The sequence below is a fragment of the Chiloscyllium plagiosum genome, unplaced genomic scaffold, assembly GCF_037043375.1.
Source record: "Chiloscyllium plagiosum isolate Xiang-an unplaced genomic scaffold, Cpla_swu_hap1 HiC_scaffold_35, whole genome shotgun sequence".
NCBI classification, from domain to species: Eukaryota; Metazoa; Chordata; class Chondrichthyes; order Orectolobiformes; family Hemiscylliidae; genus Chiloscyllium; species Chiloscyllium plagiosum.
In genome coordinates, this window is record NW_028270173.1 from 15,437,844 (window position 1) to 15,509,932 (window position 72,089).

General features: G+C 45.2%; 1 protein-coding gene and 1 pseudogene across 1 annotated transcript in view; both read left to right on the plus strand.

Annotated features, from left to right (window-relative positions):
• Positions 1-507: 507 nt before the first annotated feature.
• On the plus strand, positions 508-36,371 carry LOC148140102 (uncharacterized; annotated as a pseudogene).
• A 32,560-nt stretch (positions 36,372-68,931) lies between these two features.
• LOC122548030 (zinc-binding protein A33-like) overlaps positions 68,932-72,089 on the plus strand; it is a 24,653-nt gene continuing 21,495 nt past the window's right edge. The window contains exons 1-5 of the mRNA XM_087979307.1: positions 68,932-69,358; positions 69,460-69,555; positions 69,649-69,882; positions 70,349-70,371; positions 71,510-71,625. Of these exons, the coding sequence (XP_087835433.1) occupies positions 68,948-69,358; positions 69,460-69,555; positions 69,649-69,882; positions 70,349-70,371; positions 71,510-71,625 (880 nt within the window). The 5' untranslated portion in view covers positions 68,932-68,947. The remainder of the gene's footprint in view (positions 69,359-69,459; positions 69,556-69,648; positions 69,883-70,348; positions 70,372-71,509; positions 71,626-72,089) is intronic.

Below are 72,089 nucleotides of genomic sequence, written 5' to 3' on the forward strand. Positions count from 1 at the left end.
AGGAGGGGTCAGACTACGCCTCTTGTTGGAAGGGCAGTCAGGGCACATAGGTGTTTCCTGTAGAAATTAAACAAGGTCCTGGAGGTGTGACACCCTCGGCCCTCCTTTCCCTCCCCCTTGGGACATTCTTGAACATTTACCCCACCTTATGACACCCCAGAATCAACCCCCACAGGAAGACCCACAAAATGAGGAGCAGAGACAAGGGGGACTACTTGGTGCCGTGGGGCGGGGGTAAGAAGACACAGGGGAGATGGAAGGGGGAAAGAAGGGGTCACAGGGCCCAGTGACACGGGGACAGTCGAAGCAAATGTCTGTACAAGTCTGCCCACTTAGGGAAGTTCCGATAGGAAGCAGGGGATATTGGGTTTGTAAACGCACTGCTGACAAGTGGCAAAGTGGGGGCATTTCAGAAAGAGATGAAATCCCTTATAGAGGATCTGGTGGGGCTATTGGAACAGGTAGACCAATTTTTTAGGACCCAGTCTGTATACTTGGACTGGGTTAATGGCCATCCTGAACATTCTCTTTACTGGTGAGGAAAGAGGATTAATAAGGCGAGCTACCTTAAGGTCTTGGGAACACGAGAATCCACCAGGTGGTGAGGTAACAGCAGTGGAGCAAAAATTCCCGAACGTTGATCCACAATGGAACGACAATAATGCAGAAGATCGTAACCGAATGAAAGATCTTAAAATCCTAATTATTAAGGGCATTAGAGAGGCATTCCCGAAATCACAAAACCTATTGAAAGCATTTGAGATCCGCCAAGAGAAAGATGAGACCCCCTCGGCCTTTTTACAGAGACTTCGACATTCAATGAGAAAATACTCAGGGATGAATCCTGAGGACCCAGTCGCGCAGGGCCTCCGCTTTGTGACTAAGGCATGGTCAGACATCCAAAAACAAATTCAGAAAATAGATGGGTGGACTGAGAAATCATTTGATGAATTGTTAAGAGAGGCACAGAAAGTTTTTGTAAAGAGAGAGGATGAGAAGCAAAAACAGAAGGCGAAAATGATGGTAGCCACGGTTGACGAAGTAGTCAAGAATAGAATCGAACTGGTGATGAGCAAGCAGAGTGGAGGGTGGCAGCACGTAGAACATAGAGGAAGGGGTGGAGGATGAGGAGGACCTTCCGTAGGGTCCAGTCGACAGGGACAAGGACAGAGGTGGGGACCCCAACAAGCAGGGTGTTACCATTGTGGAAGGAAAGGAGACTTTAAGCGGGAGTGTACTGAAATACAAAGAGAAGAAAAAACCATCCCGCTCATGAACTTTGATAAAGACTAGGGGTGTCAGAGGTTCCTGCTCCCGGCGATCCACTGGGAACGTAAAGGTGGGCCCTTCTTGGGAAGATGTAGTTTTCCTAGTAGACACGAGGGCAGCGAGGTCATCCTTAAATTTTATACCCAGAGGAGTACAATTTACAGATCAGAAAATAACAGTGTCCGGAGTGAAGGGAGAAGGATTTACTGCCCCTGTATTTGAACCTAGAACAGTTGAAAATAATGAAAGAAGAGTTGAAGAACAATTCTTGTATATTCTGGACATAGGGAGCAACTTGTTAGGAAGTGATTTATTCACACTTTTAGGACTAGAAATTGGACTGTGCGACCGAAAAAAAGTAATAAGAATGGCCATTTTGACCGAGGTACAGGTGAAACAAATAGCCCCACAGGATGGGCATGTGAAGGCAATCGAGGGGGATTGCATATTCCCCCTCTAGAAATTAGCTTGATAAAGGTGGGGGAGACGGGATGCGAATACCCCATCTCGACCGAAGGATGAAGCGGGTTACAACCTGTGATTGAGGGGTTCATTAAGGACTGCATTTTGGAACCTTGTATGTCCCCTTATAATATCCCTATTTTGCCAGTAAAAACACCAGATGGTAACTATCGGTTGGTACAAGACTTGAGAGTGCTTAACCGGAAAATACAGATTCGTCATCCTGTTGTTCCCAATCCTTATACCCTTTTGAGTAAGATTTCACATGACCACAAGTGGTTCAGTGTGGTGGATTTAAAAGATGTGTTTTGGACATGTCCACTGGCAGAAGAAAGTAGAAACATGCTCGTCTTTGAGTGGGAAGATCCAAGACCGGGGCGAAAACAACAATATAGATGGACAGTGCTTCCACAGGGCTTCACGGAATCCCTGAACCTGTTTGGCCAGGTTTTAGAACAAATTTTGGAAAAGTTTATAAGTCCCCAAGGCACGACTTTTCTGCAATATGAGGAAGACCTATTGGTCACGGGAGAAAATGAGAGGCGAACAACGGAAGCAACTAATCACTTGCTAAACTTTCTGGGACGACAGGGATTGAGGGTCTCGAGGAACAAATTACAATATGTAGAAAGAGAAGTTAAATATTTAGTACACTTGGTCAGTGAAGGGAAAAGGAAAATTAGCCCTGAAAGGATTGAAGGAATAGTGGGAATGCCACTTCCTCGGACTAAGCGAGAATTAAGGGAATTCCTGGGGCTTACGGGTTATTGTAGGTTATGGATTGACTTGTACACCCAAAAGACAAGGAAATTATACTCGAATTTATTAGAGGAATAACCACAGTTGTTAAAATGGACAGATGAAGAAAAGGAGTTAGTGGACGAGTTGAAAAGAAGCTTGATTCATGCCTCTGTCCTTGCATTACCTTCCCTGGACAAACCCTTTCATTTGTTTCCACCGTGGATAAGGGAGCGGCCCTAGGGGCCTAACCCAGTGATGGGGGTGGGGTGGGGGGCGGGGAATGAAACAGCGAGTAGCAAATCTGTCTACATTGTGAGGTCCAGTCTCCAGAGGGTGGCCAGCGTGTGTGCAGGCAGAAGCAGTGACTGCGCTAGTGGAATAAAGTCAAAAACTCACATTCGAAGGGGCTTTGATAGTAAGCACCCCGCATCAAGTACGGACTATATTGAACCAGAAGGCAGGGAGGTGGCTTACGGACTCTAGATTTCTAAAATACGAAGCAATTCTAATAGAGAGGGATGACCTTACATTGATCTCACACACTTGTCTGAATCCAGCTACCTTTCTCTGGAGAGGGGAGGATGAAGCTCCCTCAGACCCAGAACATGACTGCCTCGACATTATAGAATATCAGACTAAAGTAAGAATGGACCTCGAGACATCCCTCTACATGCAGGGGCAAGGATGTTCATTGATAGTTCCTCCAGAGCGATTGAAGTTAAAAGACATAATGGATATGCGATAGTGGATGGAATAGCATGGAGACTAGGAGATTACCCAATTCTAAGATTCTAACTATGCCTTCGGGGTAGCACACGCATTTGGGAAGATATAGCAGGAGAGGGGACTGATAAACAGTAGGGGTAGAGAACTGGCTCATGAGGCATTGGTAAAGCAAGTATTAGAATCCCGCTCATGAACTTTGATAAAGACTAGGGGTGTCAGAGGTTCCTGCTCCCGGCGATCCACTGGGAACGTAAAGGTGGGCCCTTATAGGAAAGATGTAGTTTTCCTAGTAGACACGAGGGCAGCGAGGTCATCCTTAAATTTTATACCCAGAGGAGTACAATTTACAGATCAGAAAATAACAGTGTCCGGAGTGAAGGGAGAAGGATTTACTGCCCCTGTATTTGAACCTAGAACAGTTGAAAATAATGAAAGAAGAGTTGAAGAACAATTCTTGTATATTCTGGACATAGGGAGCAACTTGTTAGGAAGTGATTTATTCACACTTTTAGGACTAGAAATTGGACTGTGCGACCGAAAAAAAGTAATAAGAATGGCCATTTTGACCGAGGTACAGGTGAAACAAATAGCCCCACAGGATGGGCATGTGAAGGCAATCGAGGGGGGTTGCATATTCCCCCTCTAGAAATTAGCTTGATAAAGGTGGGGGAGACGGGATGCGAATACCCCATCTCGACCGAAGGATGAAGCGGGTTACAACCTGTGATTGAGGGGTTCATTAAGGACTGCATTTTGGAACCTTGTATGTCCCCTTATAATATCCCTATTTTGCCAGTAAAAACACCAGATGGTAACTATCGGTTGGTACAAGACTTGAGAGTGCTTAACCGGAAAATACAGATTCGTCATCCTGTTGTTCCCAATCCTTATACCCTTTTGAGTAAGATTTCACATGACCACAAGTGGTTCAGTGTGGTGGATTTAAAAGATGTGTTTTGGACATGTCCACTGGCAGAAGAAAGTAGAAACATGCTCGTCTTTGAGTGGGAAGATCCAAGACCGGGGCGAAAACAACAATATAGATGGACAGTGCTTCCACAGGGCTTCACGGAATCCCTGAACCTGTTTGGCCAGGTTTTAGAACAAATTTTGGAAAAGTTTATAAGTCCCCAAGGCACGACTTTTCTGCAATATGAGGAAGACCTATTGGTCACGGGAGAAAATGAGAGGCGAACAACGGAAGCAACTAATCACTTGCTAAACTTTCTGGGACGACAGGGATTGAGGGTCTCGAGGAACAAATTACAATATGTAGAAAGAGAAGTTAAATATTTAGTACACTTGGTCAGTGAAGGGAAAAGGAAAATTAGCCCTGAAAGGATTGAAGGAATAGTGGGAATGCCACTTCCTCGGACTAAGCGAGAATTAAGGGAATTCCTGGGGCTTACGGGTTATTGTAGGTTATGGATTGACTTGTACACCCAAAAGACAAGGAAATTATACTCGAATTTATTAGAGGAATAACCACAGTTGTTAAAATGGACAGATGAAGAAAAGGAGTTAGTGGACGAGTTGAAAAGAAGCTTGATTCATGCCTCTGTCCTTGCATTACCTTCCCTGGACAAACCCTTTCATTTGTTTCCACCGTGGATAAGGGAGCGGCCCTAGGGGCCTAACCCAGTGATGGGGGTGGGGTGGGGGGCGGGGAATGAAACAGCGAGTAGCAAATCTGTCTACATTGTGAGGTCCAGTCTCCAGAGGGTGGCCAGCGTGTGTGCAGGCAGAAGCAGTGACTGCGCTAGTGGAATAAAGTCAAAAACTCACATTCGAAGGGGCTTTGATAGTAAGCACCCCGCATCAAGTACGGACTATATTGAACCAGAAGGCAGGGAGGTGGCTTACGGACTCTAGATTTCTAAAATACGAAGCAATTCTAATAGAGAGGGATGACCTTACATTGATCTCACACACTTGTCTGAATCCAGCTACCTTTCTCTGGAGAGGGGAGGATGAAGCTCCCTCAGACCCAGAACATGACTGCCTCGACATTATAGAATATCAGACTAAAGTAAGAATGGACCTCGAGACATCCCTCTACATGCAGGGGCAAGGATGTTCATTGATAGTTCCTCCAGAGCGATTGAAGTTAAAAGACATAATGGATATGCGATAGTGGATGGAATAGCATGGAGACTAGGAGATTACCCAATTCTAAGATTCTAACTATGCCTTCGGGGTAGCACACGCATTTGGGAAGATATAGCAGGAGAGGGGACTGATAAACAGTAGGGGTAGAGAACTGGCTCATGAGGCATTGGTAAAGCAAGTATTAGAATCCCTTTGTTGCCAATGGAAATAGCAATAGTCCACATAAATGGACATCAGCAGGGAAATGATCCCGAAGTAAAGAGAAATAGATTGGCGGATGAAGTCACTAAGGAAGCAGCTTTGAACCCTCAGCCCGTTACAATATATATTTTGGTACCAATGGTGCAGGAACCTGGTGGGAGACCGATATTTAGCGCTAAGGAAGAGAGAGAGTTAGAAGAACTGGGAGCTATGCAGAGAGTAGAGGGGTGCTGAATGCTACCCGATGGCCGGGAGATGCTAAATAAGATGATGATGCGAGAAATTATGGCTGTCTTACACCAGGGGAGTCACTGGGGAGTGCAAGCAATGTGTGATTTGATTTTAAGGAAATATGGATGCAAAGGGATCTATACCATAGCCAAACAGATATGTGAGGGATGTATTACATGCAAGAAAATCAACAAGATGGTATTGAGAAAACAAGTCCCAGGAGGGAGAGAACCTCGGCTCTGACCATTTCAGAACAGTCAGGTAGATTATACCAAATTACACCGAGTGGGATGTCTGAGGTATATGCTGGTAATGGTTGATCACCTATTTAGATGGGTGGAGGTGTACCCTTTAGCCACTGCCACTGCAAGTGAGATGTCCAAGATAATACTTGAACACATAATCCCCAGATATGGGATAGTGGAATATATAGATTTAAATCAGGGAACTCATTTTACTTCCAGGGTACTCCAGGGTGTAATGAAAGGGTTAGGAATCTCCTGGGATTCCACACCCCTTGGCACCCACCTTCATCAGGAAAGGTTGAGAGAATGAACCAGACACTCAAGAAGCAGTTATCTAAATTAGTAGTAGAAACTAGACTCCCTTGGACTAAGTGTTTACCTACAGCCCTTTTGCGAGTGCGGACAGCCCCAAGGAAGGATATGGGGCTGTCCCATTATGACATATTGTTTGACCTGCCCTGTCTGGGAATGAGAGGGGAACTGCCAACCCTGGAGACTAAAGATCTGTTCTTAAAAAGGTATATACTGAGTATGGCCTCGTCTTTGTCTTTTCTTAGGAGACAGGGATTACTGGCACAGACTCCGCCCCTTGAATTCGCCGTTCATCCCATCCGGCCGGGAGATTGGGTCCTAATTAAGTCTTGGACAGAAATTAAATTGCAACTGGATTGGGAGGGACTGTACCAGGCTCTTTTGACTACTGAAATGGTGATACGCACGGCGGAGAAAGGATGGACTCAATACACCAGGATGAAAGGACCGGTAAAATCCCCGGTTGAGAAAGAAGTCTGGACAGCCAAATCGATGGAAGAACCACTGAAACTCAGATTCAAAAGACTTTAAGTAACTGATTTTTATGCGGATGCGGGATAGTTTCTTTTTGATATCTATATATTGTATTGCCTGTTAAATCTCTCAGTCCTTCAATACTATTGTAGGATGCTGGGGATGCTTAGGGTTACGATATTAGCCTTCGTAGTTTTGGGATTTTGTCAAACGATTCTGTCATCTCCATATTTGTTAATAACGGTCCCTGAGTCTGAAAATCCACAAGTAATAGAGGTTGATGCTTGCAGCCTAGTAAAATGCGCAGATGTAAAGAATCAGAGGGAGTATATTTCTTCCGAAATCCTTCTTAAGATCCTATCAGACACAAGGCATGATTTGCAAAAACCGCCACCTGACATCACTATTCAGAGAGCCCTCTTTCGCCCAGCCCTGGACTGTCCTGACAAAAAGTACCACCCGATATAGCTCACCATTAGAAATACCTCCTTTGAAGACTTCTTTCCCCGTAAAAAGTCTCGACTCCTTAGTAACTATTTAAAGCTAATAATGGCTGCCACTGGAAAGTGTTTTTCGGGCTGCTGTTTCCAAATAGTCGTAGGAAACAGAAAACGAGCCAAACAACTTGATAGTAAGATGCATCCTTTTGCCCCTCCCAACAACCCAATGGTGGTGAAAATTATAGAGATCAAGGACTTGAAGCAGACCATTGAAATAGAAACTGGAAATGGGGACACAAATGCCTGGGTTGAATGGGTAAAATACCTGTTAAAACTATGAATAAAAGCAATTGCTATGCATGTGTGTCCGGTAGACCCTCTGCCCACATAGTCCCCTTTCCGCTCGGGTGGAACCCGAAACAGGAAGGGCATGGAATGCATGATAGCCCTGTATCAGGATAAGACTGCATGGAATGATAGGAATTGTATATCCCTATCTCTAACGTTCCCTCTCTTGCAGAAGACAGATTTGAAAGCTACCCCCCCACCCCGTTTTTGACCACGGTCAGGAATCACACATCGTGTATAAGTCGACAGGGTACAAATCAGTCCAGAGACTTGGGGAAGCTGAGCTTATGGGTAGAAACTCAGAATGACAGACAAAAGAGGGAACTACTCAGCATTCAGGGTTCCCCGGGTGGATCTCTGGTGGTACTGTGGAGGCAGAATATTGTAACCTATCCTACCTCCTGACTGGAGAGGGATATGTGCAATTGGCAATCCCATTCACCTTGGCATTTGAGAAGGAGAACAGGTAGTAACAAAGAATGAGAGGAGTAAAAGATCGCTATTAGATACTTCTTTGATGATAGTATTTATCTCAACTCTACAGGAGTTCCTAGAGGGGTCCCCGATAAGTTCAAGGCCCGCAACCAGGTTGCAGCAGGTTTTGGATCAGCCATATTTTGATGGGCGATGGTCAACAAAAATGTAGATTGGATAAACTATAGTTTTATCAAAGATTCATCAATTATACTACAGATACAGTCAAGGGTATTTCCGAGCAACTTGATGCAACCAGCAGAATGGCCTGGTAAAACAGACTGGCCCTAGATATGATCCTAGCCGAAAAAGGGGGTGTATGTGTGATGTTTGGAGGCAGCTGTGGCACCTTTATTCCTAATAATACAGCACCTGATGGGTCAATCTCTCGCCTTGGGAGGATTGACCACCTTGGCGGCAGAATTGGCTGAGAATTCAGGAGTGGACACATCACTCATGGGATGACTGGAATCATGGTTTGGGAATTGGAAAAGCGTGGTAGTCTCCATCCTCACCTCCCTGATAGTGGTAGCAGGAGTACTGACAGCAATTGACTGTTGTATCATACCTTGCGTATGGGGTTAACCCAGCGGCTAATTGAGATGGCCTTGGCAAAACAAATGCCTCTAAAAGGTAATCAGGCAGAGGAACTCAATCTCTTGAACAATGAGGGGATGGGTGACCTTAAGGAATTAGCCACTATAAATGAAGTCTTTGAGGAGAAAGTGAGGTCTGCAGATGCTGGAGATCAGAGATGGAAATGTGTTGCTGGAAAAGCGCAGCAGGTCAGGCAGCATCTAGGGAACAGGAGAATCGACGTTTCGGGCATTAGCCCTTCTTCAGGAATGAGGAAAGTTGGTCCAGCAGGCTAAGATAAAAGATAGGGAGGAGGGACTTGGGGGAGGGGCGTCGGAAATGTGATAGGTGGAAAGAGGTCAAGGTGAGGGTGATAGGTCAGACTGGGGTGGGGGCGGAGAGGTCGGGAAGAAGATTGCAGGTTAGGAAGGCGGTGCTGAATTTGATGGATTTGACTGAGACAGGCTGGGGGGAGGGGAAATGAGGAAACTGGTGAAATCCGAGTTCATCCCGGCACCTTCCCCTGCAATCGCAGGAGGTGCAAGACTTGCGCCCACTCCTCCCCCCTCACCTCCCTCCAAGGCCCCAAAGGAAACTTCCATATCCACCAGAGATTCACCTGTACCTCCACACATATCATCTATTGCATCCTTTGCACCCGATGTGGCCTCCTCTATATTGGGGAGACAGGCCGCCTACTTGCGGAGCGTTTCAGAGAACACCTCTGGGACACCCGGACCAACCAACCCAACCACCCTGTAGCTCAACATTTCAATTCCCCCTCCCACTCCACCAAGGATATGCAGGTCTTTGGACTCCTCCATCGTCAGACCACAGCGAAACGACGGTTGGAGGAAGAACGCCTCATCTTCCAGCTAGGAACCCTCCAACCACAAGGGATGAACTCGGATTTCACCAGTTTCCTCATTTCCCCTCCCCCCAGCCTGTCTCAAGGACCAAGAGACGCAGCTGAACTGCATAAATCAGATTGTAACCCTCAGATCGAGGTGCTTACTCGTTAGACACCCATCAATAAAATTCGCTGCTTCAGAATTTGACTCGGACTGAAATTTATTAATGTGTGAGTTTTGTTTCTCACAATCAGGATTCCTCTCTTTGGCATCACTCTAAACTCTGATTTCCAGCATCTGCAGTCCTCCCTTTTGCCTACATTCAGGTTAAAGTTGCCTAACTATTTATAAGGAGGAAAAAGACAATAATGCAAACTCCCGATCCAAGTTTTTGACTTGAATTCCCCAAGTGGGGATGATGTGACCTGGCTCCTTCCATTTCTCAGAGCCTGCGTCAATGAACACTTGTCTTGAGCTGCGAGGGATTGCATGGCTGAGTAGTGTCCACAGAAGGTTTGGGCTTTGTGTGGAGGCATCCGGTTTTCCAAGGTTGTTTAAATGGCTGTTGGGCATGTGCTGCATAGAGCTCTTGGGCACTCCTTCATTTACTGTCCACACAGATGGCTTTGTGGGCAGGTCCTGAAATCCCATGTATGACTGTAAATATGTGCAGCCTACGGGGAATTCATTCTTCTATATTCCAATGAGCAGAGGCTCAATCACTCAATTTCTCTTCAAAGTTCTTTCAAACATGGCATCTGCTAAATGAGCCTTCTCTGGGCTGTCTTCAATGCCAGTAAATCTTGTCCTGGAATAGGAGGCCAAAACTGTTCATGTATCACAATGGTGATCTGACTAGTGCTTTATAATCCTGTAACAGAACTGACTTATTTTATGAGGCAAAATTTCAGATTAGAGTGGTGCTGGGAAAGCACAGCAGGTCAGGCAGCATCCGAGGAGCAGGAAAATCGACATTTCAGGCAAAAGCCCTTCATCAGGAATGGAGGCAGGAAGCTTCCAGGTTGGAGAGATAAGTGGAGGGGGATGGGGCTGGGGAGAAGGTAGCAAAGATTACAATAGGTGAATGGGGGTGAGGATGGAGGTGTTCGGTCAGAGAGTAGGATGGGGAAGTTAGCAAATAGTACAATAGATGAATGGGGGTGGGGATAGAGGTGATAGGTCAGAGGGGAGGGTGGAGTGGAATGGTGGGAAGGGAGATTGGCAGGTAGGACAGGTCATGTGGACAGTGCTGAGCTGGAAGGTTGAAACTGGGGTAAGAAGGGGGGAGGGGAAATGAGGAAATCGGTGAACTCCACGTTGATGCCCTGGGGTTGAAGTGTTCTGTGGCAGAAGATGAGGCGTTCTTCCTCCGGCGTCGGGTGGTGAGGGAGCAGAGGTGGAGGAGGCTCAGGACCTGCATGTCCTTGGCAGAGTGGGAGGGGGAGTTGAAATGTTCAGGCGACGGGGCGGTGGGGTTGATTGATGTGGGTGTCCTGGAAATGTTTAATGGTCGGCACAATATCGTGGGCTGAAGTGCCTGTTCTGTGTTGTACTGTTCTATGTTCTATGTTCAATGAAACGCTCTGTGAAAAGGCATCCAGTCTCCCCAATGTAGAGGAGACCACATCGGAAGCAACGGATACAATAAATGACATTGGTGAATGTGCAGATGAAACTTTGATGGAAGGCAGTTTTGGGACCTGAGATGGAGGTGAGGGAGGAGGTGTGGGCGCAGGTTTTGCAATTCCTGCGGTGGCAGGGGTGGGTGCCAGAATGGGAGGGTGGGTTGTTCGGGGAGCGTGGTCCTGACCAGGTAGTCATGGAAGGAATGGTCTTTGCGGAAATCGGAAAGGGGTGAGGAGGGAGATATATCTCTGGTAGTGGCGTCCGTTTGGAGATGATGGAAATGTTGGTGGATGATGCGGTTTATGCGACGGTTGGTAGGGTGAAAAGTGAGGACCGGGGGGTCCTGTGCTTGTTATGGTTGGATGGGTGGGGTTTGAGGGCGGAGTGCAGGATGTGGATGAGATGCGTTGGAGGGCATCTTCAACCACGTGGGAAGGGAAATTGCGGTCTCTGAAGAAGGAGGTCATCTGTTGTGTTCTATGGTGGTACTGGTCCTCCTGGGAGCAGATCCAGTGGACGCAGAGGACTTGGGAATACGGGATGGCATTTCTGAAGTTGGTAGGGTGGGGAGATGTGTGATCCAGGTAGCTGTGGGAGTCGGTGGGTTTGTAAAGTTGTCAGTGTCACGTCAGTCATCATTTATGGAGATGGAGAGGTCAAGGAAGGGGAGGGAGGTATCAGAGATGGTCCAGGTGACCATTTATTCTTCATGGCCTTTGCAATAAATGCCAATATTCCAATTAGCATCTTTAACACCCACTGAAATCAATGCCAGTTTTCTGTGATGCGTGCATTAAGACTCCTAAATCTCTCTGTTCAGTATCTCTAAGGGGAGAGGATCCAGTGGACATTTATAAGCATGATTCTGGGGTTGAAAGTCCTGCCAAATGAGAAGTGGTTGAGGACTCTGGGTCTTTACTCCTTGGTGTATAGAAGGATGGGAGGGGAGCTGATTGAAACTTGTAGAATTCTGAGACACCTAGATAGAGTGCACATGGAAAAGATGTTTCTACTGTAGGGGAGATTCGGACATGAGAACACAGCTTCAGAATGAAGGGATGACCCCTTAGTATTCAGATAAGGCGGAATTTCTTTAGCCCGAGAGTGGTTAATCTGTGGAACTCATTGCCACAGAGAGCTGTGGAGACCAAGTCATTGAGTGAATGTAAGACAGTGATTGGTAGATTCTTAACCAGTAGGGACATCAAGGGTTTTGGGGGAAGGCAGGAGAATGGAGTTGAGAAACGTATCAGCCACAGTCAAATGGATTAGCAGGCTTGATGGACTGAATGGCCTAATTCTGCTCCTATACCTTATGGTTTTATAACTCTGGCCAACTCTGCCTTAATTTTACTGAATGGCAGAACAGCTCAAGGAGCAAAATGGCCCACTCCTGCTGATTCTCATGTTTATAGCTTAAGTTCATTGAAGTCTTGAGGCTGGTCAGACCCTTCATTGACCTATACTAGAAGTTTGCGCAGTTTTGAGACACATAAGGCAGCCAAACTGTTCCAATCCCCTTCCATTTGATATTTCTACGCAACTGCATGACTGTGATTAAGGGTCAACGCAGGGACATCAAATTGTTCAGTTTTAATTCAACAACATTGGTGTTGCAGTACTCTGCATATCGTGTAAAGAAGTGACAAATTGTTTAACTGCAAGAGAATATTTGAGACATACACTTTATTTCTGTGGATCATGTTAAACATTTTGTTGTCCCTTGCATCGAATGGATTCTGTGGGGAGTAGCGGATGGAGATGGCGGCACAGTCATGGGATGTGGTGAGGCTGAGTAAATCAAAAACGAGAAGACATTTGGTGGTTGCAGCAGCAATGCTCGAGTGAGGCAAATGCACCAGCCTAAGGTCTCCTGGTGAGAAAAGTGCAGGTGCAAATCTTAGCCATCAGGTCCACACTAACAGGCTTAGCCAAAGCTCCAGATCTGTGGCTCAGCCTGTGCGCCAGTTGGCTGAGGTAGCGACGGCAATGTGTTTGCTCCCAGGACAGGACCCTGCAGTTCGAGCAGTGGCTTCACAGCTGAGGCCGGCCCAGTGTGACGTCATGGTGGTGGCACTGGTGGATGCGAGATGGTGTCGGAGTGTGGTAACTCATTGTTGCAGTAACGATGGTGTGATGATGTGAGGCAGCAGTCATGTCGTTGGTTTAGCAGCAGGGGACTTGAGGCATTGGCGTGGAGGATCCTGTATCTGGGCCCATGTCTGAGCGAGAAGCTGGAGCTGTTCTAAAGGCCACATCACTTTATTGAGATAAGTTCTTTAAGATGAATTTCATTGTTTTATTTTTCTCACTTTGTATTCTGTGTTTTGACTTATTTTCTGTGTTTTAAGATGGCACTATCAGTGGTGACACTTAACAACACTTTTCACTGTCTTTTTTATTCGTACATCTGACAAGAAATTAAATCATTGGCCTGTGTCATGTTTCTGATCCATTTGTGTCACCAAAGTGTTTGAGTGCCAATGGGCATGAAGGTGAAATAAGCCGTAAAAAATAATACTTTATCTTTTACTAACTTAATTCTTGCAGTAAGATTTGCCACTGCATAGTTAAATAATTAAATTTCTAAATGTGGTTGGCCTGGAATTCTGATATGATAATCACATTGTGAGTTCCTTCCACCATTTTGGTGAATGCAATAGCAGTATGCGTATGCAATGGTTATATTGTAACTTGAATCTTAAATGAAAATAGTAGTCTTCTTGGTACTTTGTTGCTCATTTTGGATTGTATGACATTATTGATGTATGAATCTTCTTTTATTCTTGTACTGTCCCAATTCTTTAATTTCCTTTCTCTCCCTTCCTCACCTTGATTTGACAAAGCACCTTGACCTTTATTTGCAACTATCCTCTTTTGTTATTGCTGAAAGTAGGAATTTACCAAACTAGGAATCATCAGCATGCGTTACATCTGACCGCTCTGAACAAACTTACTTCAGTGTTTGGGTTGCATAGACATTTCTTGACTTTCTCTATCACCATTTTGCAAGTTAATTTCATGGCATGTGTTTAAACATTGTTTTTAATTAGAAGAAGGTATTAAGCGCTGGCATAGCAGGTTGTGGTTGTACAAAACACTGGTGAGGCCTCTTTTGAAGTAAAGTGTGCATTTTTAGTCTCCCTGCTTTTGGAAGAATATCACGACAGCAGAGAAGGTTTAGAAACATTTTACAAGAATGCTACCTGGGCTGCAGGTTTTGGGTTATAAGGAGAGGCTGGATAGACTGGAACTTCTTTCACTGGAGCACAGGAGGTTGACGTTTATAATATCATGAGGAGTGTAGGTAAGGAGAATAGCAAAGGTTGCTTCCTGCAGATATGGGAGTTTGAAACTAGAGGGCATAACTTTTAAGGTGAGAGGAGAAAGATTCAAAATGGAACTTGGGGCTACCTTTTTACATCGGGGATGGTGCATATGTGCCAAAGGAAGTGATAGATGCACTCATGGTGACAACATTTAAAAGATATTTGGACAGATTCATGAATAGAAAACGTTTACAGGGACAGGGACCAAATACAGGCAAGTGGGACTAGATTAGTTTGGGAGACTTAGTTGGCATGGATGAGTTGGACCGAAGGGGCTGTTTGTGTGTTCTATGACTTGATGATTTGCTGCCTCAATGTCTCTATCATTCTTTTGATTTTTGTCAGCATTTTTCTTTAACATAAATTCTAGTTCAGGTTTACTGCAGCATTTTTGATTGAAGACTCTGTGCCAAGCGAACCAGTTATCATGTCCTCCCACCATTCCCCAAATCCAAGTAAAATATGCCATAGAAAATTGAAATGGCTGCACGCACAGTGTCCTTTATCATGCTGTCAACAAAATGAGCAATTGAATATTGGTGAGTCAAGGGTTTTTGACATTGATGTGGACAGTGCTGAGAAAGAACATTAAATGAGAAAGAAATGTATTTTGTAACTCCACCAATATTCTGCAGGACAGATAGTTTCATGGGGAGAAACATTATGTGGAAATGGCTTGATTAATACAATGAATTGCACATCATATCCAACAAAGATAGTTAAATCAGTCTTCACCGCAGTCTCACTCCACATAAATGTTGGAAAGACTGAAGTCCGACTTAATGTTTAAAAGGAACCTATATAAATATATGAGTTCCTTTCTACTGAATACTATGACATTAAACTTCCCTTAACGTGACATTATTTACATGAAAATTTATACATTTATAAATATAAAAAACAATATTCACAGACCTGTACAAACCCAATCCAATTTGTCAGTGTTACTTTACCATGAAAGGACATTGCTGCAGCAGGATTAGATTTCCAGTGAAGTGAAATTGACAAGTTTATCACAGTTGCAGACATTAACCTGAAAATAACAGAAACACTCATTGGTCCAGGCAGCATGACCTTGGCACTTGCCCATTGCCTGAGTCCAAATTGAAGAGAGCCAAATATCACAGCAGCAGCTGGTCTCCCAACTCCTGTGCCACCGAAAGTGCATCAGAGTCTCCCTGCTGAAAATCATAATACCAAGAATCCCCATCACTATGAAGAAAGTGGGAATTAGATTAGATTCCCTACAGTGTGGAAACAGGCCCTTCAACCTAACAAGTGCACACCGACCATCCGACAAGTAACCCACCCAGACCAATTTCCCTCTGACTAATGCACATGACACGATGGGTAATTTAGCATGGCCAATTCACCTTACCTGCATATCTTTAGACTGGGGAGGAAACCCACGCTGACATGGGGAGAATGTGCAAAATCCACAGACAGTCGCCCAAGGCTAGAATGGAACCTGACACTGTGAGGCAGCAGTGTTAACCACTGAGCCACTGTGCTGCCTCTTCAAGAAGTTTAGTGGGGGAAATACTCATGTTTGCATTTGCTCAAGGGACATGTGTTCTTCCTGCTGGGCTATCCCTAGATGCCCTTGAGAAAGTGGTGAGTTCTCTTCTTGAACCGCTGCAGTCCATGTGCAGACTCACATGGTAGATCCACAACACCCTGAGGGAGGGAATTCTTGGGTTTCCACTCAATAGCAGAGACAAGTTTCCAAGTCAGGTTGGTGAGTGATTTGGAAGTAATTTGCAGGGGGCCGTGTTTCCATGTATCTGCTACTTTGTCATTCGAGATGGACGTGGTCATGGGTTTGCAAAGTGCTGTCCAAGGCTTTTTGGTGAATTTCTGCAGTTCAGCTTGTTGATAGTACACACTGCTGCTACTGAGCATTGGTTGCGGAGGAAGATGAGGTTGATGTAGTGCCATTCAGGTGCGTTGCTTTGTCCTGGATGATGTCAAGCTTCTTGAGTATTGTTGGAGCTGCATCCACCCAGGCAAGTGGAGTGTATTCCATCACACTCTTCGCTTGTGCATTGTAGATGATAGCTGAAAATGTGTTGCTGGAAAGCACAGCAGGTCAGGCAGCATCTCAGGAGCAGGAGAATCGACGTTTCTGGCATAAGCCCTTCTTCAGGAATGAGGAAAGTGTGTCCAGCAGGCTAAGATAAATGGCAGGGAGGAAGGATTTGGAGGAGGGGTGTTGGAAATGCGATAGGTGGAAGGAGGTCAAGGTGAGGGTGATAGGCCGGAGTAGGGTGGGGGCGGAGAGGTCAGGAAGAAGATTGCAGGTTAGGAAGGCGGTGCTGAGTACGAGGGATTTGACTGAGACAAGTTGGGGGGAGGGGAAATGAGGAAACTGGAGAAATCTGAGTTCATCCCTTGTGGTTGGAGGGATCCTAGGCGGAAGATGAGGTTCTCTTCCTCCAACCGTTGTGTTGCTATGGTCTGGCGCTGGAGGAGTCCAAGGACCTGCATGTCCTTGGTGGAGTGGGAGGTGGAGTTGAAGTGTTGGGCCACGGGGTGGTTGGGTTGGTTGGTCCGGGTGTCCCAGAGGTGTTCTCTGAACCGTTCCACAAGTAGGCGGCCTGTCTCCCCAATATAGAGGAGGCCACATCGGGTGCAGTGGATGCAATAAATGATGTGTGTGGAGGTCCAGGTGAATTTGTGGCAGATATGGAAGTATCCCTTGGGGCCTTGGAAGGAAGTAAGAGGCGAGCTGTGGGCTCAAGTTTTGCACTTCATGCGTTTGAAGGGGAAGGTGCTGGGAGTGGAGGTTGGGTTGGTCGGGGGGGGGGGTGGACCTGACGAGGGAGTCATGGAGGGAATGGTCTTTTTGGAACGCTGATAGGGGAGGGGAGGGAAATATATCCCTGGTGGTGGGGCCTGTTTGGCGGAAATGACGGCGGATGATACGCTGTATATGGAGGTTGGTGGGGTGGTAGGTGAGGACCAGTGGGATTCTGTCCTGGTGGCGGTTGGAGGGGCGGGGCTCAAGGGCGGAGGAGTGGAAAGTGGAGGAGATGCAGTGGAGGGCATCGTCGACCACGTATGGGGGGAAATTGCGGTCTTTGAAGAAGGAGGCCATCTGGGTCGGTCGGTATTGGAACTGGTCCTCCTGGGAGCAGATGCGACGGAGACGAAGGAATTGGGAATATGGCATGGCATTTTTACAGGGGGCAGGTGGGAGGAGATGTAGTCTAAGTAGCTGTGGGAGTCGGTTGGTTTATAGTAGATGACTGTGTTGATTCGGTCGCCCGAGATAGAAATGGAAAGGTCTAGGAAGGGGAGGGAGGAGTCTGATACGGTCCAGGTGAATTTGACGTCGGGGTGGAAGGTGTTGGTAAAGTGGATAAACTGCTCAACCTCCTCATGGGAGCATGAGGCAGCGCCGATACAGTCATCGATGTAGTGAAGCTGCAGAAGATGGACTGTTCCACATATCCTACGAAGAGGCAGGCATAACTGGGGCCCATGCGGGTGCCCATGGCTTCTCCTTTGGTTTGTAAGAAGTGGGAGGATTGGAATAAGAAGTTGTTCAGGGTGAGGACCAGTTCAGTCAGTCGAAGGAGTGTGTCAGTGGAGGGATACTGGTTGGAATGGCGGGAAAGGAAGAAGCGGAGGGCTTTGAGGCCTTCGTGATGGGGGATGGAGGTGTATAGGGACTGGATGTCCATGGGGAAGATAAGGTGTTGGGGACCGGGGAAGTGAAAATCATGGAGGAGGTGGAGGGCGTGAGTGGTGTTTCGAACGTAGGTGGGGAGTTCTTGGACTAAGGGGGACAGGACTGTGTTGAGGTATGCAGAGATGAGTTCGGTGGGGCAGGAGCAGGCTGAGATAATGGGTCGGCCGGGGCAGTCAGGTTTGTGCTTTGTAGATGATAGACAGGCTTTGGGGAGTCAGGAGGTGAGTGACTTCATACAGTATGCTGAGCCTCTGACCTGCTCTGAAACCTACTGCATTTATATGGTGAGGGCAATTGTACTTCTGGTTAATGGTAACGACTGGGATGTTTTCAGCAGGGAATTTAATGAAGCCATTGCATGTCAATGGGCAGTAGCTGGATTGGCTCTCATTCGGCATTTGTGTGGCACAAATTTTAATTGACATTGTCAGCCTAAGCTTCTATATTGTCAAGTTCTTGCTGCATTTGTACACGTTCTTTTTCAGAATATGTGGAGTCAGGAATGGTGCTGAAGGATGTACAATCATCAAACTTCTGACCTTATTGTGGAGGGAAGGTCATTGATGAAGCAACTGAAGATGGTTGAGGCAAGGGCACGACACTGAGGAACTCCTGCAGAGATATCCTGGAGCTGATATAATTGAGCTCCAACAAGCACAACCATCTTCCCGTGTGCCAGGTAGCCAGTGGAAAGATTGCCCCCACAACTCCCGATTTTCACCGACTCCAGATTTGCTCGGTTGCCGTGATACCACACTTGATGAAATGTGGCTTTGATGTCAAGGGCTTTCACGCTCAAGTCGCCATGTTAATATAAGTAAAACTTTGGCTAACTTGTGGAATGTGGTCTATTCTTGCAATGTTTCTTCCATTCCCTCACCATTCTGTCCCCATGAGTTAAAAACAATGACTGCAGATGCTGGAAACCAGACTCTGGATTAGTGGTGCTGGAAGAGCACAGCAGTTCAGGCAGCATCCGAGGAGCAGCAAAATAAACGATTCGGGCAAAAGCCCTTCATCAGGAATGGTCCCCATGAGTTCCTCAATCACACTTGGGAGAAATGATTTGGTGTCCCCCCTTGGAAAGACTCCACTGACCCTGAAGTGAAATGATTTGGTGTTACCCTTGGAAAGACTCCACTGAGCCCAGTCTGAGGACCACTGACTGATTCAGCTCCGACACTGTCATGTAGCACTACCTTCCGCCTGTGGAGCAACATTACAGGCAGGAAGGCCCCAGGGTTCCTGCAGCTCACAGCTCATTCTACCCAGTCAGCTCCTCTCTACAATTGAGCTTCTCTTTGTTTCTTCGCTGCCCCATCCTTCTGTCCCCCAGACCGAGACCGACCCCCATCAGTTTACAGCTGGCAGGAGGTAGGAGGACGGTGTCAAATTATGGGATGGATCTGTCAATGCCTTTAATCCCGCAAACTGTCAGCAGGGCGAAGTTTTTCCCGCCATCATTTCTTCCCACATGGAAGATGGGAAAGATCCTCTCTGTGAATGTGTGGGTGAAAATGTGGAGATAGGACATTGTGTGTGCATTGTAAATGGACACCTGTCCATCCTCATAGTCCAGGATAACACCAAACCTCTCGGGATTCACATTTGAGGAGAGGGAGGTCCATGAGTGGGAGGTGGTGGTAAAATAACCTCTTCTGGGACACAGCTCCACAATCCAGAATCCAGTCTCTGGGTTCGGGTCGATTCCCCCTTTCCTCTTCACAGACTCTTAGGACACTGCCAGAGCCCACCTGTTCTTCCCCTCCATTTCTACCTCCCAGTAATGTCTCCCTGATGTGAATCCCTTTGATCCCAGGACACTGCTCCAGAAATCAGATCTCTCCGGCGAGTCAGGAAGTGGCTGCTCTCTGTCTCCGAGTCTCACACTGGTCAGGTCCTCAGCCAGGACGATCCGGGGATGCGCTGTGTTCGGATCCAGAGTCAGAGAGGCTGGAGCTGGGGGAAAGATCAAATAATAATCAGAGAGAGAGAAATGGGCAAAAAAAAGAGGACGCAAGAGAGGGAGGAGGGTGTAAGAATTTGGGGGAGGTAGGGACATTGGGGAGGGGTGTGAATATTGAGGGAGGAAAAAGTGGTGAATTGGTGGGATAAGTGAAAGTTGCTGACCGGAGGGAGAATTAACAGCATGTGAGGGGAGGGGTTGAGGTAGGAAGAGTGGGTTTGGGCAGCAGCAAGGAAGAAGGAACCATGGGATTAGTGTGGAAGAAAATAGAAGGAAAGAATATGGGAGAGGATGAAAGATTGTACATGGGGAAAGGGAAGGAAGAATGAGGAGGTGGAAACAGAGAGGAGGCGAGAGGAAAAGGCAGATCTGACTGGGGAAGGAAGAACGGGAACGCAGGAAAAGTTGAGGTAGATCAGGAAAACGTGGAGTGGAAGTGCAATGAAGAGACAGGGATGAGTGAGGTATTACATTTTGGAATGTTTAACCAAGGTAGGAGTTTCATATTGAATTGTGGGACCTTAATAAGTGTAGTGAAACAGAGGAATCTTCGAGTTCAGGCGCACAGTTCTCTGAAAGTGGACTGACACGTAGACAGGGCAGTGAAGAAGGCTTTTGGCACGCTGGTCTTCATCAGGGCAATGAGGACAGAGTTGGGAAGTCATCTTCCAGTTTTACAGGACATTGGTGAGGCTGAATTTGGAGTACTGTGTTCAGTTTTGGTCTGTTACTGTAAGAAGGATGTTATTAAACTGGAAAGAGTGTAGAAAAATTTAGAAGGATGTTAAGAGTTTGTTAAGAGTTTGTAAGTCCATTCAGAATTCTAACAACAGTAGGGTAGAAACTGTTTCCAAACCAGCTGGTGCATGTGTTCAGGCTTCTGTACATTCTCCCCAATGGTAGAGAGTGTAAAAAAACATTGCCAGAGTGGGATGGATCTTTGAGAATTCTGGCAGCCTTTCCTTGACAGTCGGCCTGGTAGATGGATCCTACAGATGGGAGTTTGGCCTTTGAGATCGTCGGGGCCGAGTTCACGACTCTCTGTAACTGTCTCCTATCTTGAATGGTACAGTTGCCAGGTAGTGATGCATCCAGACAGCGTGCTCTCGATGGCACACCGACAAAAGTTGGCAGGGGAATTTGCTGTCATGCCAAGTTTCCTCAGCTGCCTGAGGAAGAAACGATGTTGTTGAGACTTTGTAACCAGTGAGTCCACATGAAGATTCTAGGAAAACTTGTTGTGGATGATCACTCTCAGGAGCTTGACGCCCTCCACTCGTTGCACCTCTGTGCTGTTACTGTGAAGGGGGGCATGAGTAACATCCTGCCAAAAGTCAAGAATGAGTTCCTTGGTTTTGCCAGCATTGAGAGCTTGGTTGTTCTCAGTGCACCATTTTTCCAGGTCTTCCACCTCCAGTCGTAGTCTGTTTCATTGCCAGCTGAGATTTGACCGACTATGGTGGTGTCATCAGCGAATTTGTAAATGGCATTTGTGTGGTAATTGGCGACGCAGTCATGGGTATACAGCGAGTGTAGTAGGGGGCTGAGTATGCACTCCTGGGGGCTCCAATGTTGAATGTTTGTGAGGATGAAATATTGTCCCCAGTCTTCACTGATTGTGGCCTGAAGGTCAGGAAACTGAGGATCCAATTGCAGAGAGTGGGACTCTCTAATAGATTGCTAAGTTTTGTAATCAGTCTTGAGGGGATAATAGTGTTGAAGGCTGAACTGTAGTCAATGAGTAGGATTCTTACGTAGCTGTTCTTGATGTCAAGATGTTTTGGGGAAGAGTGAAGCACAAGTGATATAGCATCTGAAGTGGATCTGTTGGTCTGATAGGCAAATTTGAGTTGGTTAAGAGTAGTGGGGATGCTGGAGTTGATTAATGCCTTGACCAGCTTTTCAAAGCACTTCATGACCAGCAACGTTAGGGCCACTGGGCAGTAGTCATCGAGACATGCTGCATGAACCTTCTTAGGCACAGGGATAATGTTGGCGACAAGATATTGGTGAGCATACAGACACAGAGAGTAGGAGTGAATGAGACATTCTCACATTGACAGGCTGTGACTCATGGGAAATGTCCACAATATATAACAGTGAATAAAAGCTCTGGACCAAGTGTAATCTTTTACTGATTTGTGGGGAGTACAATGCTCAGGGGGAGAGTGTGTTGTGAGGAAGGTCTAAAAAGGCTTTTGAGGAATTGTCAGGCTTCATGAATGAGCAAGAATTGCCCGGATAGAACATAATATGGAGAACTGTGAAACCATGTGGAAAAACAGATTTGCAGGGTTTTTCCTAAAGGATAAGGTTGAAGATGCAGATGTACAGTAGGACCTTGGTGTCCTTTTCAATAAATCACCGAAAGTTACCAAGCGGGTGCAGCAAGATATGAGGAAGGCTAAAGTAATGCGAGTGAACCTTCATTGCAAGGGAATCTGAGTACAGGAACAAGGAAGACTTGCTTCAGTTGATAGGAGCTCAGTTATCCTGCATTTGCAGGACTGGATGTTCGTTTCATCTCCATATCGGAGGAACTAAATACAGTAATTATCATCCAGTGAACACAGCAAAGGTTCACCAGACTCATTCCCAGGATGACGGGACAGCATTCAATGATAAGCAGCTATGCAAACGGAGCCTGTATTCCCCAGAGTTGTGAAGAATGAGAGGTGATCAAGCTGAAACTCACAAAGTGTTTAAAGAGGTGGACAGTGCCTCTTCAGGGAAGATATTCCCAATGACTGGAGGTTCCTGAACCAGGGCCCAGCTTAAACATAAGGCGGTTCTCACTTTGGTCTGAGAGAGGAAACATTTTGAATTCACTTGGATGGTGTCGTGGAGAAAATGTAGAGAATCATCAGGAGATGCGAAGAGTTCTTCAAGGAGTAGGTCTTTTATTTACAAACAGACAACTGTGACACTTAGAAAGCAAATTCTTGAGTGCCCCCTTTTTTTAATCCCTTTTTAAATTATGTTTTTGTTCGCTTATCAGCATATCCAACTGTATTAATCGAAATTACCTCACTCCAGCTATTCAATAAACCAATGATGTTAATTCCCATAATGTCTCCAGTTCTGCCGCTATAGTTTTTCCTACTTTCTACTTAATGTTATTCTAATGTCACAATTAGATATTTGCTACAATGATCTTCCATCCCAGAGTAACCTGTCATGATTAGATATTTAGCTACCCCATCGACTAAAATGGTCTCCTGTCTCAAGCTGACTCTACTAACTATTAATTAGATATTTAACATCATGTCCCAAATATTTACTGTTACAACCTGTCCCAGTCCTGCCATGATGATATTTAGGAGGTGAGGCTTACTTTACTAACTGTGTTATTTCATCCCACCATAATGACCTTTCAGCCTCAACCTTACTCTGCTATTGGTGTAAGGGCATTCCACTATTGTTATCCCATCCTGCCACAGTGACCTTTTGACAAGTGTCGCATTCCACAGACCCCTTGCAACAGATCGCCAGTGGTCTTCATGCTTTACCCCTTCCCATGCTTTCTTGCTCTATTTTCCATAATGGCTGTGAAACTTTCTAACTCTTTATAGCAGAGGGGCGTGAGAGATCATATGTTTCAGAAAGGAGGTCACAGATTTTTGATTACCAACGGCATTCAGGGTTATTGGAATGGGGGGTTGTAAAAGGCACTGCAGGAGTCGATCAGACAGAATCATATTGAATGGTGGGGACTGAATAGCCGAGACCCGTTCCGATTTCCTGTCATCAGTCTCTGAGTATTGCAGTGAAATTCATCGGGGAAACGTTGAACTGGATATTTTCACAAGCGCAGAAATGTTGAAACTGAAAGCGGTTTGTCTCAGGAAGTACTGAGGGTGAACATGGCTTCCAGACTGCAGGGAGAGAGTTGGACCGAGGAGACAATTTGTCCCATTTGCCTGGATTTCTTCACCGATCCGGTTACACTGGATTATGGACACAACTTCTGTCGCCCCTGTATCATCCAGAGTTGGGAAAAGAAGGAGATAACGTCCTTCCCGGAATGTAGAGAGGTGTTTCCGGAAAGAAACTTCAGGGGAAATCGGGCCTGAGCGAATCTGGCCGAGAAAGCTCGAAAATTAAAGCTGGATCTGAAAGAGAAGGAAAGTAAACCTCACTGTGAGGAACATCAGGAAGATCTGAAGCTGTTTTGTGAAAATGACAAGAAATTGATCTGTTACCTTTGTAGAGATTCGCGGGTTCATAGAACTCACAACTTCCTGCCGATCAATGAAGCTGTTGATATCTACAAGGTAAGCATTATATTTTGTAATCGATATTTCTAATCAGTCTTTTCAGACCATTCTATGAGACACGTCTGGAGCAGGGGAGACTCGGACCCCTCCGTCAGGGCCACAAACTGGAACTCTATCGCTGACAATGCTCCCCAGTAACGTTCGTCTTCTTCTGAAATATTTTTAAAAAGGTTTTATCACTTTTTCAAGGGCGAACACTTTAAGAATGTAATTTTATTTTCCAATTCCAGGATCAACTGAATCTTCCTCACAGAGAAGAAATCGGCGGCTCTACAAACGGAACTGTTCCAGAAGCGGAGGATTTCCGAAGTGAGGGTGAGGTCTCCCTGTGCTGATTTTCCGGATTTGGAGATGCCGGTGTTGGTCTGGGGTGTACAAAGTGACACAACACCAGGTTATAGTCCAACAGGTTTAATTGGAAACACACACTTTTCTTTATTTCAAAAATATACTTTATTCATAAAATATTTTGATGATCTGTACAGTTGGTCATGCCATACATACGTAAACATTTCATTTCTTTGCATACAGACATCAGAATTTATCATTTGTACATACAGGTCTGTACGTTTATCATATGTCCATATATTTATCTGAGGTGTCAGCAGAGCCCAAGTGACTGCATGGGCCCCCTGTTCTTCGTTAGGCAGGCAGATGTTACACGGTGGTCTTTCCCCACCGCGCCTTGGCGGCAGCTGCCCCAAGCTTTTGCGCGTTCCTCAACAGTAGTCCTGAACCTTGGAATGTGCCAGTCTGCAACACTTCGTCGCCGTCAACTCCTTCAGCTAGAAGATCAACAGGTTTCAGACCACCCAGAGAGAATCCTTCACTGAGTTGATGATCCTCCAGGCACAGTTTATGTTCGTCTTGGTGCGCGTCCTGGGGAATAGACCATAGAGCACGGAGTCCCACGTCACGGCGCTGCTCGGGATGAACCTCTACAAATACCATTGCATTCCTCTCCAGACTTCTTCTACATAGGCACATTTCAGAAGGAGTTGTGAGAAAGTTTCGTTTCTCGCTCCCCCCTTCACCCCGCAGTCGCTTCGAGGGCAACGTGCAGTGCAGCTGAGAGTCCAGGGGTGCATAAAGGATCTCACAGGCAGAGCCCTTCTCACCACCAGCCAAGCCATGTTTTGGTGCTTGTTCGAAAGTTCTGGCGATGAGGCATTCTGCCAAATGGCTTTGACAGTCTGCTCAGGGAACCGCTCGATAGGATCCGCCCTCTCCTTTCGCGAAGGGTCTCAAGGCCACTACGTGCTGACCACTTCCTGATGGACTTGTGGTCAAATGTGTTTTTCTTCATAAACATCTCCATGAAGGACAGGTGATACGGAACGGTCCAACTACTCGGAGCATTCCGCGGCAGCGAGGCCAGGCCCATCCGTTGCAACACCGGGGACAGTTATAACCTCAGTATGGAGTGACACTTGGTGTTTGCGTACTGGGGATCCACGCACAGCTTGATGCAGCCACACACAAAGGTGGCCATCAGGGTGAGGGTGGCATTGGGTGTATTTTTCCCCCGTTGCCCAGATCATTTATACATTGAGTCCCTTCGGACCTGGCCCAGGTCCTGGGAATAGGCCAGACCTGTTCAAAGTATAACAGCAATGACAGAGCTTCACACCTGATGACCAGGTTTCTTCCCACGATGGAGAGTGACCGTAGCTTCCATCTGCACACTTTCTGCCTCACTTTGCTGATACGCTCCTCACCAGACTTGGCACACACCCAAGCCTCCCCACCCGAACCAAATACCCAGCACCTTCAGGTGGTCAGTCCTGACAATTAAGGGGATCGAGGATTGGTCAGCCAGTTCCCGAAGAGCATGGCCTCGCTCTTGCCTCGGTTTACCTTGGCCCCCAAGGCCCATTAAAACTGGTCACATATGCACATGAGTCTGTGCACGGACAGGGGATCGAAGCAGAAAACGGCAACTTCATCCATGTACAGGGAGGCTTTAACCTGCAGGTCCCTGCTGCCAGGAATAGTCACCCCTCTCAGGCTCGCATCCTTCCTGATGGACTCGGCAAACGACTCAATGCAGCACATAAATTGGAAGCACACAAGCTTTCAGAGCGTCGCTCCTTCATCAGGTGGTAGTGGAGGGCTCAATCCTAACACACAGAATTTATAGCAAATATTTACAGTGTGATGTAACTAAACAATTGATTGTCTGTTAAGCCTTTCATAGGTTAGAAAACCATGACAGTTTCACTTCTTTCATATATAAATCACAAAACTCTTTTTAAAAAAGTTGCATTCTCAGGTTAGCTGTTAACAATGGTGATAGCTGAACAAGATGTTGAAGGTGTTAGCCTCCTGTGTTCTCTGTCTTTGTCATGATGTTTAGATTGATTCTAATCTAAAAAGTGAGATAACGGCGTTTTACATGAATTCATGCAGTTTTTGAGCAAAGTACAATGTAACCCTGCAAGTACATTTTTGCAGAATGCACAGTGGAGGAGGAGTTAAGGAGGAAATGATAGATTGGGAAAGACCCCAAAGAGAGAGAAAAACAGTTAGAAAGACAAAGAAGTGGATAATGACTAGGCTCGAAGAGTGAATATCTTGTAATGGAGACTGTTAACAGTGAATAATAGGCAGAGTAAATTGGCAGTGATAAGACGATCTACTATGTAGTCATGGGAGAGCTCTGGGCACAAAATTATTGGCCTTGAAATTGAGTCCAGGGAGCTGCAGGGTCTGGAAGTGGAAAATGAGGTGTTGTTCTTCCAGCCTGCGCTGAGCTTCTGTAGTGCCCTGCAGCAAGCCTGAGACCGAGATGTAGCCCAGAGAACAGGATGGTGTATCAAAGTGGTCAGCAACTGGAAGTTCAGGGTCTTTTTCAGGCAGAACACAGAGGCTTTGTTTTTCCGACATAGAGGAGACCACCTTGTGAGGAGTGGATGCAAGAGACTTGATTGTGCAAGACTGAGGAGGGAGGAGGTAAATGGGCAGGGGTTGCACCTTCGGCAGTTGCTGAGAATGTTACCGTGGGTTGTGAGTGGTATTGGAAGTAAAAAAAGAGTGCAGCAGGGTATCCCAGAGAGAACTGACCCTGCAAAAGGCTGATAAGGGAGTGGAGGGAGATATGTGTCTGGTGGTGACATCTTACTGCAGCTGGTGGAAATGGTATCTGATGCTCTTCCAGTTGTGGATGCTGGTGAGATGGTAGGTTTAGACAAGCAGAACACTATCGCTGTTGTGGCAGAAAAGAGAGGGAGTGAGGGCAGAAGTGTGGGAGGTGGGTCAGACCTGATTGAGTACCCCATCAACAACAGTGCTGGGGAATTCTCAGTTGATGAAGGATGTGGACATTTCTGTAGCTCCCTTGTCAAAGTTTGCCTCATCAGACCGTATGGAATAGAGACGGAGGAACTGGGATAATGGAATGGAGTCTTTACAGGAAGAAGGGGAGAAGGATGTATACTCCAGGTAGCTGGGAGAGTCGGCTTTATAGTGGATAATATTGGTCCGTCTATCCCCAGAAATGGAAACAAACATGTCAAGGAAGAGAAAGAAGGAATTACTGATAGACCAGTAAAAGATGGGGGGAGGGAGGTGGGTGGAAGATGGAAATTGGCTGTTTGAGAATGGGGGGAGAGGATGGTCGAGTGGGGAATGTGGGATTGAGATACTTTAGTGAAGAGAAGGAGTTGCAAACACTGAGAGACAACATTGTAAAAGAGAAGGTGTGTGATGGTCTTACTGAAGTGGTCAGTGATGAACATTGTAGCAGATAAATATCAACCAAAATAACTGTGGATGCTGTAAATAAGATACAAAAACAGAAATTGCTGGTAAAGCTCAGAGTTAATGTTTTGGATCGAGTGACCCTTCCTCAGAACTGATGGTAGCTCAGAAAATGTCGGTTCATATGCAGATGTTATTGTGGGAGTTAGAGTAAGGACTGTATGATAGATGGGCATAGAGCTCAAATACAATGAAGGGCATTTGAACAGACAAAGAGATGGATAACAATCTGCCTCGGAGGGTGAGGAGCTGTTAATGGGACCATTTGTGGCTAACATGGGTTGTGTATCATGCCAGACTCTGTATAATGAGGCCTGGTCCATTGCGGTTGAAGTGAGGACATGGGAGTGCGCAGACCTTAAAATTATCGAACTTGATATTGAGTCCAGGAGGATGCAGATTCCAGAAGTAGAAAATGAGATGTTGTTCTTTCAGCTTGTGCTGAGCTTCACTGGAGCACTCCATCAAGCCTGTGACAGAGATGTTGGACAGGGAACAGGATGATGTGTTAAAGGAGCAGGCAATTGGAAGCTCAACGTCTTTTCTATAGACAGAATGAAGTGTACAGCAAAGCAGTCACCCAGTCTATGCTTTATTTCGCCAGTGTAGAGGACACCACATTGTGAGCAGCGAATGCAGTAAATTAGATTGAGTGAAGTGAGAGAAGGCGTTGTTTTTCACCTGGAGGTCTGTTCGGGCCCTTGAATACTGAGGGGGGGGGGGGGGGGGTGGGAGGAAGGAAACGGACAGGTGTTCCATTTCAGCAGTTATGGGGGAAGGTGCCATGAGGCTGTGGGGGGCTGTTGGGAGTGAGGGAAGAGTTGACCAGGGTGTCCTGGAGGGAACAGTCCCTATGGAAGGTGGACAAGGGAGGGGAGAGGAATATGTGTCTGGCGGGGGCATCTTGCTGGAGGTGGCAGAAATTATGGCAAATGATCCTCTAGGTGGGATTGTAAGTAAGGACAAGGGGAATCTTATCACTGTTGCAGGAGGAAAGAGAGATCATGAGGGCATAAAGGCCAGACATAGTTTGAGGGCCCTGTCAACAACTGTGCTAGGGAATCCATGGTTCAGGAGGAACATGGACATTTTGAAAGCTCCATTGTTGAGTTGGCAGCATCGGAAAAAATGCGATGGAGATGGAATAACTGGGAGAAAGGAATGCAGTCTTTATAGGAAGCAGAGTGCGAGGATGTACATCCAGGGACCTGTGGGAGTCAGTGGGTTTATAATGGATATTAGTGGCCAGTCTATCACCAGAAATGGAAACAGGAATGTTGAGGAAAGGAAGGGAGAAGTCAAGGATGGCCCAGGTGAAGGTGAGAGCAGGGTGGAACTTGGAAGGAGTTTAGCACCGATGATATTATCAACATGTTAGAGAAAGACTTGTGTGCGAGACTGGAATGGGACTATAACAAGTAATGTTCCATGTACCCCGCAAGGAGACAGACAAGACTGGAGGCCCATGTGGGTACCCATGGCTACCCCTTGGACCCAAAAAAATGAGGGGAGTTAAAAGAGAAGTTGAGGGTGAGGATGAGCTCGGTCAAGGGGAGGAGGGTGATAGGGGCAGGAGAGGTGGTATCTTTGATCCAGGAAGAAGTGGAAAGCCCTGAGACCATCCTGGTAGGGGATGGAATTGTGGAGTGATTGCATATCCATGGTAAAGAGGAGGCAGCTGGAGCCGCAAACTAACTTTTGGAACAGGCATAAAGTGTCAGAGGAATGGTGGCTGTAAGTGAGGAGGGACTGGAGCAGGGGAGACAAGACTGAGTCATGGTAGGGAGTGATGGGTTCTGTGAGGCAGGAGCAGGCAGAATGAAGGGTCTACCTGGGCAATCCTATTTGTGCATTTTGGGAAGGAGGTAGAAGCGAGCTGTGTGGGGTAGGGGGACTATCAGCTGGAGGCATTTGGAGTGGGGGCAGATCCCCAGATAAAATGAGGTTGGTGATTGTGGTTGACACAACAGCCTGATGTTTCAGCAAGCTCAGCTCTCATTCCTTTGCAATTACCCTTGTTTAAGCTTAGCACAGTTATTTCCCAACAAGATCCTCCATTTCAAACTGAATGCTACATCCCTCCATGTTATGGTCAGTGTTGACTCTGACATCATTTACTAAACCAGCCTCATTATACATTACCAGATTCAAAATAGCCAAATACGTAGTTATATTTACAATATTGTTCTAGGAAACTATGTGCTCATGGTTTCCACTGCTAATCTCACAGTTTCAATCGACATGTTGATAAAAGTTGCCCAGGATTAATGTTACTTGCACTTTTTATCTCCTGATTATTCTCTGCCCACCGTGTAGCTAGTGTTTGGGATCTTATAGACCATTTCTGCCAATCTTCTTACTTTTTGGAATGAGTGTGGTTGGTGGCTGGAAGTAGTGAAAGGGAAGGGGAAGGGCTCAGAAGGGATTGGGGGATGGGTAGGGAGATTATTTGAAATGGAAGATCTCGTCGTTGAGTCCTCCTGGTTGTCGACCGCCCAGGTGGAGAATGTGTTGTTCCTCCAATGTCGGGTTTGAATCATTGTGGCAATGGAGGAGGCCAAGAATGGTCATGTTGGAAAAGGAGTGGGAAGGGGAATTAAATGGCAGTGACTGGGAGGTCCGGTTGGGCCCCACGGACACAGCTGCGAAGCTCAGTGAACCATTTCCTTAGTTTACTTTTGGTCCCTCTGATGTCGAGAAGACGAGATCGGGAGCACCTGATGCAGTAAACTAGTTTGGAAGTAAAATAGGTCCTGAAGAAGGGCTTATGCCCGAAACGTCGATTCTCCTGTTCCCTGGATGCTGCCTGACCTGCTGCGCTTTTCCAGCAACACATTTTCAGTTCTGATCTCCAGCATCTGCAGACCTCACTTTCTCCCCTAGGTTGGAAGAGAGGCAGGTGAACCTCTGTCTCACCTGGAAGGACTGTTTGGGGCCCTGAATGGAGCTAAGGGGGGTGGTGTGCCGGCAGGGTTTGCATTTCAAACAATGCACATTGTTTGAAATAGGTGAATATTTGGGATGTTTACGAGTGGAATGTCTCGTGAACCAAACTTGGCAGAGGCAGAGGCAGATGAATTGGGAGAATGGAATGGAGTTCTTACAGGATACTGAGTGGGAGGAGGTGTGGTCCAGGTGTTTGAGGGATGTGGGTTTATAGTAACCATCCATCTGGAGACTGTTGCCAGAGATGGAAACAGAGAGGTTAAGAAAGGGAGGGAGGTGACTGAAATACTTAGGAACCATGCCTTCGATTTTCGTGCCCAAATGATTTATATACATGACCAAAAGCAGTGGGACACAGCACCGATCCTTGTGTTACACCGCTGGTCTCCAGTCTGAAAAGCAAACATCATATTCTGCGTCCTATCTTCAATCCAATTTTGTACTGAATTGGCTAGTTCCCCCTGAATCCCATGTGATCTAACTTTACTCACCAGTCTACCATGCAGAACCTTGTTGAATGCTTTGCTGAAGTACATATGGACAACGTCTACTGCTCTGTCTTCATCAATCTTCTTTATAACATCTTCAAAAAACTCAATCAAGATGTGATTTCCCACTTACAAAACCATGTTGACAATTCCTCATAAGGCTTTTGCCTTTCCAAATGCATGTAAATCGTGTCCCACCCTCTCCAATAACTTAACGAACACTGATCTAAAGCTCACTGGTATACAGTTCCCTCACTTTTCCTTACAGCCTTTCTTAAATAATGACACCAAATCAGTCGACCTCCAGTTCTGGCACCTCGCTTCTAGCTGTTGCTAATACAAATATATCAGCAAGAGGTCCAGCAATCTCTTCCCTAGTTTCTGGTGAACACCTGATTGAGTCGCGGGGATTTGTCCAGCTTTGTATAATTGAAGACCTCCACAGCACATCCTCTTCTGTAATATGAACTCTTTCCAATTCATCACTATTTAGTTCCCCAAGTTCCCAAGCTGCTGGGAAATGGAATAGAAGTTGATAGGCCCTTGATGACGAGCGTGGCCACAATGGGCTGAAGGGCCTCACTTGATGCTGTGTTACTCGATGGCTATGTCGGTTGGTTAGCTAATAATGACTGCAGATGCTGGAAACCAGATTCTGGAGTAGAGTAGTGGAAACGCACAGCAGTTCAGGAAGCATCCGAGGAGCAGGAGAATCGACATTTCAGGCAAAAGCCCTTTGTCAGAAATACAGGCAGAGTGCCTGAAGGGTGGAGAGATAAATGAGAGGAGGGTGAGGGTGGGGAGAAAGTAGCAATAGGTTCTTGGTTTGGGGATGAAGGTGATAGGTCAGCGAGAACGGCGGTGGAAGGTAGCAAAGAGTACAATGGGTGGATGGGGGTGGGATGAAGGTGATAGGTCAAAAAGGAGGGTGTAGTAGATAGGTGGAAAAGGAGATAGTCCGGTAGGACAGGTCATGGGGACGGTGCTGAGCAGTTCCCACACTGTGAAGATCCTGTCTTCTCATCTGTGCCCCTTCAGTGAGGGATGGTGACGCTGGTAATAAACTCACCACTACTTTCTCTCTCAGATCAGAGACCAGCCTCTGGGAGTGTGTCAACTTCATTTTCTTTTACTCTGTGAGTCAAGAAGTGGACTCGCTGATTCCCTCTATAACTAAAAACAATAACATTTTTACTGTGATGTTAATCTTATCTCAACAAAAGGAGAAAACTTCCCATTAACCTACTTAATTACTCACTGTTCCTGCACTGAACAGTTTCTGTCTCATGCAGTGGAGATCACTCTGTAACTGGCAATTCTACAGGTTTCCTCTGTTTCAGGAATGCTCCTTGCTTTTAAAATTCATCATTCTTCATTGCCCTCCCTCTAACCAACACTCCCTCCTGATCTCCCACACCACTCTCTCCTGCTCTCATTGTCTCCCTTCTGCTCACTCCCCACTCCTATCTCTGACCATATTCTCCCTATCCATCCCCACCTCTCCCATTCTCTATCTGCCCTCCTGCTCACTCTTCATTCACTCTTGCCCCTCATTCGCTGTCCCCTCTAGCTCAGCTTCTCATCCCGGTCACTCTCCCCTCAACCTTGGTTTGTACCTGCCATTAACCGTCCCTTAGCCTGACAGAGCACGGCCTCAGTGTATTACCCACCGTCCATCCCACTCACCTCCACATTCCCCACATCCGTCATTTCCTCTTGACTGTTTGCCATTCAATCCAATCCATCCTCCCTTCATTGTCCAACCTTCACAATTCCCTCTCCCCTCCACCTCACTCTCCCCTCCACCTCACTATCCTTGTCACTCCACATCCCCCTGACAGTCTGCTTGCCTGCACCAACCCATCAATGCCCCCTCACTCTCTCCTGCTCTCCCATTCCCCCTCAATCTCACATCCCCCTCCTGATCACTCCTCCCACCCTGTCAGCTCATGCTTCCCTCTCCCTCACTAGCCTCTTGAACACAGCTTCCCAATCTAGTCACTTTTCCCTCAACCTCGCTGTGCTCTCACCCTCTGCCTTATACTGCCCCTCACTCCTATCTCATGTTCACCCTCCCCCTCCACTCCATTCCTCCATAATCACTCTGCCATGATTACCCCCACCCCTGACTCTCCCCTCCCTTTTAATCTTGCCTCCTCAAACTCCTCTTCCCCTTCACTCTTGCCTCCACATCTCTCCCCCTCCACCTCATCCTCAAATTCACTCACCTTCTCCACATTCCACAGCCTTCCTCAAATTCCGAGACCCCACTTTGTCCTTCCTTTGAAACCCCCACCCTAAACTCCCTTCATCTTGACTCTCTTCTCCCCCCGCACAGACTCCACCTCATCTTCCAGTTCACTCAGCTTCAGCATCCCCACAAGACCTTATTTTGCACCCTCTCACTTCCTCACATGGATTAATTCTCTGTCCTCTTAACACATACTTATGTACCTTGTCACTCCCTGCCACTCACTCTCCTCTGCCATGGCCAAAAGGAACCTGTATTTCTCCCCTCCATCTCAGCCATCTCTTCCTCCTCACTCTCACCTCCCTTTCTCCCTTCCCCTCATTCACGTATCTCCATCTTTCAACCCTCCCACTCACTCTCCCGATCTCCAAACCTCAAATGTCCACTTATTTTGCAGACCTCTTTTGTCACCCTCCCATTATATTCTATCATTCACTCTCCTCTACCCCATCCCAAACAGACCCCTCCCCTCACAAAACCACCAAACCCACTCCCATATCCTTACTCCGCTTCCCATAATTCCCTCCTCCATCACTTGCTCCATTTCTTCACACTTCCATTCCCTGCCCTGGGGTTAAATATCTCTCCTCATTTCCTCCCATTTTCCATGATGCTCCCCTCCCCCTTCGCTAAACTCTCCCTTACAAATGCAACCTCAGTCAACCCTCCCTCAGTCTCCCCACTACCTAGCTGCCCATCACTCCTACCTCCCCTCACTATTCCCATTCCCACCCCCTCACATCATCTCACTCTCCCCTTTTTTTTCATTTACCAACCTTCCACTGCCTGTCCCCTTCAGCCCCAATCTCCCTTTCCCCTCACCCTCATCCTTCCTTCCTCTTGTTATCGCACCCCTCATGATCACTTCCTCATTACACTCCCCTCCTCTTATTCTCCCCTTCCTCTCACTTTCCCTTTTCCATTTCATCGCCATCACTCTTCTACTCACTCTGCCCTGCTAATTTGTCTCTTCCTCCTGGAACTACTCATTCCCCCATCCTGTCCATACCATTCACTCTCACTAAACCCTTCACTCTCCCTCACCTCTCCCATAGCCCCTCAATCTGGTCATCACTCTCCCCTCCCCCTCCTGGCCCCACCATCTGACACTCCCCCCTGCTGTCCCACACCCCCTTGCTATCCCTTTTCGCTCACTCTCCTTCCCCATCCCTTCGTGCTTTTTCTCTCTCCACTTCTGCTCTCACTCTCCCTTCACCTTCTGCTTCCGTTTATCCTACCCTGCACACTCCCCCTTGCCACTACCATCACAGTTTCCATCCACACAGTTCCCCCTTCTTCTCCCCACTTCTCCTGGCTCCCAAGATGATACCGTCCCAAGGGATATCCCTTCCCATCGCTCTCACCTGAGCACTCAACCCTCCCATTGCTCACCTCCTTCTGAGCTCCCCCTTATTCTCCACACCTCTGTCTCGCTCTCTCTCTCTCTCTCTCTCTCTCATACTGCCCATTCACTCGGGCGTCATCTCTCTCTCACCTTTCCTCATTCACCGCCTTCTATCCCACATCGCCTCACTCTCCTCCTCTCTTTAACCTTTCTTTCCCTACAGCAATAGGGTTAAGGTTAGCGCTAGGGTTCTGTTCTTCCTATGCATTTCATTTCCCTGCCCACGCCCCTCCAAATGAACCCTCTCATCTCTCCTCCATCACTCCTCCCTTCCCATCCCTCTGCCTTACCCATCCCTCTGCCTTACCCATCCCTCCTCCTCATTCCTCCACTCTCATCACTCACTGCACTCTCCCTCACTCACTCCCCTTACCCTGTCTCGCCTCCCTGTTCAAATTCCCCTTTTCCAGACTCTCTTTACCTTCCATTCACTCTCATCCTGCTCCATTCCTCAACCCCTCAGTACCTGCTCCCCTCACTCTGCGTGGCTACTCTCTCCCTCCCTCGCTCTGACGGTGTTATTTGATCTCTCCCCCAGCTCCAGCCTCTCTGACTCTGGATCCGAACACAGCGCATCCCTGGCTCATCCTGTCTGAGGACCGGACCAGTGTGTGACTCGGAGACACAGAGCAGCCGCTCCCTGACTCCCCGGAGAGATTTGATTCCTGGGAATGCGTCCAGGGATCAGAGGGATTCACATCAGGGAGACATTACTGGGAGGAGGAGCTGGGGGAGATGTTCTGGTGGGCTCTGGGAGTGGTCCGAGAGTCTGTGGAGAGGAAACGGGGGATCACCCCGAGCCCGGAGACCGGATTCTGGATTGTGGGGCTGGGACCCGGATGTGGTTATTTTGCCGCCACCTCCCCCTCACGGACCCCCCTCTCCCCGAGTGTGAATCCCCGGAAGATCGGGGTTTTCCTGGACTATGAGGGTGGACAGGTGTCATTTTACAATGCGGACACCATGTCCCATCTCCACACTTTCACCCACACTTTCACTGAGAGGATCTTTCCCATCTTCAGTCCGGGATGGAATGAAGGCGGGAAAATCACCGCCCCGCTGACAATCTGCGGGATTAAAGGGCACTGACTGATCCATCCCATAATTTCACTCCGTCCCCCTGCCTCCTGCCAGCTGTAAACTGATGGGGGTCGGCCTCAGTCTGGGGGAAAGAAGGAGGGAGGGGGAGAGAAGAAACAAATTGAAGCTCAATTTTCGAGAGGGACTGACTGGGTAGAGTGAGCTGTGAACTGCAGGAATCCCGGGACCTTCCTGCCTGTAATGTTGCTCCACAGGCGGGAGGTGGCGCTACATGACAGTGTTGGAAATGAATCAGTCAGTGGGTCTCAGATTGGGCTCAAGGGAGTGTTTCCAAGAGGAGACGAGAACATTTCACTACAGGGTCAGTGGGATCTTTCTGGGGGTTACCAAATCATTTCCCTGCAGCGTCAGTGGAGTCTTTCTGGTGGGAAAATTAAATAATTTCATTGCAGAGTCAGTGAGGTCTTTGCCTGGATGGGACTGTACTCACACAAAATACAAATGTTAGACTGATCTTCTTTCGACTTCCAGCATGTGTCGGTAATGTACATGATTTAGTAACATAGCGAAATTAGTCTTGTTTTGCTCAGGTTTGTAACTATTGTCCAGAATGTTGCCGCTCTTTCATAAAATTGGAAAATTTGGAAACCTCAGATTTGAAAGGGATGGGTGAACTGATCATTTGTGTCAGGATCATATTTAACTATGTTTCCAACCGTTCAGTTTGTACAAAACTACAATGTAGTTGGAATTATAGTTATCACTTGTCCCTGAGTTATTACTCTCTCATCATTATCTGCACTGAAATAATCCTTAAATCAGCCCATGGAAAATGTCTTTGCTAAAAGTCATTACTCCAGCACTCTGTGCACAGAACCAATTCAGATTTTGACAATGTTTACGTTTATGTAATTATAATTTATATTGGAGTGCAGTATCAAATTTGAAAATAATTTCTTCAATCAAATCAATATCTGTGATTCACTAGAGTGAAAGCAAGGTTTCTAAAAAAAAATATTTTATCAATAAATCCAAGAGAGTAAACCTGTTGAGATTTTGTTTGTAAACCTGCATTCCAACTTCATCAGGATTATTTTAAAATTCACTATTTCAAGTCAATGGAGTGTTAGTATCTGGAAATTCTCCCACATTTATTCTGGATGTTCAGTCATTGCTACCTTATTTCGGGTCTTAGAGTCAGAGATTGATAGAGTCCTGCAGCATAGAGAGAGGCCCTTTGGCGCAAACTGTCCATGCCAACCAAATGTTCTATGTAGTCTAACCCCATTTCCGTGCACTTGGCCCATATCCTTCTAACCCTTTCCAATCTATGTATTTCTCCAAATTTCTTTGAAATATTGTTAATGTGCCTGTCTCAACCATTTAAGATGTCAGCTTATTCTGTATGCAATTCACCCTCTGTGTAAAATCAGTGCCCCTTTTATTCTTTTCCCGCTAACTGGAAACTGATGTCCTCTCTTCCTTGATTCTGCAACCCTGGGCAAAAGGCTGAGTACATTCACACTATCCATGCCTCTCATGAACTTATTCACTTCTGTGATAATCCCCCCTCCCTCAGTCTTCTTCAGACTAAAGAAAAAAATCCGCTCGTGTCCAACCTTTCCCTATAACTCAGACCCTTGAGTCCAGTCAACATCCTTGTAAACATCTCCTGCACCCTTTCCAGTTTAATAACATCCTTCCTACAGCAAGGATACCAAAATTGAACCCAATACTCCAAGTGCAGCCTCACCAATGTCCTGTATAACTGTAACATAATTTCCCAACTTCTAAACTCAATGCCCTGACTGATGAAGGCCAATGTGCCAAAAGCCTTCGTCATTATCCTGTCTACCAGTGACTCCGCATTACGAGAACCGTGTACCTGAATTAGAAGTCCCTCTGTTCGACTACACTCCTGGAGGCCCGAATTTTCGTCAAGAAATGATCATCTTGATTTGACTTTCCAATACGCAGGACCTCAGACTTTAAACTCCATTTGCCATATCTTGGCCCACTTCCCCAGCTAGTCAAGGTCCTGCTGCAATTTCTGAGGACCTTCCTCTCAGTCTACAATACTGCCTATTTTAATGTTATTTGCAAATTGTCATGTGATGGTTAATGGTAACGTCCACATGTTTCAGAACATGAAGCTGTAAAGGTGCATGGATAGAGTATTCTGCTGGTCCAAGTCTAGTCCTTTTTCACCTCCTGCCCTGCAATTTTGTTTATACAGTCAAACTTTCATTCAATTTTGTAGTATTGGTAGTGGTTCAGTTTCTTAAAATAAAGTGTAAACGTAAAGCTGCAGGAACAGGTCAGTGAGATTAACCTCGATGGTGGGAAATTTTAAGGATAATGTTCAACACAGTTAAGCAATTCTGGATAATTAAGGAAAGCCTGTGTGAGCTTATTCAAAGCAAGTCATGTTTATCTGAATTGATTAAGCTTTCGACTGAAGATACAATTCGGTTTCAGAGGGAATTTGATCCTTGGACTTGAAAAGGCTTTTGAGAAATTGTCACATAAAAGATTTAGAAGTAGAATTGAAGCCCATGGAATGAAACACCAGTGATCACATGAAGATGAATTTGACAGTGAGTGGGGATTTGAGATGATTTAAGTTTTACAGTAATCTTCTCTGTCAGTCTGTTCCAGGAACACTGAAACGCAGCAGCTGTGGCAGCATCTGTGCAGAGAAAACAGTTTTTCCATCAATTTCTGTTTTGTTTCCGATTACCAGCATTTGCAATTCTTTGTTGAACATTAGGTGTGCTATAAACTTAAATTTTCATTGCCAAGGTGTGCTACAAAACATAAATTGCTGGTGAGAATCAGCAAACTGCCAGCGTGCGTGGAGAGAAAGAAGATGCAACATTTTAGGTCCAGTGAGTCTACTCCAGGTTCTCGAGCAATTTTTATTTTTGTTAGATACCTTGCGATTGGCAGCGAAATGCACATTCTTCCAGATCATTTCAAAGGGAATTAGGGTGCAAGAAGGCTGAAGCATTTAGCTTCCCCACTGCCAACCAAGGACTCCATGTTATCTTCTTGAATTCCCTTTTACATTACAGGGCTGTACCTCTATGGTGAGAAAAGGACTGTGAACCCTCTCAAACCCATCATTTAAATCAACACTTTTCTACACCCTCCCACTGGACAGACACAAGCAGCTCTTAACAAGAGTCATATTAGATTTGAAACATTTCTCGCACTTCAGCTGCTGTCAAACCTGCTGAGTTTCTCCAACATTGTTGGAGTTTGTGTGGAATTTGATGCTGCAGAGGGCTGTTGAGGCTGGCTCATTCAGTATATACAAAGCTCAGTTGGACAGATTTTTAACGAGGAAGGGAATCAAAGGTCATGGAGTTCAGGCCGGAGAGTCAATTTGAGAATGATCAGATTAGCTACGATCTTATTAAATGGCAAAGCAGAGGAGAGGTCACATCTGACAAACTTCACTGAGTTTTTTGAGGAGGTGACAAAGAAGATTGATGAGGGTGATGGAAGTTTGTTTTTATGACTGGATATCTGTGACCAGTGGTGTTGTGCAGTCATCTGTACTGAGACCCCATATATTAATAATTTGGACGAGAATGTAGGTGGTCTTAGCTTGCAGTGTGTGACATAATCATTATAAACCCAGTCTGACAATTGAGTGCAGTACTGAGGGAGTGCTGCAGCAATGGGGCTGCACTTCGATCAATGACACTTTGATCCAAAACGTGTGTAGAGGTGAATATAAAAAGATCCCACAGTCAATATTTATCTCTCATTCAAAATCAAAACAATTAGATGACCTGTCCACATTGCTGTTTTTGGGAGCCTGCTCTGTACAGACTGGCTGCTTTATGAATACAATTCTGAAATGCTTCATGGACTGTGAGAAGCTTTGAGATGTCATTAAAGGTGCAATGCAAATACCAGTCTTTTTATTTGAGGCATTCAATAGATTATTAAGGAGCTTGACAGCGTTAGGTTAGGGGTTATGAATAGGAGACAGCACCACTAATCTGTTATGAATAGGAGACAGTTACGAGTATATCCAGTTGCTGGCTTCCCGTCTGCTGACTAAAGGATGCAACAGCTGAATGAGGTCATACACCAATCAGGTTTCCTCCATCATTTGATCGTGGCTGATATATTTCTCAGTCCCCATTCGCTTGCCTTCACCCTGTCACCATGCTCCTTTTACTAATCAATAAGCTATCTCTGTGTCTTAAATACACTCAATGACTTGGTCTCCACATCATTCTGCAACAATGAGTTTGACAGATTAATCACCCTCTGGCTGAAGAAATTTCTCATCTCAGTTATAGGGTCAAAACATCATAGAAATGCTCAGCAGAGAAACAGACTCGATGATCTAACTCATTCATGCCAACCAGATATCCTAAATAAATCTAGTCCCATTTGCCAGCTTTTGGCCTGTTACCCTCTCAACCCTTTCTACTCATATACCTAGCTAAATGCCTTTTAACTTTGTAATTTTACCAGCCTCCATCACTTCCTCTGGTAGTTTATTACACTTTTTCTTGAAAGTGTTGCCCATTAGGTCCCTTTCCTTTTTATGTAGATATATTTATTGAAAGAGGTAGAAACTCTTCTCTCTCTCCCAGAATCCCCAAATCTGCTCAGCGTCTTCTGAAAGATCACCCCCCGCTCCCCAATATCTGATAAACAGCACTGACAGAGAGAATACTTATTGCACGAAGCACCCTCTCTTTGTGACAGATCAGTAGGAGTCGTTCAAAAGCATAGTCCCTTTTTGAATAAAATCCCTCACCTGAAAAAATTTAAAACCATACTTGCAGGTGAAAAGGTAGTGTGAGAGGGAGGAGCCTTGTCGATTGCCCCTACAGATATTAAAATTAATAGCTCACACCACTGGTGAGAACTGCTGCTGGACTATCACTGTAGAGGACCCTCAACCCCCCCTAATAAAAATCTCCCCTCAATTAAATCATTCAAGTGTATAAAAAAGATATGGCCACTCAACCCAATCAAATGCCTTTTCTGCATCCAAGGAGATCACTTATACCTGAACTGACTGCTGCTGACACACTTGAATCATATTCAGTAACCTCCTAACATTGTTGGAGGATCTACAGGCTTTGAAAAAAAAGTCTGGTGATCTCTAACAATGAAAAACAGCAGAATTACCACTCTTAATGCAAGACCCTTGGACAAGATTTTAAAATCATCATTTAAATATGAGATGGCCCTAAAAGAGGCACATTCCTCTGGTGTCTTCCCTTTATTAAGGCTAAGAGAAATATTAGCCCCTCTTAAAGATGGCAGTAGGCAATCATGGCTGGACAAGTAATCACAGATGTCTAATGTCTCTGTATAAATTATTTGTAAAACTTGCCAGGAAAAACGTCAGGGCCAGGTGCCTTCCCACTCTGCATCTACTTCACAGCATCCTGTACCTCTTGCTCTGTTAAAGGAGCATTAAGGAAAGACACCTATTTGGAGCTAACACCTGGAAGATCCAGTTTCTTAAAGAAGGATGCCATCTTAGCCCTCACAACGTTCAGACTGGTATAGTTCAAAGTGAAATTTTCAAAATGCTGCATTGATCTTTTTAGAATCACAAGTAACCATTTCAGTCATGTCCCTAATTGAGGTAATCGATTGGGGGGCATTATTTCTCCTGGCAAGATATGTTCACCATCTGCCCAGCTTGTCACCATGCTCAAACAGTGTTTATTTCGCAAATGCAAGTTCCTTCCTTGTTGTCTGCGTGAGCATCGAGTTCAAGTTGGACCAAAGAGCTATAACCCACTGCAGCTTAGCCACTGAGGGCCAAGCAAATTATGCCTCCTCAGCTGTATTTAGCCACACCTCAAGCAGGCATTGCTGCTCCCCCTTCTGTCATTTCTCACTGTCAGAATGAGAAATAGTTATCCCCTGGCATAAGCCTTAGCAGACTCCCAAAGAATAGATGGGTTACTGGCCTTATCTGAATTGGTGGCTAACAATACCTTACATTAATTGAAGAGTTATTTGATGGATTCAGAATCAAGAGATATATTCGTCAGTGTCAAGGGCCTGTAACATTGCCCTAAAGCTCAATCTCCAAATATACTGTAGCATGGTCAGAATTAATAATGTTTCCAATTGTACAAAATGTTATGGAATCCAAGGATAAAGCAGAAGTTACGAAAAGATCAGTCCTAATATGACACTTGTGCAGACTAGTAAAAAATGTAATGTCTCTCTCTGTGGGATGGGGACACCTCTAGATAGCTACCAATCCCAATTCCGCACATAAATCTGCTTGTTGCTCAGATTGTAAAGAAAGTGTTGAAGGGTCTCCAGGCATTCTATCCACCGTTGGATCCATAAGGCACATAAAGTCTCCCCCTATAATAATCTACCGTGGCGCAAGAGCCTTCAATTTGAGAATGCATCGATCAAAAATTTAAAGTGATGCGCTGGAGGACAAGAACCATTCAAAATAACATACTCTTCTCCAAGTATTGAGGCTTTATGAATGCCGAACTGCCCATACTCATCTTTAATCTGAACGAGCATCTTAAATGGAAGATGCTTCTTTATAAGTATGGTCTTTCCCATACTTCTACTTGTGAAGGAAGAGAAATTCACCTGAACAAACCCACCCTGCTGCAAATGCAGGTCTTCCATTCACCAAGGTGAGTCTCCTGTGTAAAAGGGCTATGTCCACCTCTCCTTTCTCAGACTAGAAAGCATCTTTTTTTTTTCTCTTCACTGGTGAATGGTTCCCTCCAATATTGCAGGTACACCATTTGAGGACACAATTAGCCATGACTGTCTATAACAACATTTGAACTCCAAAAAGGAAGAATTTGACTTGCCAATTGCTGAGCATAAACCAAAAAATAACTTATGAAACCTAAAAAATGTATAAACTAGAACGACTGCAACTAAACGTGGATGCAAAAAATCAACAAACTGAACCTTATATAAGACATTTAGTGAGGGGTCTTCCCCCTGCCAATACGGGGCACTTACATATCCCCAAAACACCTTCATAACTCCTTCCAGCTTGAGCCATGTCCCTGTTTAAAGTCAAGAAAAAAGGACTAAGATGGCATTCTTCTTTATCTGGGGAGTGACTACCTCTCTGTAAGTCCTGTCAATAACCCCCTCTGGCTTCCAAATTATCCAAAGTTCATCCAACTCCAGCTCCAGTTCCCTAATGCGGTTTTCGAGGAGCTGCTGTTGGGTGCACTTCCCACAGATGTAGTCAGCAGGGATATTAGTGGTGATCCTTACTTCTCACATTCTGCAGGAGGGACATTCCACTGCCCTACACTCCGTTCCCACTGCTCTAAATCCCGAAGTGCCTACTGAAAAAAAAGAATTAGGAAATAAACTATTTACCTTTCCTATTCAATCTGGCTCCCACAACTTCTTTTTTATGTTAGAGGAGGAGGATGGGTGGGAGACACTACCCGAGTAGTGTCTCGGGTAACGCAACCACGCAAATATTACCTGTTCTACTTACCCTTCCCAGAAGTCCTTTGCTCGCTCCTCCCTCACTAGACTGAAGGTAAGGAGTTTAAATATACTTACTGGCCTTCACAACAATCACCTCGCACCAACGTCACCTCCTCCCTGCTCTCGCTGCTCCGAAGAGTTACCAGGGTTGTAGACTGGGACTGTTTTCCCTGGAGTATCAGAGGCAGAGGGGTGATCTTATGGAGGTTTGCAAAATCTTAAGAGGCATGGATAGAGTAAACAGGCAAGGACAATTTCCAGGAGAAAGTGATAACTACAGGTGCTGGAGATCAGAGCTGAAAAATGTGTTGCTGGAAAAGAGCAGCAGGTCAGGCAGCATCCAAGGAGCAGGAGAATCGACGTTTCAGGCATAAGCCCTTCTTCAGGATTCCTGAAGAAGGGCTTATGCCCGAAACGTCAAGAGGGCATAGGTTTAACAGAATGATTTAAAAGGGACCTAAGGAGCAACTTTTTAATGTAGAGTGTCGTGCATGTCCGGAATAATCTGCCAGAGGAAGTGATGGAAGCTGGTACAATTACAGCATTTAAAAGGTGTTTGGATGGGTTTGAATAGGAAGGGTGAAGAGAGATATGTGCCAAGTGATGGCAAGTGGGACTAGATTAATTTAAGGTACCTGGTCAGCATGCACAAGTCTGTTTCTGTGTCTAATGTAACATCTCTTTTTCAGGCCAGGACCATTACAGCCTTCTGGACGTAATATTGGGTTCAGATCCAGAGTCAGAGAGGCTGGAGTTGGGACAGAGATCAAATAATACCATCAGTGAGAGAGGCAGAGCAGAGTGGGAAAGATTTGTGGGGAGCAGATACTCAAAGAGTGAATGAGAGTGGGAACGGGTGAGCAATAAATAGAAGATGGGAATGGAGGGGAGAATGAAGGAGAAGAGGGAGGGGATTTGAAAGATGAGGAGTTGAAGAGTGAGCGAGAGAGAAGGTAGTGAGTGAGGACAGTGGAGGATTAAGGGACAGGTAGGTCTTGGGGAGGGGCTTGGCAAGAGGAGGCAAGATGGTCTTGGGGAGGGGCTTGGCAAGAGGAGGCAAGAAGGAATGATGTGAATGAGGGAAGTTGGGGGGAAGGGACGGATGATGGAACAGCAGATGGAGGGAAATGTGAAGGGGTAATAGGCGGAGGAAGGGAAGTGAGGGTTGGTGAAGAAGTCAGTGTGGGCGTAGCAGGGGACGAGAAAAATGTAATATGGAGAGGGAAAGTAATAGAGAGGGGGAAAGCAACAGAGAGAGACAGAGAGAGAGAGAGAGAGAGACAGAGACAGAGCATAGAAAATGTGGGTGTGTGTATGTAATGGGTCAGTTGAAGAGAACAAGAGGAGAGTGAGATAAAGGGGAAGGGCTGCATTGGGGGGGGGGGATGGATTGTGGGAAGAGTTAGGGTTGGATAGGAGAGGGAGAGGTCAATGCAGGGGTCACAAGTGGTGTTTTTAAAATGAGAGGGGTTGGGAATATGGATGGGGAGGTGGATGAGGGTGTGAGGGCAGTGGATGGGACAGATTGTGGGGAGGGGGAGGTAATTGGGAGGCCTGTGGTTAAATGAGTCAGGTAATGAATGAATGTCAGGGCAGAGGATGAAAGGAAGAAAATGGAGTGACCAGACGACAAGGAGACGATGGCTAGGAGGTGAGGAGCAGATGGCAGAGGTGCAATGTTGAGTGGGGCGTGGGAGGGAGAGTGAGGAAGTGGTGGCAGATTTCAAGGGAGCAGAGAGAGGAGGAGGGGATGGGTGAGTTGGCATGGACGAGTTGGACCAAAGGGTCTGTTTCTGTGCTGTACATCTCCGTGACTCTATGATCTATAACAGGTCAGAGGATTGGTCAATAAACCAGAAAAAAGCAAAATGAAAAATGACGATAAGATGAATGAGAACAGGAAAATTACTCTGTAGCTGAAAGCTAACCAGAAATATGCAAAAAAGAAAGCAAGAAGTTATATAAATATTTAGAACAGAAAAGTTAAAGTGATGAAGGGTTATGGGAAGAAGGCCGGATAATCGGATTGAGAAACATATCATACATAATTCTGCTCCTCTTTCATGTGTAGTCAGGGTACATGCAAGACACAGAATTGGTTTATCCATGTTTTGCAACTCCTGAACAATAGTTGTGGAGGTTACAGCATTTCATGAGCATGTTATTTAAATGTAGAGAGCAGTTTCTATCTCGAGCACCACTTCAAGCAGTGAGTTCAAAGATCCTCCTCCAGATCCCACAGATTCCTTGCACGGTGTGTTCAGCTAAATTTTGCTCCTCAGGTGGTGAGCCAGTAGCTCCCCCATTCCAGAGAATTGAGAGCAAAATCCAGTCTAACACTCTCCTTACAGTACAAAGTGAAAAACTTGCATTCATACAATATCTTTCTTGTTGTGAGGATGCCCCAAGTTTCTTCATAACCAATGAAGTGACTTTTCAAGGTTGAGGTAAGAATGTTACAATACAGTGAACATGAAACCCTGTTATTGAAATGGACCTTTCCTCCCTTGTCAACTCTTTTAAATACCAAATTATGTCACCTTGCCCCATTACTTTATCCTTGAAAAGACTGAACTTTAAAATCTTTCCACACTTCTTCATGATTCATGTTGGGGAAAATAGTGTAAATTGATGTCTGGCACCTGGTTACATGGTAACAAATTGCACTTCTATAGCACCTTTAAGATTATTGTTTTGCAGGAACAATTATTAAACAAATATTTGACACCAATCCCACAGGACAATGATCAGAACTTGAGAAAAGAGAAAGATTTAAAGAGTGCTTTACAGGAGGATAAAGGCAGAGAATTAAGAGGTAGGAATTGAAAGACTTGAATATTTAAAGCACCTTACAGGGCCATGTGATGAGTCAAAGCACTTTGCTCAACTGCCAAAACACTTTACAGCTTTGCCAAAATAGACAGGCAGGAGGCTGGAAGAACACAATAAGCCAGGCAGCATAAGGATGAGGAGAAATCGACATTTCAGGTGTAACCCTTTTTCTGGACTCTTTAATGAAATCATGTCTGATCTGATAATCCTCAACTCCAACTTCTGGCCTTCATCACATAGCCTTTGATTTCCCTCCTTGCTAAAAATCCATCCATCTGCTCCTTGAATGCACTGAATGACCCAGCCTCATCAGTACTCTGCAGTAATAAAATCCACACATACATAGAGAATGCTGCAGAAACTCTGCAGATGTGGCAAGAGCTGTGGAGAGGGAAACAAAGTTGGCATTTTGAGTCTGATTTGACTCATCTTTGGAGCTGCCTGTGTGTAAAGTCAACTAGGAGAAAGTGAGGGCTGCAGATACTGGAGATCAGAGCTGAAATGTGTTGCTGGAAAAGCGCAGCAGGTCAGGCTGCGTCCAAGGAGCTGGAGAATTGATGTTTCGGGCATGAGCCCTTTTTCAGGCTCATGCCCGAAACATTGATTCTCCTGCTCCTTGGATGCTGCCTGACCTGCTGCGCTTTTCTAGCAAAACATTTTCAACTGTCTGGTGAGAGGGTATATAATTAGTGATTTGTGTGGTGGGTAAAAGAGGTTTCATAGTCTTTTTTCAGAGACAGTTTAAAGGGAGATTCAGGTGGATAATATGGTGTGCTTGTTCAGCTGTAGGCAAACTAATGCCTCAGCCTATTGGAAGCTGAATTCATCAACGCTTTGAAATGGCCCTGAGGAACAACAATGAGTCAAAATACAGGAAGGAGATAGAGTGCTTCGTGATGTGGTGCAATGATAACAATCTCACTCAGTGTTGGAAATGAAAAGAACTGATCATCGACATCAGGAAAAAAGGAGGAGGACACACCACTATCTACAGCAACAGAGCTGAGGTGGAGAGGGTAGGGAGCATTAAGTTTGTAAGAGTGATGATAACCAACAATCCGTTCAGGGCCTCTCATGTAGGTGTGATGGTCAAAAGGGTTCCGCAATGCCTCTCCTTCCTCAGGCAGTTTAGCACATTCAACACGTCCATAAGGACCCTCACCAACCTTTCCAGATGCACCATATCTATCTGAAAGCATTCTATCTGAGTGCATAATGGCCTTGTATGGCAACTCTTCTGCCAAGGACCGAAAAGTACAGAACGATATGTGCAGAGTCCAGACCATCATGGAAGCCAAACGTCTATCCATGGTGCTGTGGTTCTGTTCGCCGAGCTGGAAGTTTTTGTTGCAAATGTTTCGTCCCCTGTCTAGGTGACATCCTCAGTGCTTGGGAGCGTCCTGTGAAGCGCTTCTGTGGTGATTCCTTCGGCATTTTTAGTGGCCTGTCCTTGCCGCTTCCGGTTGTCAGTTTCAGCTGTCCGCTGTCGTGGCCGGTATATTGGGTCCAGGTCTATGTGTTTGTTGATGGAGTTTGTGGATGAGTGCCAATCAACAAACTCCATCAACAAACACATAGACCTGGACCCAATATACCGGCCACTACAGCGGACAGCTGAAACTGACAACCGGAAGCGGCAAGGACAGGCCATTATAAATGCCGGAGGAAACACCACAGAAGCGCTTCACAGGAGGCTCCCAAGCATTGAGGATGTCACCTAGACAGGGGACGAAACGTTTGCAACAAAAACTTCCAGCTCGGCGAACAGAACCACAGCAACGAGCACCCGAGCTACAAATCTTCTCACAAACTTTGTCTATCCATGGTCTCCATTTCCGCTTCTCGTTGCTGTGGAAAGGCTGCCAACATAATCAAAAACCCTTCCCACACCAGTAATACTCTCTTCTAACCTCATCCATCAGGGAGAATCAAGAGGCTTGATTACACACACCAACAGATTTAAGAACAACTTCTTTGCTGTTAGCAGTCTGCTGATCTAACTTTAATAGGATTGATCTTGCTTCTGTTGATCTTGCTTTGTGCACCTCCTGTGCAGTTGTAACCTTGTATACCTCACTCTGTCTAAGCACCCGATGAACCATATGTCCTTGTTGGCTATCATCGGCCTGTGTACCTTTTGCTGTACTTTGTACAAGCGACTACAATATTCCAAATCAAACCAGTAGGTAACTGCCAATCACAAGGTGTGCGACAAAGATAGAAATTGCTGGTGAAACTCAGTAGAGGGAAAGTAGAGTCAATATTTCATGTCCAGTGATACATTTACAAAACTGGAGAAGTCTCACTGGACCTGAAATATTCACTCTGCTTTCTCTCCATAGAGGCTGCCAGACATGCTAAGTTTCTCCAGCAATTCCTGCTTTTGTTTCACATTTCCAGCATTGGCAACTCTTTGTTTGTTTGCTCACAATGTGCGCTAGTCTGACAAGTTTCCTTGTCACAGTGATTATTCTGAAGCTTTTATGTTTGTCCAGTCTCTCCCATCAGCAGTTTATTAACCAGACTTTCTAACCATCCACCATATAGTTCATTAATCTTGATTGACAATAATCTCATTCTTTCTATCAATTATCCCTACCTCCTGGGCCAGCTTACCAAAGATTTCAAGGGTCTGCTGGATGTTCTGGATCCATAAAAACCTAACTATCATTGAGGCATTGTCTATTGCACCCAATGAAACTTATCAAGCAGAAGGTGCAACATGCCAGACAAAGTGAAGCAAGATTTTCAAATTAAGTGGTACACGTTTTCACCTGTTATATCACATAGATACTGCATTGAGTTGAGGCACATTGTCTGGATAAAGCAAGGCTGTTGAAATTGGCTTTTATCTATGTTGGAGAAATTCAGTCCAATGAATCAGAGACCATAAATGAGGATCGCAGGGACATTGACAAGTAATTATTTTTAAAAAGCGATATCACAGATGAGAAATTGACCAGGCTGACACAGAACTGATTCTCTGCACAGATGGCCAGAATTATCTTCCCTGCATGAGGCATTCCCAACAAGATTTTCTGATCAACTTGTTCATTGACTTTATAAGACTTGAACCTGGGTCTCAGAGGTCAGGACACCACCACTGTGCCACAAGAGGCCTCAAAGACATTCTCAAAAGCTTTGTTCAGAGTTAAGAAAGGAATTAATTTCAGCTCACCGAAGAGGGTCCTCTCAAGTACTCTCCTCTGCTGAATGATGTGCCATCACAGACGGTGAAGAGAGCAAACTGAACAGAAGTGCAAAATCAGATACATAAGTTTAAAGAAATTTGTAAGGGAGAGTCTATTTGACCAATGTTAGAGCTAAGCTAGACAATGTGAGTTGAAAATGATAAGATATCAGCTGTTTTTATTTGTTTTGTGATACAATTGAGTTACTTTGCTTTGATGAACAGATATGATGGTATATTGATTATATCACTGGAGAAATATTCTAGAGACCCAGGCAAATATGCTGGGGAGTCAGATCCGAATCCTATCACAGTGAGTTCAATTATGAAATCTGGAATATAAAGCTAATCTCAGTAATGGGATTGGTGTGAAATATCAGCAAATGTGTAAAATCCCAACTGGCTCACTTATTTCCTTTAGGCAAGGTAAACTGTCACCCTTGCCTAGTCTGACCTACATGTGACTCAAAACCACAGCAAAGTGGTTGAATTTTAAACTGACCTCTAAAATAGCTCCATAAATCATTCAGATCAAGGGCAATTAGGGATAAGTGACAAATGCTGGCTTTGTCAATAGTGCCCATAGCCCCTGAAGGAATAGGGAAAACTAAGAAGGAACCAGTAAGTACCAACAATGTTCGTTCCAATGTTTGGCGAAGGAAAAGGTGAAGTGACATTTTGGGAAGCATGGTCCTGACCTATTTAACTGTGAGACCTCAGGCTGGTATTTTACCCAAATGGTGAACAGTGCGAAACTGCAGAGCGACCCACAGAGCGAACTAGGCTCATGAAAGCAGGAGAATAAATGTCTGCAGGGCCTTCACACAGAAGTAAACATTTTGGCCAAGGCAAATGAGGGAAGAAATTCTGTTCTTGCTGTATTCCACTAATCAGTGGATTCTCCACAATTTCCGACTTTCCCTGGCCATTCTCAAGGATGGATGTGTTGTCCCAGTCAAAGTGATGTCCTTCTTCGTCTGTATGTAAGGATACTAATGATAGTGAGTCACGTCTTTTGGTGGCTAGTTGATGTTCATGTATCTTGGTGGCGATGTTTCTGCCTGTTGGTCTGGTGTAATGTTTGTTTCAGTCCTTGCAAGTTATTTTGCAATTTCACTCGTTTTGCTTGTTGCTTGTGCAGAGCCTTTTAAGTTCATTAGACTCTGTTTCAGTGTTGGTAGATTTGTAGGTTGTTAGGTGTCTGAGTAGTCTGGATATCATTTCAAAGATGGGTTTGATACAAAGTAAAGTGGCTCGGGTTTCTGGGCATGTTGTGTCTGTTTGTTTGGGTTTGTTGCTGAGAAATTAGCAAACTGTGTTTATTGAGTACCCGTTCTTATTGAATACTCTGTACAGGTATTTCTCTTATGCTCTTCATAGTTCCTCGTGCTGCAGTGTATAGTGGCTCGTTGAAATAATGTGCTAATGCACTCCTGCTTCTGTAGTTAAGTATTTGGTCTGTGTGTGTTGTTTTCCTGTAGATGTGGTTTAAGGTTCCCCATTGAATGTTCGCTCTAGTGTGACATCTAGGAATGGCAGTTTGTCATTGTTCTCCTTCGCTTTTGTGAATTTTATGCCACTAAGTATATTGTAGATGGTGTTGTAGGTTTCCTCTAATTTGTTTCGTTTAGTGATGACAAAGGTGTTATCTACATAGTGGACCAAAAGTTTGGGTTAGATTTTTGGGAGGGCTGTTTGTTCGAGTCTCTGTAATAGTGCTTCTGCTAGGAACCCTGATATTGGTGATCCCAGTGGGTTTCCAATGATTTGTTTGGAGGTCTTGTTATTGAATGTGAAGTGGGTGGTCAGGCACTTTTTTGTTTGTGAATTTTTCCAGCCAGATTATTACTCCAGTGAAGGTGCATTTCTTGGACACCATTGTCGTTATCTCATAGCACAATATATTGGTGAGAGCAGGCCTGTAAGTTAACATGTACTTGGAGAATCCCCTCCCCCACATTTACCAGCACTGAGGCACAGAAATAGTCAAACCAGCCTTGAAAGTACAACATTCCTGGAGAATACCTTTAACAAGGGGCTGAAGTATTCGCTTTTACTTAATTCATCAAATCCCTCATTATTTTCAATGCATTAGATTGTTGATCGCATTTGATGTATTTGAATATTTATTTTTTCTTTTTGAGTGTTTAATTCTGATGTTATCGAGTGCATTCACTATGCCTTTTGCATTTTTGAATATATTTAATGTGGAAAATGGCAAAGGGTTACTGAAAACTAGTTGCAAATTATAGTATTTGGTGTCAAATGATGGCTCATTGTTTTTGAGCACATTTGAATATAATGAAATTTTTAAAATCACTCATGGGACATGGAGATTGCTGGCTGTGCTAGCATTTGTTGCCTGTTCGTACCGTGTTATCTGCCAGGATTTTGACCGAGTGACAGTGAGTGGATGGTGTTATATTTCCAAGTCAGGACAGTGAGCGATTTGGAGCGGAACTTGCAGGTGAATGTGTTCCCATTGACCTGATGCCCTTATCATTCCAGATGGTACATTTTGTGGGATTTTAGTGTGGTGTTTAAGGAATCTTACTGAATATGTTCTTTTACTGGATAGTAGATCTTGTAAATATTACACACTGCTGCTGCAGACAATCAATGGAGGAGAGAGTGAACATTTCTTGATAGAGCAGGCAGCTTTGTCCAGATTGCTGTCACATTTCTTGTGTCTTGTTGGAACTGCATCTATCTCGGCATATGAAGAATGTTCTATCACACTCCTGACTTGTATTTTTTAAATGGTGGACATGCTTTGCGGAGTCAGGAGATAGATTACTTGCTGCAGGGTTCCTCGGCTCTGACTTGAACGTGTAGAAGCTGTTTTTATATGGGTAGGGCCGTTACATTTCTGTTCAGTGGTAAAGTGATACTGTTGATGGTAGGGATCTCTGTAATGGTAATGCTATTGAACATCAAAAAGTGGTAGTTAGGTTCTATCATTGCTGATGATTTGTGTGGCACAAGTGGTACTTGCCACTTGTCAGCCAAAGCCTTGATATTGACCATGTATTGCTGCATTGGGGCATGGATGACTTCAGTGTCTGATGAGTGGCGAATGGTGCTGAACTTTCTGCAATCATCAGCAAACATCCCGACTTCTGACCTTATGATGTAGGGAAGGTCATTGACAACGCAGCTGAAGATGGTTGTGCCATATGTCACGTACACTCATTCACAGATTCCTTCTTGTTCATCATTCGGTCATTTTACTGAGTGAATAGCATTAAAAATGCTAGCGGCGGGAATCCTCCCCCAAGGACGGAATCCTGTTTAGCTTTGCAACCTCCTCTCCCCTGCCATCAGCCTGGGGCTGAGAGGGACACAGGGCTGGGGTGGGGGCAACAGTGTCATACTCTTTACAAAATTCAATGGAGCAATTCGGGTGTGAATTCCCAAAATTTAGTGTTCCATGACCAGATGTTGGGAACATTGTGGAATTCTTTCCTGCCAACGGTGAGGCATACGGAAATAATTGGAGCTCACTAAAGGATCAATTAAAGCGGTGAAAGGATTTGAGATTGTCCACGATCAGATTGAACGGTGGAAGAGATTGGAGTCGCTGAAGGGCCTGCTGCTGCTCCTGTTAAAGCGAAACCTAGTGTTTGTGAAGGGAAAGTTTCAGATTCCACAATAAAGAGGTGCGGGGGAGATCTCCTGATGTCGAGACCGACAATGTTCAGACAACGGGAACTTTCAAAAAGAAATTAACTGGCGAGTCATTTCTGATTGTACTTTTTAACGAGTATAGTTCGTATATGTTGACTACCCTATTTCCCCAATCCATTGTGGGTGTAGCTTGTTTCTGGGACGGGTTGAGTTGCTGTCCCATCGCTGGCCTCTTGTTATTATACGGTACACGGCTGCCACCTGTTGACAGGCTCTCAGTGTTGCAGGAAAAAACATCCACTGCAAAGAATGCAAGTGAGAAAGGTCAAGGATGGTCAGCCGCCACAATGGGCTGAATGACCTCCTTTCGTAGCCCAGGCTGTGAAGAGAGATACAGTAACACTTCCAATCACCGCCCATATTTTCACTTTGAATCTATTTGAAAGAAAAGAATTGAAGTTTCAGAATTGTGAAGTTCCACTGTGAATTTATGGACATTTGTTCGGTAAATTTTCTGGATAGTTTGGTGGATATCTGCTGGAAACTGTATGATGAGGACAGACTGAGAAGACATGGTATATAACAGCTACAGGTTAGAGGAAGAAAAAATAAACTGACTGAAAAATTTGAAATTCCACATGTGCTTCACAGGGTAGGTACTGGAAGGATGTTTTCTCTGACTGGAGCGTTTATAAATAGTGAGTATGGTCTGTCACGCTGGAGAATTTAAACCAGAAAGTGAGAGAGGAGGAAGTGAAGCGTGAGGATCATCGGGTGAACCTGAAGCTGTTTTCTGAAATTGATAAAACAGGTCTTGTTGAGAGCGAACGTTTCAAGTCAGGTGCCGTTGCTTCCAAAGTCTGAGTTAACTTTGAGTTTCTCTCTTGGCAGATGGAGCCAGACCTGCTGAGATTCTCCAGCAATTTCTGGTTTTAGTTCAGACAGCAGACCCCGAGTTTCCTGCTGTTCAATGAAGCTGTTGAGATCCACAAGGGCAAAAAAGCTTGATACGGTGGCACAGTGGTATGGGCGGCACGGTGGCACAGTGGTTATCACAGCTACCTCACAGCGCCAGAGACCCGGGTTCAGTTCCCCCCTCAGGCGACTGACTGTGTGGAGTTTGCACGTTCTCCCTGTATCAGCGTGGGTTACCTCCGGGTGCTCCGGTTTCCTCCCACAGTCCAAAAATGTGCAGGTTAGGTGAGTTGGCCATGCTAAATTGCCCGTAGTGTTAGGTAAGGGTTAAATGCAGGGGTACGGGTGGGTTGCGCTTCGGCGGGTCAGTGTGGACTTGTTGGGCCGAAGGGCCTGTTTCCATACTGTAATCTAACCTAATCTAATCTAGTCTTCCCCCGCTGGAGGTAATACAGGTCATCCGTTTCCTTCTGTGATTGACTCTCCAAACCCGAGGTTCGTTTGGAATCTTCGAAATCTTCCAGAGAGAAGAAGCGGCTGTTTTGTAAACGGCAAATAAAAGAAGGAAAGCACAAGATTTACGACATTCCCTGTGCTGATTTTCTGGAATCTCGGTTAGTTTTGTTCTCTCTATCGCGGAAGGAGGTGCAGCCCAGGTTCACAGGATGGAGCAGGTTTGGTCTGAAGAGAAGCTGGATAGGCTCGGGTTGTGTTCTTTAGAGCAGACAAGGATGACAGGGGGCCTGATTGAGGAACATAGAACATAGAACATTACAGCGCAGTACCGGCCCTTCGGCCCTCGATGTTGCGCTGACCTGTCATACCAATCTGCAGCCCATCTAACCCCTTACTATTCCATGTACATCCATATGCTTGTCCAATGACGACTTAAATGTACTGAAAGTTGGTGAATCTACTCCTGTTGCAAGCAAAGCATTCCATACCCTTCCTACTCTCTGTGTAAAGAAACTACCTCTGACATCTGTCCTATATCTATCACCCCTCAATTTAAAGCTATGCCCCCTCGTGCTCACCGTCACCATACTTGGAAAAAGGCTCTCCCTGTCCACCCTATCTAACCCTCTGATTATCTTATATGTCTCTATTAAGTCACCTCTCAACCTTCTCTCTAACGAAAACAGCCTCAAGTGCCTTAGCCTTTCCTCGAAATACCAGGCAACATCCTAGTAAATCTCCTCTGCACCCTTTCTAAAGCTTCCACATCCTTCTTAAAGTGTGGTGACCATAACTGCACACAATACTCCAAGTGCCGCTGCACCAAAGTTTCATACAGCTGTAGTCTAACCTCATGGTTCCCGAACTCGATCCCTCTATTAATGAAAGCCAAAACACTGTCTGCCTTCTTAACAACCCTGTCAACCTGGATGGCAACATTCAAGGATCTGTGTGCCTGGACACTGAGATCTCTCTGCTCATCGACACTACCAAGAATCTTACCATTAGCCCAATACTTTGCATTCTGGTTACTCCGACCAACCCACACTGTCCACATTAAACTCCATTTGCCACCTTTCAGCTCAGCTCTGCAGCTTATCGATGTCTCTCTGTAACCTACAACATCCTTTGTCACTATCCACAACTCCACCGACCTGAGTGTTGTCTGCAAATTTACTAACCCACCTTTCGAACAGCAGTGGACCAAACACTGACACTTGCGGTATACCACTGGTAACTGGACTCCAGGATGAACATTTCCCATCAACCACCACCCTCTGTCTTCTTTCAGCAAGCTAATTACTGATCCAAACTGCTATATCTCCCACAATCCCATTCTTCCGCATTTTGTACAATAGCCTTCTGTGGGGAACCTTACCGAACACCTTGCTGAAATCCATATACACCACATCAACTGGTTTACTCTGATCTACCTGTTTCGTCACCTTCTTAAAGAACTCAATAAGGTTTGTGAGGAACGACCAACCCTTCACAAAACCGTGCTGACTCCCCCTAATCAAATTATTATTTTATAGATGATTATAAATCCTATCTCTTATAACGTTTTCCAACACTTTACCAACAACTGAAGTAAGGCACACTGGTGTATAATTACCAGGTTTCCTCTACTCCCCTTCTTGAACAGGGGAACCACATTTGCTATCCTCCAGCCTTCTGGCACTATTCCTGTAGACAATGACGATTTAACAATCAATGCCAAAGGCTCAGCAATCTCCTCCCTGGCTTCCCAAAAGATCCGAGAATAAATCACATTCGGCCCAGGGGACTCATCTATTTTCACACTCTGCAGGATTTCTAATACCTCTTCCTTGTGAACCACAATCGCACCTAGTCTATTAGCCTGTATCTCAGTATTTTCCTCGACAACCTTATCATTTTCTAGAGTGAATACTGTCGAAAAATATTCATTAAATGCTTCCCCTATCTCCTCTGACTCCACACACAACTTCCCAGTACTATCCCTGATTGGCCCTAATCTTAGTCTCGTCATTCTTTTATTCCTTAAGTACCTATAGAAAGCCTTAGGGTTTACCCTGATCCTATCTGCCAACAACTTTTCATGTCTCCTCCTGGCTCTTCTGAGCTATCTCTTTAGGTCTTTCCTGGCGACCTTGTAAGCCTCAAATGCCCTAGCTGAGCCTTCACATCTCATCCTAACATAAGCCTTCTTCTTCCTCTTGACCAGAGATTCCACTTCCTTCGTAAACCAAGGTGTCTGCGCTCTACAGCTCCCTCCCTGCCTGACAGGTACATACCCACCTAGGACACACAGGAGCTTTTCCTTGAATAAGCTCCATATATCTAATGTGCCTATCCCCTGCAGTTTCCTTCCCCATCCTCTACTTCCTAAATCTTGCCTAATCGCATCGTAATTGCCTTTCCCCCAGCTGTAACTCTTGCCTAGTGGTATACACCTATTCCTTTCTATCACTAAACTAAACAGAACAGAATTGTGATCTCAATCACCAAAGTGCTGCCCTACTTCCAAGTCTAACACCTGACCAGGCTCATTATCCAGTATCAAATCTAATGTAGTTTCGCCCTTTGTTGGCCTGTCTACATACTGTGTCAGGAAGCCCTCCTGCACACACACTGGACAAAAACTGACCCATCTATAGTACTCGTACTATAGTGTTCCCAGTCAATATTTAGAAAGTTGAAGTCCCCCATGAAAACTACTCTGTCTCTCTCACTCCTATCGAGAATCATCTTTGCTATCCTTTCCTCTACCTCTGTGGAAGTAATCAGAGGCCTACAGAAAACTCCAACACGGTGACCTCTTCGGTCCTGCTTCTAATCTCAGCCCATACTACCTCAGTTGACGAGTCCCCAAACATCCTTTCTGCAACTGTAATACTGTCCTTGACCAACAATGCCACCCTCCCCCCCCCCCCCCCCCCCCCCCACCACCCCCCCCCCACCCACCCACCCCAACTTACCATCTTCTCTGTTCTTACTGAAACATCTAAATCCTGGAACCTGCAACAACCATTCCTGTCCCTGCTCTATCCATGTCTCCAAAATGGCCACAACATCGAAGTCCCAGGCATCAACCCCTGCTGCACGTTCACCCACCTTATTCTGGGTGCTACTGGCGTTGAAGTAGACACACTTCAAACCAACATCTTGCTTGCTGGTGCCATCATACGATTAGAAAGGGCACGGAGAGACTGGACAGAGATGAGCTGTTCCCATTAATCAGAGGGTTGAAGGGTCATTATCGAGGGCTTTAGTTTTAAGATGAATAGCAGGATAAAATAAAAACATACACATGAATGATCTGGTAGAGGGTATTGTGGGTCTGATCAGTCAATTTGCAGATGACACGAAGATTACTGGAGGAGCAGAAACCATTAGGGGCTGTCAAAGCATACAGGAGAATATAGATCGATTGGAGAGTTGGATGGAGAAATGGCAGATTGAGTTCAATCCAGGCAAATGTGAGGTGATGCATTTTGGGAAATCTATTTCTAGAGCGAACTGTACTGTAAATGGAAGAGCCTTGGGAAATGTTGATGAGCAGAAAGACCTGGGAGTTCAGGTCCATTGTACCCTGAAGGTGGATAGAGTGGTCAAGATGGTAAATGGTATGTTTGCCTTGATTGGACGGGGTTATTGAATGTAAGAGCTGGCAGGTCATGTCAAATTGTGCAAGACTTAGGATCGGCCGCGTTTAGAATACTGTGTACAGTTCTAGTCATCACATTACTAAAAGGATATCGACACTTTGGGGAGGGGGCAGAGAAGTTTTACGAGGATGTTGCCTGGTGTGGAAGGTGCTAGTTATGAAGAGAGGTTGAGTAGGTTGGGTTGTTTTCATCAGAAAAAAGGAGATTGAGGCGGTCCTGATTGAGGTGGAGAAAATCATGAAGGGTGTAGACAGGGTAGATAGAGATAAGCTTTTTCCCTGGGTGAGGGATTCAATAACAAGAGGACATGCGTTCAAGGTGAAAGGTGAAAAGTTTAAGAGGGCTATACGTGGCAAGTACTTTACACAATGGGTGGTAGGTGCCTGGAACGCGTTGCCAGCAGAGGTAGTAAGGGCAGGCACGGTAGATTCATTTAAGGTGCGATTGGACAGATGCATGAGTAGGTGGGGAAGCAGAGGGATACAGATGCTTGGGAATTGGGCGACAGTTTTAGACAGAGGATTTGGATCGGCTCAGGCTTGGAGGGCCGAAGGGCCTGATCCTGGGCTGTACATTTTCCTTGTTCTTTGTTCATTGGTCAGAGGGGATTTCAGGAAAATGTTTTTACCTCTGTGCGATGGGACTCTGGAATGCATTGCTTTAGATGGTAGTTGAGGCAGGAAATCTCATGAGATTTAAAAAGTACTGGAAAAACTCTTGTGCTACCAAAATATCCACAATTATGGATCGATTGCTGGAAAGTGAACGAGTGTAGATAGGTCAGTGCAGGCTGGGTGGGCCAGAGGTTTCAGATCCCAATGTAATGAGGAGCAGGGCATTTCTCCTGATATCGGTAGGAGACGAACAATTTTCAGACAACCAAACCTTCCAAGCGATATTAACCAACGAATCATTTTATTTCCTAATTGTGCTTTTCAAGACCGTACTTTGTGTTTATTAGCTGCTCCATTTCCCTAATTCACTGAGGCTGCGACGGGTTGAGGTGCCGGACTCTCTTTGTTACACGGTGCACGGCTGCCACCTGCTGACAGATTCTCAGAACTGCAGGAAGACACCGTTCACTGAAAAGAGCAGAAAAAGAAGAAAACCCAAAGAACTGCGGATGCTGTACATCAGAAACAAGAAAAGCTCAGCAGGTCTGGCAGCATCAGTGGAGAGAGATCACAATTAACGTTCCAGGTCCGGTGACCCTCCCTCAGACTCACAAAAAGTGAGCAATGCCTTTGATGGTTAATAGCCCGAATGGCCACCGACTCTTGAGTGAATTGCTAGGCTGCACTTTTACTGGAAAGCAGGAACAAAATTAAACGGTTCTGTGTTTTTTAGGGGGAGGCTGTGTGCTTTGTTTTCATCGAATTCCCGCACTCGCCCACTGTCGGTGAAATCTCAGAAATACTGCTATCATTCCGGGAATAAATTGTCATGAGCTTTTTTGGGTTGTCATTCTTTCCGTGATACCCAAGTTTAATTTTCTTTTAGAATATTGAGTCTGAGCCGGATTTATAGTACAGAAGGGAACCATTTGGCCCATCGAGTCAAAACCAGTTGAGAAATCTCAATCTCGACAGTCCCATCCCATTTCAGTCAGAATTGATGAAGGGCTTTTGCCCGAATCTCACCCGTGTTCTGTTCACACAGCACTAACCCCCTCCCCTCCCCGGACTCAGTGAGCTCCCTAGACTCCTGGCGAAGGAGAATCTGGGTTTTAATATTCTCCCCCTTACTTTGAAATCCATATTCTCTCTGCCCTCTCTATGTTTACCACGTCAGCTCCAGTGTAAACCCCTCTGGGATACCTGCATTCCTGTAACTCTGTCCAGTGGGTCCACCCTTGATTTGAGTCGTTCACAGGTGGCTCTGTCTTTTTGCCTGGGCCCCAATCTCTGGGTTGAACTCCTTCCCCCTCGCCCCTCGACTTCGCTTTCACCCTTTTCCCTTCAAACATCCCTCCTAGGCCAGGCATTTGGTCACATGACCTTCCAGCTCCAAACAGGCTGCCGTGTTTTTGTTTATAATACAGGTCCGTGTCCTGGGATAGTCTCAGTCAGTAAACGTAAGTGGTTGTTGCCTACAATCTTCGAGGTTTCTTCTGGAGTACTGTGAGCAGTTCTAGTCGCCCTGCATGATATTATGAAATTGGAGAGGGTTCAGAAGATATTTACCAGTATATTGCCAGGAATGGAGGGTTTGAGTCATTCAAATGAGCTGGGAATTTCTTCACTGGAATGTAGGAGGTTGAGGGGTAACCTTACCGAGGTTTATAAAATCAACAGGGCCAATGATAAGGTGAATAGCTATTTCCCCTGGAGTGGGGAGTTCAAAACTATTTTAAGGTGATTTATAAAGGACGTGATGGGCAACCTTTTTTACTCACAGAGTGGTTCGTGTATGGAATGAACTGCGAGAGAAAGTGGCCGATGCAGGTACAATTACAGCATTTAAAGGCATTTGGCCAACTTCATGAATACAACTCGGGATATGGGCCAAACGCAGGCAACTGGGACTAGTTTAGTTTGTGAACATGGTCGGCATGGACTAGATGGAGTAAATGGTATGAACATAGAACATAGAACAATACAGCACAGAACAGGCCCTTCGTCCCACGATGTTGTGCCGAACGTCTAACCTAGATTAAGTACCCATCCATGTACCTATCCAAATGCCGCTTAAAGGTCGCCAATGATTCCGACTCTACCACTCCCACGGGCAGCGCATTCCATGCCCCCACCACTCTCTGGGTAAAGAACCCACCCCTGACATCTCCCCTATACCTTCCACCCTTCACCTTAAATTTATGTCCCCTTGTAACACTCTGTTGTACCCGGGGAAAAAGTGTCTGACTGTCTACTCTATCTATTCCTCTGATCATCTTATAAACCTCTATCAAGTCACCCCTCATCCTTCGCCGTTCCAACGAGAAAAGGCCGAGAACTCTCAACCTATCCTTGTACGACTTCCTCTCCATTCCAGGCAACATCCTGGTAAATCTTCTCTGCACCCTCTCCAAAGCTTTCTTTCCTAAAGTGAGGCGACCAGAACTGCACACAGTACTCCAACTGTGGCCTAACCAAAGTCCTGTACAGCTGCAACATCACTTCACGACTCTTGAATTCAATCCCTCTGCTAATGAACGATAATACTCCATAGGCCTTCTTACAAACTCTATCCACCTGAGTGGTAACCTTCAAAGATCTATGTACATAGACCCCAAGATCCCTCTGTTCCTCCACCTGACTAAGAACCCTACCATTAATCCTGTATTCCGCATTCTTATTTGTTCTTCCAAAATGGACAACCTCACACTTGGCAGGGTTGAACTCCATCTGCCACTCCTCAGCCCAGCTCTGCATCATATCTAAGTCCCTCTGCAGCCGACTACAGCCCTCCTCACTGTCCACAACTCCACCTATCTTCGTATCATCTGCAAATATACTGACCCACCCTTCGACTCCCTCATCTAAGTCATTAATAAAAATTACAAACAGCAGAGGACCCAGAACTGATCCCTGCGGAACTCCACTTGTAACTGGGCTCCAGGCTGAATATTTACCATCTACCACCACTCGCTGCCTTCGACCGGTCAGCCAGTTTTCTATCCAATTGGCCAAATTTCCCTCTATCCCATGCCTCCTGACTTTCCGCATAAGCCTACCATGGGGAAACTTATCAAATGCCTTACTAAAATCCATGTACACTACATCCACTGCTCTACCCTCATCCACATGCTTGGTCACCTCCTCGAAGAATTCAATAAGACTTGTAAGGCAAGACCTACCCTTCACAAATCCGTGCTGGCTGTCCCTAATCAAGCAGTGTCTTTCCAGATACTCATAAATCCTATCCCTCAGTACCCTTTCCATTACTTTGCCTACCACAGAAGTAAGACTAACAGGCCTGTAATTCCCGGGGTTATCCCTATTCCCTTTTTTGAACAGGGGCACAACATTCGCTACTCTCCAGTCCCCTGGTACCACCCCCGTTGCCAGTGAAGACGAGAAGATCATTGCCAACGGTACTGCAATTTCCTCTCTTGCTTCCCACATAATCCTAGGATATATCCCGTCAGGCCCGGGGGACTTGTTTGCATGCTGTATCGCAGTATGATTCGAAAACCGATATATGTTTGAAATTCTCATAACAACCCAATGTGTATCTGATATTCTCATATAACCCAGTGTGAGCATAACACTGTAAAAGCTACAGAGTTTGCATCGTCCGACAATAATTTACATTTCATGCTCTGACGCACATAATCTGTGAGGATTGACATATTTTTTACATTCTTACTGCTCCTTGGTCGGTTAGGTGCAGGAACCCTCATGTTAATCCAGTCACAACTATATGTTGTGAATGTCTGTGGGTCCCTGATGCAGTGTCGCGATTGTGGTGCTGGAAAAGCATAGCAAGTCAGGCAGCATCAGAGGAGCAGGAGAATCGACATTTCGCTTTTGCCTGAAACAGCGTTTCTTCTGCTCCTCGTATGCTGCCTTACCTGCTGTGCTTTTCCAGCACCACACTCTCGACTCTGATCTCCAGCATCTGCAGCCCTCACTTTCTCCTCCCTGATACAGTAGGTGTGTGACAGTCGCTATCAATGTAACCGGGGATTCGTGTTAAGTTTCAGTTTCTATTGCCACACCTCAACCTTCCTTCCAAAGTGCATCCATTTTCATCCCCCTGTTCATTCCCATCTGTCCTGTCTCCGTTCATTTCCCTACATCTTCTCGTGGGTCTGTTACTGTCAGACTCACTGTTTCTGTTTGGAATGAGTTCAGGAGGAAGTTTGTGGAAAGCGAATGACACGCTCTTTCAAGAAAAGCAGTTCAGTGAAATTGTTGATGAGGATTTGTTTCCTGGTTAATGCCGAGGCTGTCGGGAATGATAATGTTGGGATAGTGAGCACTGAAATCAATTCTTAAATATTTGAGCAAAGAAAAAATCATTTTGTCGACTGTTCAATTACAGAGTGAGTGACAATGATCTCAGTAGCTGATAGCCCCCTGCCTGTCAGAAATTTTAAAGGCACGTACACAGAGTGAAGAGCAATGCTAGATAACTCTAGTAAAGCTCTGGTAATAATTCTGCTGATAAATCCTGTTCTGAAAGGATTAAGGGGGCCCAAGGCGTCGTATTAAATACTTATGTTGCCGGCCGTTAATGACTTTTCACATTTTGTTTCTGTGGGTTCCTCTGAGTAAGTGACTGAAGTTCCCAACGCTGTGTTTATTAACAGTGAAGGGGCCTGGGTAAACAGAGGAAGGGAGCACGGATCTCAGGACGTGAGCCCGAGTTTCTCCAGGTGAACGGACACCTGAGTAGGATTTTGATCAGTGTGTCCGCGGGAGAACATGCAGACATTGGAGAATATGTGTGAACAGACAACTAACCGGTTCAGTGGATCCAGGATCCTCAGTCAAGACGAGTGGCGGCAGAAAATGCAAATCTCTTCTGGATAGTGGAGGCCGCGTTGTGTCCTGACAATATATGAATGGTGGCAAATGGAATTTAATTCTAAACTTATGAAGTGATGCATTGTGGGACAACCAACAAGGCCAGTGATTACATGGTGAACGGTAGGACCCAGGAGGTCCAGAGGATCAGAGGGATCTTGATGTACATCTCCATAGCTCATTGAAGGCAGCAGGGAAGTTAGGAGGTGTTAAAGATGGTTTATGAGATAATTGTTTCTATTACTCAGGGCACTGAATACAGGAACAAAGAGGTCTGTATTTGTCTACATAGTATGCAAAACAATACTTTTCACTGTATGGAGGTACATGTGAAAATATTAAATCGATTCAAGGTTATGATGGCGCTGTATATAACATTCTTATATGCAACACAAAAATCTTACTGCTTTTGTTTAGGGAGTATTATTTCAGTCGAAAACATTCGATTTTAGCACTGGTACAGACCTCTCATATATTAGTATCAATCTTTCCCTGCATCTTCTCTGCAGCTATAGGATTATATTCTGCATTCTTTTCTATTACCCTGATGTACTTCTGTAAGGTATGATTTGCCTGGACAGCATACACAACAATACTTTTACAGTCTGTTGTTACACGTGGCAATAATGAATCATATCAAATTGAAATTTCATATCAACTTACTCGGCAAGACGTTCATGGGTGTTCTGGATTTCTCACGGTCGATCTGTTACCAAGAACATAGTGATATACAGCAGAGGAACAGGCCTTTCAGCCTTCAAAGCCTGTGCCAATCATCATGCCTGAACTAATCTAAAAAATACCTCCGGCCCTTATTCAGTTTGTATTTCTCTATTCTCTCCCTATTCATGTTACTACCAACGTGTCTGCTTCCACCACCTCTCATGGCAACGTGTTCCAGGCACTGATCACTGTCTGTGTTTAAAGTTTCTCCACTCATCTCCCTTAAACTTCCCCCTCTCATCTTGAATCTGACCCCCCTTGTAATAGATATTTTAACTCTGGAAAAGTGCCTCTCATTGTATATCTTAGCTGTGCCTCTCATAATTATGTAGACTTCTATAAGCCTTCTCTCAGCTATCATCTTTCCAGGGAAAGTAATCCTAGTCTTCTTAACAAGTTCTCATTGCCAATGCCCTGAGACCTGGCAACATTCTGGTGCATCTAGTCTGCAATCTTTCCAAAGTTTCCGCAACCTGCTGGTAGCGTGGTACGCAAAAATGCATATAATACTCAAAGTGCAGCCAAGCAAGTATTTTGGCTGGAGTCACTTGTACCGCTGCAGTCGGCAACTGCCTTCACCAAGAAGAGTTGCCAAAACCAACCGAGGGTAGCCTGACATTATTAAGGACGTTCCGAAGAAAATTGCTCATTTTGGCCAGACAGAGTTGGTAAACTTGGCATTTCACACCAAGTAATTTTCAGAGAAAGAAAGTGATAATATCAAAAGCATTACACCAAGATATTATGACCATGTTACACCAACAAGAATGAATACTGAACACAGACAATGTGAGCACATGAATCTTTAAGCTGGCCAGGGATGAATGGGGATATCCAACAACTCATGAATACACATGAAGCACACCAAATGATTAGCTTCCAATCCTTTCCCCCGACTCCCTTTCCAGAACATCCTACTTCCTTCGATTCTCTGTGTAATCCTTCCCTCAGCTACCAACTGGATTCATTCTGCCCGTCAGCCAATCAGGACAGACTCTCTACCTGTGTTCATTGTCACTACCTCACCACTCTCCCTCCACCCTTCTACCCTACAAACCCTCTCTCTCTTCCCCACTCCCTTTTTCTGCAGTTCCCCTTACCCCCATCCCGTTCTGAAGAAGTGTTATATCCGAAATGTTGACTTCTCCCGCCTAGCTTCTTGTGTTCTTCCAGCCTCCTGGCTTTTTGAAAATGATTAACCTGAGCAGTGAAAGGTGATTCTGCATCCATACATTGTTATTTCAAGTCTTCAGGAAAAAAAATAGTAACAGATTTACTCACAGAACATGGGGAAAACTACATCCTTGTGACATTGCTTTTGTAAATTTCCTGTAGTTCAATGGACTGAGTAACAAAATCAGTGCAACCATCACTGAAACACAGACTTCGATTTTCAGCTCATTCACTGTGCCATAGCAAATTGCATCTGACAAAAACACATTTGTGGGCGGCACCGTGGCACAGCGGTTAGCACTGCTGCCTCACAGCGCCAGAGACCCGGGTTCAAATCCCATCTCAGGCGACTGACTGTGTGGAGTTTGCACGTTCTCCCCGTGTCCGCGTGGGGTTCCTCCGGGTGCTCCGGTTTCCTCCCACCATCCAAAGATGTGCAGGTCAGGTGAATTGGCCATGCTAAATTGTCCGTAGTGTTAGGTAAGGGGGAAAATGTAGGGGTAGAGGTATGGGTGGGTTGCGCTTCGGCGGTGTGGACTTGTTGGGCCGAAGAGCTTGTTTTTACACTGTAAGTAATCTAATCTAATTTCATTGGCAAAGGATATCAAAACGTCTGCGAATTGGGAAGTTACTCATATCATATTGTCATCCCATAATCAACAGTTTAGCACAACCAATGATACATACAGCAAATTCATATACTTCAAGTGTCGTCCAACAAAACAGAATTTTCACAATACAATGCCAAATGTTCACCACTAATTTGGAAAGGATCTTCATCCCCAACACAATTTAGACTTGGATGGACCACCACAATTAGTCACCGGACACAGAGAATGTATCAGAAATCCAGCCACAAGTACTTGGATACCAGGAAAAGTTTCTAAGATATACAATCAACACATGTTGTATCAGATCATGATTGATCACCATGCTACATTGTAAAACAACAAAAGCCAACTCCAGAGCAATATAGGGTGTGCTGACAGTCAGGAATAAAAGACTAAAGGTAATGAGTGTGAGATGATGCTGAGTGATAGCAGCCAGCATCAAGATGACCAAGAGGAGCCATGAATAACACATAACTCTCCAAATGGGCATATAATTATCAGATCAGGGCATGCTGTCAAAAATATTATATCAAAATTTAAGTTGTTAATCTTGTTAACTTTGTTCATACATGTCTGTATAGGTACAGAATTGAGAATGTTTGGTAATGTACAACACTGTTTATTGATGTTGGGCATCTTTTTGAAAACTTTTGCGAGATTGTGTTACGTCTTACAGCAGTAGTGTAATACATCTTCAATGACATCCTCATATCATCACTATATCATAATATGTGACTTGAAATTCTCAGTCTCTAACTTACTGAACTCGGTCCTTTTGCAGCATGACATGCTGAGTGAGCATGGTGCAGTGCATATGAATTGTTCAGCTTGAGCCCGGTCATGCAAATGGATTTAATGCTGGTGCAGATTCCAAGTACTGGACTAAAAACGAATTGAATTTTTCAGTACTATGTGACCCACATCTCGTGTTATGTAAACAATGCAAGTATCATTGCAGGATAGTATAGACCATCAGCATTCACATGTCATCTCTCTTCACAGATTCTGCCAGTCCTGCTGAGTTTCACAAGCAATTTCTGTTTTTATTTCAGATCACCACATCTGCATTACTTTATCAAAGTAGGAATGTTATAGCTCAATTATTCAGGGCATTAATGTCACCACATAAATGTATAGAAGGCCAACTGGCTGAGAGGCGGTAGATGTAACTTAATTTAGAAAAATGTGAGAGGCTACAATTTGGAAAGGCAAACCAGGCCAGGACTTGTACACTCAATAGTAAGGTCCTGGGGGGTGTTGCTGAACAAGTAGACCTTGGATTGCCGGTTCATATTTCCTTGAGGGTGGAGTCACAAGTAGACAGGATAGTGAAGGGGCCGTTTGGTATGCTTGCCTTTATTGGTCACTACATTGAACATAGGAGTTGGGAGGTCATGTTGTGACTGTGTAGGACATTGATTCGGCCACTTTTGGATTATTGTGTGCAATTCTGGTTTCCCTCCTATGAGAAAGATATGAAAAGTGAGGGGGTTCAGAAGAGATTTACAGGGCTGTTGCTTGATTGAAGAGTTTGAGCTGTATGGAGACACTACATAGTTTGGGGCTGTTTTCCCTGGAGAGTTGAAGGCTGAGGGGTGATCTTCTGGGTTTTTAAAAAAATCATGAGGGTCATGGATAGAATAAATCGACAAGATATTTTTCTTGGGTTGGGTGGATCTGGGACTAGAATTTTAGGGTGAGAGGGAAAAGATTTAAAAGGGACCTAAAGTGCAACTTTTTAACGCAGAGGGTGGTGCATGGGTGGAATGACTTGCCCAAGGAAATGGTGGAGATTGGTACTATTGCTACATCGAAAAGATACCTGGATGGGTTTATGAATTGAAAGGGTTAGAGGGGTATGGATCAGGTGATAACAAATGGGACTAGATTTATTTATGTTATCTGATCAGAATGCACAAGTTGAACTGAAGGGGTTGTTGCCGTGCTGTACATTCCATTTAATCTATCTTTTGGCCAAACTAAACTGGGGTTAATTCAATTATCGGACCCTCCTGGTCCCTCCAGTAAAAAGCATATTGCACACATTAGAAACTCCATGGTTTGTTTGTTGGAACTGTTGGGAAAGTCTTTATTCTCCAAAGACTGTACAGACTCGAACGGCTAAAGAGATTGCGCGTGTATTTTTTTTAATGAATGAAGTAAATTTTTGAAATTAAAAAAATCTGCAGGCAAAAACAAGATCATGTTTCATAAAGCTAAACCTTGCAGTTTTTTGTGCATTTAATGAACATCTAGAGCATGAGCCCTCCCTTAGCATCCGTCCTACCCTCCCTTCTGTCTCACTGTCCCTCCACCAAAGGCAACTCTCCAGGCACCTTCACCCTCCTGGAATGGGGTTAAAACCCTGTCAGCGTCCTAAACCTGTTTCTCCTTCAAAAATTGTTTTTCCCTTGCTCCCAGGTCAAATCCTTCATAAACCATAGTTATTAATTACTCTTCTCTGATAATTGCAGTAAAATCCATCGGTAAGTGATTGAACTGAATGTGTTCACCAGCGCAGTCACATTGAAACTGAAAGTGGTTTGAATCAGGAAGTGCTGAGTGTGAACATGGCTTCCAGACAGCAGCTCCTGAGACTGACCGAGGAGGCAGTTTGTCCCATTTGTCTGGATTTTTTCACTGATCCAGTTACACTGGATTGTGGACACAACTTCTGCCGCTCCTGTATCACCCAGAGTTGGGAAAAGAAGGAGATATGCTCCTGCCCGGAATGTAGAGAGGTGTTTCCGGAAAGAAACCTCAGGATAAATCGAGCCTTAGCGAATCTGGCCGAGGAGTATCGAAAATTAAAGCTGGATCCGAAAGAGAAGGAAAGTAAACCTCACTGTGAGAAACATCAGGAAGATCTGAAGCTGTTTTGTGAAACTGACAGGAAATTGATCTGTCTGATTTGTAGAGATTCGCGGGAGCACAAAACTCACAACTTCCTGCCGATCAGCGAAGCTGTTGAAATCTACAAGGTAAAAGAGACAATATTTTGTAAAGTGCGCGTTTCATCACATATCCCTGATCCAACACTTAACCTAACACATCTATTCTTCAATTTCTTTCCCAATTACAGGATAAACTGAAATCTTCCTTAGATTCTCTCACAGAGAAGAAATCGAACGTTCTACAAACGGAAGTGACCCAGAAACGGAAGATTTCCGAAGTGAGGGTGAGCTCTCCCTGTGCTGATTTTCTGGGATCTCGGTTAGATTTGTTCCCTTTATCGCGGGACAATAATGAGGTCTCACATTTCATTTGGTAGGAACAGGCGAGCAGTCTGCAGACCCACATCACATCCGAGTTCACTAAAATGCACCAGATTCTCACTGAGAAAGAGCAGCGTTTACTCAAAGATCTCAGGGAAGAAGAGGAGAGGGTTGTAGAACCAATGGAGAAAACCCTTCGAGAGATTCAGGAGAATTTACATTCCACTGAGGATGAACTCTCAAAGTTGCAGAAACAGATGGAGCAAAAAGACGAATTGATCTTTCTGAAGGTGAGGGAAGATATTTCAGGTTATTTCAGACAGATTTCGGACATGATGACAACTGTAAAAATAATATGGAATGTCGTATAAAAAAGGTGAACTGACCTTGTGACTGTCCGGACTGGTCTGTTGTTGTCACTGAAGAAGGGTCAATGCTCCCGAAGCGTTCACTCTGATTTCTTTCCACAGATCCTTCCAAACCTGCTGAGATTTTCCAGTAATTTCTGTTTTTTTTTGACTAACCGCTGCCAAACTATCTGCAGATTCTCGGGAATACCGACATTTTCCCGGGAATGGATTGTGATTTTTTAATTTGTTTTGTTATTAACTCCATGTTCCCCAAATTTAATTGTCTCCTGGAACTCCCATTGTAATCCAGTTCCAATTCCATGTGGAGAGTGTGTTTGGGTGTCTGTCTGTCTCCTCCTGAAATCTGTTACTGCCAGCCTCACTGTTTGTGATTCATTTCTTTCAGGAGGAAGCTTGTCGGAAGAGAAGGTAGGACATGCTCTTTACTGAAACTCTGCACAGTTTGCTCAAGAACTCAGGGACGGGTAGTTATTGATTTATTTCCTGGTTAATGGTGCCGCTTTAAAGGATGATTCATCGTATAACAGTAACTCCGGTTATGGTTCACACACATGTTTTTTTATAAGAAGATTGTTACAGGTTTTAAACAGTATTAGATTTTACGAAACTGTTCTGCAGCATTGTAAACAATAACAAGATGCCTGTAAATACAGCCTGGTTCCAGGCTGGAAGTGATCACTGCCCTGATTTTGTGACTGTTTGTGTGACTGTGACCTTCCCCCTGACCCTGTGAGAGACAAATGGCCCATGTTTCCAGGGAATCACCATCCCTGTCACTGCATGGCTCCTGACCAGCCCTAGACAGTCAGAGTTGAAAGGGGGAATCATTTTTGATTCACTTTTTACGGCACTAACTCGCACCGCAGCCTTTATAAAGGGAAGAATAAATGTAAAATAAAAAAAATCTTTAATTACTGTAACGTAATGTTCTGAGTACATTGCATGAGAATTGGAAAGTATAGAAAAGTGTCACTGAGCTATTAATCCAGGTGATTGCTGTTGGTTTAAGCGGATCATAAAGGAGGAAAGAGGAATAGAAAGATGGAGAGGTTCAGGGAGGGAATTCCAGAGCTGAGGGTCTGGGCAGCTGAAGGTCCAACCTCCAATGGGGGGTGGGGGGAGAGACTAAAACCGGGCAGGAGGCTGGAAGTAGAGGAGTAGGATTCTCGGAGGATTGTGGGACCCTTGTATTACACAGTTGGATATGAGGCTATCAGATGTTTCCGTTTTTTTGTCTCTGTTCCACAAGCTCTGTTTATAATACGGCAAGGGGATGGAGGAAACATATATTATCTCCTGCGGTGTGTGATGTCTCAGTACCCTATCAGTTTTCAGGACATGGGCCTTTCTCTGGATCTGGGTGTTTCCGATCCTTGCCCATGCATTATCAAATTCTTGTTGGATCAGTTACAAAAATAAGATGAACATTTCACTTTCTAACCCATTGACTCAAACATGCAAAATGCGGAACGCTTGAATATTTAAATGTTTTCATAAATATTCGAACAACGCAGAGTTTGTGATGTCATCTGTTTAATGTTTACAGGATTGATGATGAGGAGAAGACACTCTCAGCTGCTGATGGCTCTCTGTCTCTCGGACAGTCCACTGGCCTTTTACAGTACACAGTCTGGAGAGAAATGATACACACTATTCACCCAGGTAAACACGTGTATTCATTTTCCTGATGGTAGATCCAGTTATGTAGGGTCTCAAAGGTCCCAGTTTACATTCTCACATCACTAGTTGTTAATTCTGGGAGACTCTCCCTGGAAACATTTTATTTTCTGTGGGTCCATTTGGAGAAGTGTCTGAAGCCATCAGCTCTGTGTGTCAGAGCAGTGAAGGTTTCTGGATTAGAGTGGTGCTGGAAAAGCACAGCAGGTCTGGCAGCATTTGAGGTGCAGGAAAATTGACGTTTCGGGCAAAAGCCCTTCATCAGAAATAGCCGTTCATCATCTATTCCTGATGAAGAGCTTTTGCCAGAAACGTCGATTTTCCTGCTGCTCAGATACTGCCTGACCTGCTGTGCTTTTCAAGCACCACTCTAATCTAGACTCTGGTTTCCAGCATCTGCATTCTTTGTTTTTACCCAGTGAAGGGTTCTGTCGAACCAGAGGAATAGA